Source organism: Sinocyclocheilus grahami, unplaced genomic scaffold (genome assembly GCF_001515645.1).
Source record: "Sinocyclocheilus grahami isolate Dianchi unplaced genomic scaffold, SAMN03320097.WGS_v1.1 scaffold412.1, whole genome shotgun sequence".
Classification (NCBI taxonomy): Eukaryota; Metazoa; Chordata; class Actinopteri; order Cypriniformes; family Cyprinidae; genus Sinocyclocheilus; species Sinocyclocheilus grahami.
Window position 1 is genome coordinate 335,114 of NW_015505591.1, and position 72,089 is coordinate 407,202.

The 72,089-nt window shown below is 36.2% G+C and overlaps 4 protein-coding genes across 4 annotated transcripts in view; 2 read left to right on the forward strand and 2 right to left on the reverse strand.

The window, feature by feature from the left end:
- The window catches only part of LOC107551011 (interleukin-23 receptor-like), an 11,777-nt gene extending 1,862 nt beyond the window's left edge, over positions 1–9,915 (reverse strand). The window contains exons 1-14 of the mRNA XM_016232489.1: positions 9,811–9,915; positions 9,488–9,726; positions 9,137–9,409; positions 7,812–7,929; positions 7,462–7,625; positions 7,132–7,268; positions 6,170–6,326; positions 6,001–6,083; positions 4,226–4,424; positions 4,109–4,110; positions 3,702–3,948; positions 1,816–1,989; positions 1,016–1,103; positions 727–817 (exon numbers count right to left, since the gene is read on the reverse strand). Coding sequence (XP_016087975.1) covers positions 727–817; positions 1,016–1,103; positions 1,816–1,989; positions 3,702–3,948; positions 4,109–4,110; positions 4,226–4,424; positions 6,001–6,083; positions 6,170–6,326; positions 7,132–7,268; positions 7,462–7,625; positions 7,812–7,929; positions 9,137–9,409; positions 9,488–9,551 — 1,797 coding nt within the window. The 5' untranslated portion in view covers positions 9,552–9,726; positions 9,811–9,915. The remainder of the gene's footprint in view (positions 1–726; positions 818–1,015; positions 1,104–1,815; positions 1,990–3,701; positions 3,949–4,108; positions 4,111–4,225; positions 4,425–6,000; positions 6,084–6,169; positions 6,327–7,131; positions 7,269–7,461; positions 7,626–7,811; positions 7,930–9,136; positions 9,410–9,487; positions 9,727–9,810) is intronic.
- A 3,474-nt stretch (positions 9,916–13,389) lies between these two features.
- LOC107551012 (UDP-N-acetylglucosamine/UDP-glucose/GDP-mannose transporter-like) lies at positions 13,390–22,242 on the forward strand. Its single transcript, XM_016232490.1, has 12 exons — positions 13,390–13,424; positions 14,256–14,289; positions 14,375–14,461; positions 14,671–14,738; positions 14,832–14,903; positions 15,004–15,072; positions 15,321–15,423; positions 16,283–16,375; positions 20,005–20,072; positions 20,823–20,901; positions 20,979–21,061; positions 21,157–22,242. Exons 1-12 carry the CDS (start codon positions 13,390–13,392, stop codon positions 21,263–21,265), a joined length of 900 nt encoding a protein of 299 aa, XP_016087976.1. The 3' UTR covers positions 21,266–22,242.
- A 4,934-nt stretch (positions 22,243–27,176) lies between these two features.
- On the forward strand, positions 27,177–31,727 carry LOC107551013 (mesoderm induction early response protein 1-like). Its single transcript, XM_016232491.1, has 8 exons — positions 27,177–27,263; positions 27,345–27,417; positions 27,552–27,703; positions 27,804–27,885; positions 29,244–29,338; positions 29,499–29,626; positions 29,757–29,878; positions 30,496–31,727. The coding sequence occupies exons 1-8, from the start codon at positions 27,177–27,179 to the stop codon at positions 30,765–30,767; spliced, it is 1,011 nt and encodes a 336-aa protein (XP_016087977.1). The 3' UTR covers positions 30,768–31,727.
- Positions 31,728–42,501: 10,774 nt separating this feature from the next.
- Positions 42,502–72,089, reverse strand: part of LOC107551014 (low-density lipoprotein receptor-related protein 8-like) — a 182,571-nt gene continuing 152,983 nt past the window's right edge. Inside the window, exons 10-17 of the mRNA XM_016232492.1 lie at positions 64,421–64,667; positions 63,424–63,542; positions 62,438–62,577; positions 56,256–56,397; positions 54,630–54,658; positions 53,488–53,737; positions 49,165–49,239; positions 42,502–44,134 (exon numbers count right to left, since the gene is read on the reverse strand). Coding sequence (XP_016087978.1) covers positions 43,836–44,134; positions 49,165–49,239; positions 53,488–53,737; positions 54,630–54,658; positions 56,256–56,397; positions 62,438–62,577; positions 63,424–63,542; positions 64,421–64,667 — 1,301 coding nt within the window. The 3' untranslated portion in view covers positions 42,502–43,835. The remainder of the gene's footprint in view (positions 44,135–49,164; positions 49,240–53,487; positions 53,738–54,629; positions 54,659–56,255; positions 56,398–62,437; positions 62,578–63,423; positions 63,543–64,420; positions 64,668–72,089) is intronic.

Genomic DNA, 72,089 nt, shown 5'->3' on the forward strand with positions numbered 1-72,089 from the left:
ACTGATGGTTTTAGCTTGTGTGGTCTGCTTTTTCACTCTTTTCTTAACTCTTTTTTACAACCCCATTTCCAATAGTTGTGCATAGCCACTAGTGAGTTATATATTGACAAAAAATAATAAAATAATAGCAACCAAACCTCCATATATAACAGGCATAAACTTTGGGTAAGGCCTCAGAAAGGTTAATAACCACTTCATAACTCTGTTATTGTGTTAAATACGAACATAGGCACTGTTTTACAGTTTCGTATAATCAAAGTTCAGAGGACATGTATAACCATGACATTTCTGCTACTGTGCTTCATAGTGGGGGAAATTCTGGTGGAAAATTTTCTCAAAAATATGAAATGTTTTCTATTTTTGAAAGGTTCCATTTTCAGGCCTTCTGTCCACATGCCAAACAGGACACTGCTTCAATATACTTGTCCAGTTGCTGCTTTTCTCAAATACAATTGATGCCAGCAGATATTCAGCTGTTGAGTTTCTGTGGCCTCCTGAAGTTCAGTATGCTTCAGAAGAGTGAAAATAGAGTAGTTCTATTTAAACGCAACATGCCTGACCTTTGAATTAGAAGGTAACCCCCTCCAACCTCGTGAGCTACTAACAAACCCACATCACAAGATCACTTGTATTGCATGGGTCTTAGAAAAGGCCTCCAAACTCATAATACTGCATGTTGATTATAACATTTAACTAAAATGACCCTGTATAAATAAACACCATTACCTTTAGTAGTTTTATAGCATTGCTGTTATCAAATTTTGGTAGATTTTCGAAAATCCAAGAGACTCCAATGGACATGCACATTTTCATCATTCTGTAAAGAGAGTTTTGAGAAATAAAAGTAAAAGTTAAACATAAACACACACCTAACTTACACAATATTATTACATCCACACTGTCTGTGACTGTAACATTATGAAAGACTACAGGCATGAGCCACATTGTGAAACTACTTGCACAAAAGAAAGTGCAGACACTTAGTAAAACCAAAACCCCCAGTTCAGCACGTCACCTTTGCCGCACACATTTTAGGTACATCAGGTTGGCCAGGATCACCATAGGAACAGCAGCAGCCAAACAAATTCCAGCTATCATTCCACCTGGAAATACATTAAGCACATTAAGATTAACACATGATATAATATTGTTTGAACAATTATGCATTAACTGTTCCTAATATCTTTGAAATGACTTTATAAGTGCATACTCTATGAATAATGCATGAATATTATTCAGTGTCTTGTATGTATGCAAAGATCAAATAACCCATACCCTACAAAATGAGTAATATTGTAGTCAGAATGTGCACTGAACCTTGTGCTGATTCTCTTAAAGGAACAGTATGACTTTCCTTCATCAGTAGAACACAAAAAATATTAAACATGTCTCAGCTTTTTTTATTCATACAATGAAAGTCAGTGTGGTCCAGTTCTGTTTTGGATCTCAATGACTTTCACTCTATGGACAAAAACAGTCTTCGAAATATCTTCTTTTGTGTTCCACAGACAAAGAAAGTTGTACAGTTTTGGAACTACATGAGGATGAGTAAATGAAGATGGAAGAATTAATTTTTTTTCATATAGCAACATCACATCTGCACATCTTTTTTGTCCAATATTGTACTTCCAAACACTCTTCCCCGCCCACTTGTTAATCATTTATGCAGAGACTTTCTGGAAATATCCATGTTTGTATTATTCATTTTGGTAAAACTGTGAATTTAAGGTCAACGTTTCTATACTTAGCTAACCCAACACTACTTTTTTTCCAATGATCTTTGATCCTTCTCATCTATTTCATAAGGAAAGGCACCTGTCTTGTCTGAACCAGTTTTGTATGACAGTTTGCTGTGACAACAGCAAGTGGCAGGTTTTCCTTTGGGCCCTTCACCCGCAGAATTCCATGCAGAGACAAGGATTTCGACACACTCCTGTTGGCCTTGCAGCTCCCAACTCAAACGTCTAGGAAATGCATTAGGCACAGTTTCTGCAAGAACACATAAAACATAAGGAGATGAAGAGTGTTTCCAGGATGTTTCTTTCTGCAGAAAATAATATCAAACATTCATCTGCATGCTGTTTTGGATCTCAATGACTTTCACTCTATGGACAAAAACAGTCTTCGAAATATCTTCTTTTGTGTTCCACAGACAAAGAAAGTTGTACAGTTTTGGAACTACATGAGGATGAGTAAATGAAGATGGAAGAATTAATTTTTTTTTATATAGCAACATCACATGTGCACATCTTTTTTGTCCAATATTGTACTTCCAAACACTCTTCCCCGCCCATTTGTTAATCATTTATGCAGAGACTTTCTGGAAATATCCATGTTTGTATTATTCATTTTGGTAAAACTGTGAATTTAAGGTCAACGTTTCTATACTTAGCTAACCCAACACTACTTTTTTTCCAATGATCTTTGATCCTTCTCATCTATTTCATAAGGAAAGGCACCTGTCTTGTCTGAACCAGTTTTGTATGACAGTTTGCTGTGACAACAGCAAGTGGCAGGTTTTCCTTTGGGCCCTTCACCCGCAGAATTCCATGCAGAGACAAGGATTTCGACACACTCCTGTTGGCCTTGCAGCTCCCAACTCAAACGTCTAGGAAATGCATTAGGCACCTCATATGACACCGAAGACTGGTTTAATGGCTGAAAATTCAGCATGACTATTACAGGAATAAATTACATTTTCAATCACAATAAAATTGAAAACAGTTATTTTAAATAGTTAATATTTTTACTGCATTTTTGATCAAATGCTTTAAATGCAGCCTTGGTGAGAGTAAAATATTTGTAAAAAAATCGTATAGACCTCAAACAGCTGGTTGCTGGCTGGTTATTTAAGATAGCATGTTTTTAGCAGTTTTAAGATGGTTTTTAAGATGGTTTTAGCAGGTTTATGCTTCTCTCTCAACCAAGCTTGCTTTATACTCAGTTTCATATGTTGTTGCATCAGGGTATGACAGACCAAAAAAAAAAAAACTAAGCTGGTTTGAGCTGGTCTGTTGGTTGGCTTTATATGGGGTATTGTGCATTTTTTTAGCTGGTGAAGCTAGTAGATTAGCTGGCCGCCCAGCTAAACTAGTTAAACATTGGCCAGGCTGGAAGTCCAGCTAAAACTAGCAGCTTATGCTTATGCTGGTATAGAATTTTTTTAAAGCATGGACATTGGTTATGGATTTTAAATAATCCACCAATGCAACAAGATATAAAACCTTTTTAAAAACTGGTTCCCATGCTAGTTGCTACTAAAATCCTTAACTTATTTACACTAAATGTTTTGTGGTCATAGTTCTGCAACACACAGAACATCAGTTTTAGACCAGTTATGTAGAAGTGTAGGGGAGTGGGGTTACTGGAAGAGGATGTGAACTCTTTCAGTAAATGGTGGAAAACCCTGCTGTCAAACTGTGGGTGTGACAGTGATGAGTCTCAAACCAAAGACAGGTAAAGTCTTTCCACTCTGCTAAATGCACAAAGGTGCACTGCATCAATTGTGGGGTGAGGTTAAAGACACCTGAGGGGTTGTGAAAAAACAACAAAACAAAAAAAATCATCAGTTTTTATATTGAGACAGTGTTAAGGAACAAACAAAAGTTCTGATTCTGTGTGACAAACCATGTGACTCCTCCCCTCAGGCACACTGACACAAACCACAGCTCAACACACTCACAGACAGCTGTTTTACTCACGGTTCTGAAGAAGTCTCTTGTCTCTTTGTCTCTGGAAGTAAATGGTGTAGTTTGTGATAAATCCCCTTTGTTTATCTTGATTAAGCTCATCCCATTGAATCAAAATCTTTTTTCCCCCTGTATTGGTAATTGATACATCTGGACCAGCTAGAGGCTCTGAAAAAGAAACAATAGAGTAGATTAAGAGATTAAGTGACCCTTCAGTCACTGAGCAGGATTTAAAAATAATAATAATTAAAAACACTTTAACTTTTTAAAATGCTACTGTATTTAATAAATTCATAAACTGACTTCTTTTGACAAATTATCTGTCACTGCCCTCTTGTGGCAATTTAGAGGGAGAGCAGAGATTATTGTAACACTTTTTGTTTACTGCTCTTTTGTTAAAAAAAAGTTTAGCCTAAAACGTCTATGTATCACATTTTCATTTAGACTAAGCTCATGTATAGATGTCTTGTAAATGAACACTTTCTGTGTATCCTACAAAACTAAAAACTAAAAAACATAAAATAATAAACTCCCACCTGTATATATCAAGCTGACAGGTGCAGGTGGGGAGGAACCTGCTGCTGTCACAGCACTGACGTTAACTTCTGCTGCGTTCAGCTGAAGAGTTTGACGAGTGACGTGAGCTGGGCAATTCAGTTCATGGATCTTGCCTTCTTCTTTATAAGATAACTTGTAATGTAACAAATCTCCACTGTAATATTCTGGTGTATAGCGCTGTAAGAAGAAGGAGAAATAAATAGTCATCAAGTGAGTTCATGTTGAGGGCAAAGGCCTGTGATAGTGCCTCCCCCCTATATGACATGATACTGACATTCTTTTTAGTCAGTTCTTTCAATGAACTGAAATGTGGTTCACAAACTGAATTGAGTGATTCATTCTCAGACTGGACTGATCTAGTTCACAAACTCGATTCTTGAGTGAGACGGAGAAATAAAGAGCTAGTTCACCCAAAAATTCTCTTATTATGGTTCATAGTTTAAAAAATGTAAAATATCATTTTTTTCTTACACTCAACTATCATTTAGCTTCAGCAGACACTGATTCAACAATTGTAGTCTTATGGATTACCGTCATGTTTGCTTTGCATGTTTTTTTGTTGTTGCACCAACTATGACCACTTGGCATATTATGGATGCTTTTATAAAAATCTCCACTTGTGTTCCACAGAAGAAAGAAAGTCACATACATCTGGGACAGCTTAAGGGTGAGTAAATGACGAGAGAATTTCCCCATTAATTTTCTGTCTGTTCCTCACATAAATTTATCATGAGTCTTCAAAATTCCTGGAGTACAGTGTACAGACTAATACCTAATGCTCCACAGAAAGGACGTGATATGCACTTTTAAAAATGATGGTTCCAAAGAGGGGTTTTCGAAGCAATACCAAAGAAGATCCCCAAACAATCCTTCAGTAATTGGTTCTTAAAAGAACCACTTTCTAGGACATTTTGATAATCTAAAGAACCTTTTTCCACTATAAAAAATCCCTTTGTCCAATGGAAATGTTCCATGGATGTTAAAGGTTCTTCATAGAACCATTGATTCAAATAAAGAACCTTTATTTTGGGACAACATGAAGGTGAATAAATAATGACATTTTTATGACAAATAGTACTTGGAGTGCATGAATTAATGTGGGCTGCTAAACATGTCAAGCAATGTCAAGAAATGCTAAGTAGTTTATTCACTCACAGAATTGACGCATTTAAGAGATTGATTAAAAGAAAGCTACTTCTGTGAATGACACTAATATTTCAGACCAGAATTTCAGAAAATTAAAATGAATAAGAAATATTTAAGATTTGTGAGTCACTAATCACTAAGAAAATATGTGACAATGACCATACAAACTCTTTTGCGTAAATGGAAATGTTTCGATTTGTAAAAAGAGGTTGACATTTAAGGTGCTATATAATGTAAAGTAACATTCAAAAGTTTGAGGTCAGAGAGATTTTTTTTAAAGAAATTAATACTTGCATTCATTTAATTGATCAAAAGTGACAGTAAAGACTTACTTAAGAAAGTAATGACTTTTAATTTATTTTTACTTTACTTAAAAAGTTAAAATAAATTTAAAATAAATGTTGTTCTTTTGAACATTTTATTCTTTAAAGAATCCTGAAAAAAAGTATCACAGTTTCCACAAAAAGTTGCTTGAGTGCCAAATTATTTCCCTAACATTTAAAAAAATCTTACCAACCCCTAACTGTTTGACAGTAATTTATGTTATACACAGTTTTTCCTATGTTTGAAATCTTTGATTTATCTGTCCAGTAGGTGGTGCTGTTACCTTCCACAACACTGTGACATTCAGAGCTCCATGAGTACTGGTCCTGTTGATGACTCTCCACACATCAAGTTTGTGTGAGGGTGCTAGAACAGATAAAACAATTTTTTTTGTCAAAACAATATGCTGATAAAACACATCGACTAAACTAATGTGAATAAAAAGGAATTACCAATTCCTGGGCTGGTTATATTGAAGGGATGACTCCACATGCTGCAGTTTGTTGAAGTAACACACACTCTCAGCTCAAACTGATAGGGCGTCAACGGTTCTAAGGCTTCCTGCATCAAAATACATCCAGCTTGGAGCTCCTTCACACTTCCCTGGCCCTGATCAAAAACGATAGCAAAAACATCTAATACAGCTAATGGATGGCTTGCTTTCAGAAGAACAGTTCACATAAAAATGAAAATACTCACCCTCAGGACATTCAAGATATAGATGAGTTTTTTCTTCATCAGAACAGATTTGGGGATTTGGAGCATTACATCACTCACCAATGGATCCATTGCAGTGAATGGGTGCCGTCAGAATGAGAGTCCAAACAGCTGATAAAAACATCACAATAATCCACAAGTAATCCACACAACTCCAGTCCATCAATTGACGTCATGGGAAGCAAAAAGCTGCATATTTGTAAGAAACAAATCCATCATTAAGAAACTTTTAACTTTAAACCATTGCTTCTAGCTAAAATATGAGTCCTCTATAGTATTACTTTCTCATCTCGTCTGAATCAGGAGAGAAATATATACAGATCAAGCCCAACACAGTCCAAAACAGTTCTAAACAAATATTTCGGTAGATTTTGATTTTAGAGAACAACATGGGATGAACTTTTTCACTGCAGGAAGTGTTATTATGGATTATGGAAATGACGGCTTAAAATGAAAATGCTTTAATGATGGATTTGTTTCTTACAAACACACAAGGCATTAATTAATTGATTGACTGTAGTCGAAGTAGTGTGGATTATTGTGATTTTATCAGCTGTATGAACTCTCATTCTGACGCCACCTATTCTATGCAGAAGAACAAGTAATGTTAGTCTTTTCCAAACCCAATGTTCCTTTAACCAGAACACATTTTTCACAAATCCTTTTTTTATATAAGAAATCAGTATTTGACTCTCACCCAGTCCTGGTCATCATGTGCTTCTCTGAACCTCAAAATTGGTTTCAAAATATCTTCTGAGCCATTCCAGCATATTGTAGGAGAAAGAGTGCCATTTTCAAACACAGCTCGTGTTATATCTGGAGTGCTTGGAATTACTGAACAAAATCAATGTCAAAAAATGTCAAAACACATGATTCAGCTAAACACATCTATGCACATTTGGTACGTCAAAATTAATACCACTTTCACTGAGTGAAAGAATAAGATTAAACAATCAAGAGCTCATGATATGATCAAAATGAGAAAGTGCTTCAGAAATTAGTAAGTGTTTGTAATTTAGTCTCTTACCAATGTCCCAGATCGAGAAGTTGAAAGTAGAGTGTGACTCTCCTAATGCATTGTGACCTCTTACATGGACTTTATATGTCATGTTCTCAACAAACAGCGATCGTGGAATAGAGACATGGCCGTCTTTGTTCATCGCATACTGGATGAACTGGGATGTGCTGTTGCTTTGCATGGAAGAAAGACATTAAAGAAAGATCAAACACAAGAAAGGCTATTTTGATCTTTAACTATATTTGAAGAAATAAATATATATTTTTTGCAAAGTTTCTATGATATGATAAATATTGGATATATGATAAAGCACCTTGATGTTATCAAACTGTTAAAATAAGAAAATTTGACATACTTACTGAAATGTCACTATGAAATTGGTAAATAAATATGTCTCAGTTGTAACCACTAGAGAGCAGTTAACATATTCCGAATTTTGGTATGTGACGCAGCTGAATTTCGGATTACCTGGAGGGTCTAACGCAGAAAAGGAATTAATAGCTGGATATTCGTAATCAAAATCTGGTTAATTGTACAGAATGTACACAACTAACTAACATTTTTAACCCAATAAGAAACATGTAGGGAATTAACAGGTGATGAATATCACAAATCTCAGAGTTTTGATTCATACATTTTTTATGTATATTTCATGTACATGAATGTCATGTTAATCATTAACATATGTGACCCTGGACCACAAAACTAGTCATAAGGGTCAATTTTTAGATTTATACACCACATGAAAGCTGAATAAATAAGCTTTCCATTGATGTATGGATTGTTAGGATAGGACAATATTTGGCCGAGATACAACTATTTGAAAATCTGGACTCTGAGGGTGCAAAAAATCTAAATACTGAGAAAATCGCCTTTAAAGTTGTCCAAATGAAGTTCTTAGCAATGCATATTACTAATCAAAAATTAAGTTTGAATATATTTACAGTAGGAAATTTACAAAATATCTTCATGGAACATCAATAAGAAACATGTAGGGAATTAACAGTTGATGAATATCACAAATCTCAGAGTTTTGATTCATACATTTTTTATGTATATTTCATGTACATGAATGTCATGTTAATCATTAACATATGTGACCCTGGACCACAAAACTAGTCATAAGGGTCCATTTTTAGATTTATACACCACATGAAAGCTGAATAAATAAGCTTTCCATTGATGTATGGATTGTTAGGATAGGACAATATTTGGCCGAGATACAACTATTTGAAAATCTGGACTCTGAGGGTGCAAAAAATCTAAATACTGAGAAAATCGCCTTTAAAGTTGTCCAAATGAAGTTCTTAGCAATGCATATTACTAATCAAAAATTAAGTTTGAATATATTTACAGTAGGAAATTTACAAAATATCTTCATGGAACATGATCTTTACTTAATATCCTAATGATTTTTGGCATAAAAGAAAAATCTATAATTTTGACCCATACAATGTCTTTTTGGCTATTGCTACAAATATACCCCAGTGACTCTTAAGACTGGTTTTGTGGTCCAGGGTCACATATGTGCAGATGTCTCTTTCTTAAGCTCCTTAAGCTATTTAACCCTTAAAATCAGATTGAATCAGATTGTGTTGAATAAAACCAGAGATTTAAACATAATAATATATTTGTTCTTGCATCTATGATGCAGAGCGTTCGAATACAGATAACATGAACTTACAGCCAGCCTTGAAATCTTGGCCGCAAACAGTGTGCCATGTGTCTCCCTCCTTCACCTTGCAGAGTAGCCAAAATCTGGGCTGATTGATGACTATCTGTGTTTTTATTACAGAGCAATTAATTGTTTCGAAAATGGTCTCTCCATTGAAGACTATGGCAAAGTGTCTCCCACAGTGCTCAGTGTTTGATTGGCAGCCTACAGTCAAGTTGGAGCCCAGGTGGATAACATCTGAATCTACTATCAGCTTTCCAACACAACTGACTCTGTAGCAGTCTGAGCAGAGAGAGAAAACTCTATTCATTTAAAAACATTCCAGTGTAAAACAAATATAATCACAATGACTTTACTCACCGCAGAATTTGCCGCTGAAAAGGAGGAGAAAGACCACCTGCCAGATTCTGATGAAAAAATCCATTTCATGCCTTTCTTGTTCTGGGTTTCTATGATGATCAGTGAATATTTTTCTCCACACTTCATGCCTAGTCCTTAAGCCTCTTCTCCCGTCTTCTCTGTTCTCTCAAATGCATTTGCATGAAGCAAACCAGCATACAGTCAGAACAAAAAGTGGGTTGTCTTCCATACCATCGTCCCTTTTTAAAGATGTCACATAAAACAGGTCACACATCTGTACGTATATCAAAGGCATTAAAAAAACCACCAAGATAGAATGTTACCAGAAAATGATAAGCTTGCAATCTGTGTAAATAGTCAGCATTCTCATGAGCGGTACTTAATGTTACAAGCCTAATCTTTTTATGTCAACCCTGTTTTCTCAGAGTTGCCTTGCTCTTTTAAGGGGCAATGACCTAGATTTGTGGTATTTATGTCTGTTGTGAAACTCTGAAGCGTGTTTCTACATGCGTACTTATTAAACCGCCTTTTTAGTCATCAACAATCGTTAACTGCTATCACACTTAGCTACTCCAGGGGCACAGCATACTGTACAAAAAAATGAAATATGATGATGTTACATTAACTTTAAAGTCATGACTTAAAGAATAATGCTAATTCAAATATAAAACTGAAAAATATGTAGTTCAGTATAATATACATCAAACGGCAGTGTAAGATATGGATATGTCAAAAGAGAAAACCAAACAAACCTTTCCTAATGCACTTTTAAAACGGTGATTTCTCCTCAATTTGGGCTCCTCTCCTGTTTCCATCATAGATTTTCACTAGCTTGATCCACAAGGCTGACAACATCACATAACAAAGGCACGTTTAACGTTAGAGGGATGTGAAAACCAGTGGAGAAAAATAGAACAATGCTCATTAATTGAGTAAATCTTCCTCATGAAGCCCTTTGATGCCTCTCATTAAACATACATTTTACACCTAAACAAGATCTGTTGATATTAAAACATATACTTATTCATAGCTAAAAATGTGAGGCTCTGGAACAACGAAATAAGACCGAATTACCCATGTTCTCCTCACACGTTCCCTCTCACATGTGCTTAGCGTGTGAAAATAACACCACAGAACAGCCTTCCTGTCTGCCCCAGATTTTTGATCTCGTTTAAACTTAGGCTACTTTCCATCTTCATCTTCAAAGTGTTTCTGGGGAAAACCCACTGACATATATAAGGTGAATCTGAGATACAGAGTAATACAAAGAATGCACTAATAACAGTAGATTAATAAGCAGAGGCGTTTATAATAATAATAATATTAATAATAAACAATGAAAACATAAACTCCTGATAAACTGTGAGATCGAGTTATTTACCGTTAAGGTGTGGAAACTGAAAAATGAACCATACACAAGAAAACAATAGGTTAGTGTCAGTCCCACAATTACAGTTTGTGTGAAACTGGCACACTAAACCACAAAGTCAGACCACAAGTATTTAATAAATAAAGAAAGGAGGAAAGAAAGAAAGACATTTAACAATGTCTCATTCATTTGTATGTTAAACTTTATAAATATACCTTAATACCTTTTTCTTTTGTGAATATAAAAAGAGACATTAAAATATACACACTTTTTTGTGTTATTAGCAAAAATTTCCTTCAATAGTTATTCATATCCTTTGTCACTTCAAAGCATTTGATTGCACAGTTGCTGACCTATGATATGACTTTATCTCAGGAGTCATCTGTCTTTAAAGTTAGACTTCTTTAGGATCATTTGAAGTGATGAGAAAGATTCATATACCTACAATATGAATATTATTAAATGGATGATTTATCGGATATCACATTAAAAATAACATCAAAGAGAAAGTTTAAAAGCAACTTAATCATATATATGTCCTCATTTTGTCCTCAAGTGTGCACAAAATGTGGTCTTCTGACCTCAAATCCTTTTTTTTTTTTGAAAAACAGTCAGCACCTTTGAACAACTTCTTTGAACTGTTAATCTGCTTAGAAAATGGAAGCCTATTTAAAATGATTAATTCGGGGGATCAAATGTGGGCTAATAATCATTGTTTTATATTGTCACAATTTTAATGAAACTATGCCTTTAATATTTTTAGCCTGTGTGGTGTGTGTGTGGGTGTGTGTGTGTGTATGTGTGTGTGTGTGTGTGTGTTGTTGTTGTTCTTGTTTTTATTTCATTTCCACACTACACAAAACAAAATCAAATTAATTTAATAACAGCATTATAAACATAGCCTAATAACCCAAAGATAATAAGAAGTAGGCTATATGTGACCGCCTGGACCACAAAATAAGGGTCAATTTTTTGAAATTGAGATTTATACATAATCTGAAAGCAGAGTAAATAAACTTTCCATTGATGTATGGTTTGTTAGGAAAAGACCATATTTAATCTGAGGGTGCAAAAAAATCTAAATATTGAGAAAATAGCCTTTAAAGTTGTTCAAATTAAGTTATTACTAATAAAAAATTAAGTTTTGTTAGCCTAGGCTAGCCTATTTAAGGTAGGAAATTTACAAAATGGAACATGAACATGTTCATGGAACATGATCTTTATTTAATATCCTATTTTTGGCATAAAAGAAAAATCGATTTTTGACCCATACAATGTAATGTTGGCTTTTGCTACAAATATACCCATGCTACTTATGACTGGTTTTGTGGTCCTTGGTCACATATAGCAATGCATAACTTTGATCTTTGAGCCTGAAAGGGGCGTGGTCCTCCTAAGGTGCTATCTTAGTTCATCTAATTCAGGGGTGCCCAAACTCGGTCCTGGAGGGCCGGTGTCCTGCAGAGTTTTGCTCCAACCCCAATTAAACTGAACTGTTAATCTGCTTAGAAAATGGAAGCCTATTTAAAATGATTAATTCGGGGGATCAAATGTGGGCTAATAATCATTGTTTTATATTGTCACAATTTTAATGAAACTATGCCTTTAATATTTTTAGCCTGTGTGGTGTGTGTGTGGGTGTGTGTGTGTGTATGTGTGTGTGTGTGTGTGTGTTGTTGTTGTTCTTGTTTTTATTTCATTTCCACACTACACAAAACAAAATCAAATTAATTTAATAACAGCATTATAAACATAGCCTAATAACCCAAAGATAATAAGAAGTAGGCTATATGTGACCGCCTGGACCACAAAATAAGGGTCAATTTTTTGAAATTGAGATTTATACATAATCTGAAAGCAGAGTAAATAAACTTTCCATTGATGTATGGTTTGTTAGGAAAAGACCATATTTAATCTGAGGGTGCAAAAAAATCTAAATATTGAGAAAATAGCCTTTAAAGTTGTTCAAATTAAGTTATTACTAATAAAAAATTAAGTTTTGTTAGCCTAGGCTAGCCTATTTAAGGTAGGAAATTTACAAAATGGAACATGAACATGTTCATGGAACATGATCTTTATTTAATATCCTATTTTTGGCATAAAAGAAAAATCGATTTTTGACCCATACAATGTAATGTTGGCTTTTGCTACAAATATACCCATGCTACTTATGACTGGTTTTGTGGTCCTTGGTCACATATAGCAATGCATAACTTTGGTCTTTGAGCCTGAAAGGGGCGTGGTCCTCCTAAGGTGCTATCTTAGTTCATCTAATTCAGGGGTGCCCAAACTCGGTCCTGGAGGGCCGGTGTCCTGCAGAGTTTTGCTCCAACCCCAATTAAACACACCTGAACCAACTAATCAAGCTCTTAGACATACTAGAAACTTCGTGGCAGGTGTGTTGAGGCAAGTTGGATCTAAACTCTGCAGGACACCGGCCCTCCAGGACTGAGTTTGGGCACCCCTGATCTAATTCAATTGGCGCTAATATTTCAGACAGCATTTTTGTGTGAAGGTAACTTGTAAGGAAGCTATGGCTCCCAATGCAGCTGCCATTGATGTTCTACAGTAGGCCTACTTGTTTTTCGTTAAGCTGAAAAAAATGGACATTTCTGAAATAATTTTATTCTTTCAATAACTTCATCATTACGCCATGTTAATTTTTTCATTATCCGAATCGCCTGCACAGAATCGTGGGAAATCATACGATGTATGAACAATCATTAACTTTTTTGTATTGCATTCAGCTGTGATCCAACGAAACGGTTAGGGTTTGTTCCCATCACTTACAAACTCTTTAGTTTATTGCACCCATGCCTTGAGGGAGCACCCATCTCATCTTCCATCCAGGGAGCACCCTTGTCCTCCAGGACAAAAAAAGCACCCGTGCACGCTGGGACAACCACAGGGATCACTGCAGGTTCTCCACAACAGAATGAATGAATGAATGAATGAATAAAGAAACTTTCAGGGAGATTCTATTGTATTTCATTTCACTGGATTTGCTATGTTATCCCTTAGGAAAATTAACCATGGTTTTATTGTAGTAACCATGTTTTTTTTTTTTTGGGCTTATTGGTTAATAAACATAGTGAGCTACTACCTGGTTTAAACTATTTAAAATGATGATTATCCAGAATTTGCCTTTGTTTTTTTTTCTTTTAAATGCAAGAAGCCTTAAAATGTGCATGTAAATAGTGTAATTGTAAAATAAATGCGTTTTGTATGGACTAAGGTGAGTCATTGATTTAGAATAATAATGAAAAATCTCACAATCAACACTACATTGCATATGATGGTTTATTTTAAGATAGCTTTCAAATGTAATTATAATGGAAGAAGCATGTAAACAAAAGGCTGTGCTTTCAGTCTTTGCTAAAAACATTATTTCCCAAACAGGTTCCCCTCTTCGATATGTGTTGGCATTGGTCAGGTCGGTTTTCTTTTGTCTGAGAAAAGTTTTACACATTATGTTACAGAGCAGAGCGGCATGTACATGTCATGACTTTACTTTGCAGATGCTGGCAACAGTTGTTGTGTTACGGGTGGGAAAGGCCCTCCGGGTGATCACCTTCCCAGAATTTGATGAAAGCATACCTAGAAAGGTGAGGAATGCTGGCCCTTTAAACTTGTGCGTGTTGTCACTTGTTCTCACGTGTTCTCACCTGTTCTTTCCCCAAAGAATACATGTGCAAGTCTTTTTTTGTTGACATGGGAAAAGATACCCACATGGGCCTGCAAAACAATGCAGCTTTGTAAGTGTTGCTTACAACTTTCTTGTTATGCTTTTTCAATACCTACCTTGTAATTACAGACATTTCCGCTACCTCTTCTATATGTTGGAAATCAAATAACAGGACTCTTTGGGACAAAAAGACTGAAGTATGATCCAGTACATAACAGCTTTAAATATTACATCTGCCTGTTTTGTATTTTATGAATTTGTATCTAATTATGTGGTTTTCCTTCCTTCAGCCTGCCAATGTTTACAGTATTGAGGAGGTTTTCTATTCTCTTCACAATGCTGGCAGAGGGTTTCTTGTTAAAGTAAGTGAAAGTTCTCCAATTACTACAGTGTCTCTGATAGCTTATATCTAATTAATTAATAGTATGATAAAAATGTCACTGGTTATGTCCCTCATTACAGGAAGAAATTCTCCCGGCCAGTTCAGCTGACAGTATTTACTATGATTCTAGGGGCCTTTTTAGCTGCAAGGTAAAAGTTTTCAGTGGCTCATTGTTTGATAGAATTCAAAATGCAATAAAATTCAGCCTTATCTTGCTTGAAGAACATGCCACTTATTTACTGCTTTATAGAGGAAATTTATTGTTTATAAGAGTGTGTTGCAACATAGAAGTTAATTATAGATCACTATCTTACTCATAAAGTATGAAGAAAAGCAAACATTTAATCACATATGTTTTTTACAGTGTTTGATGAGTTCCCTTATATTTCTTGTGCAGTGCTGACTTGGCTTTTGACCTGCAAGGGTACGTGTTCATTTTAATGAACGATGTCTTAACTGCTGCCAATGGAGCTTTTGTGAAACAGAAACTTGACTCTAAGGTAAGGAAAGAAACACATTCATGATAGAGATTACTCAAATGCCTTGAATGCTCCCTTAAGCAGCAGCTGTTCTCAGTAGTCATTAATTGAGATATACTGCTTTCCTATGCTTGCACAAAAATGAAGCAACTCCCCATGGATCACTAAGTTTTGTGAATTCCTAATTATGTTGTTTGTTTAATGAAAATGTCATGAAATAATTCACTACATAAATTTCACTTTGCATCGTTTTGTTCATGAGGGTGAGGGTTTTTCTTGCAAACCTGTCCATGCTGGCTTAATTTGTTGTTGATAATTTGACAAAGGAGACATTTGTATCTATTTAAGTCTATTTATCTTGCTATCCTACTCCTATATTTGCGTACTGATGGTTTACGTAATTGGTTTTGTTTTGAGTGCTTTCACATCTTCATTTTTACTGCAACCAGTCTGAGCAAAAGTTGTTCACATATGCATGTTCTAACATTTCAAGCACCGGTTCAGTTTCAATATATTTAGAAGATATGCCTGTGCTTGTATTTGACGAAACCGAGAGTGCTGGCAACATGAGCGGTGTTTATTGCATTACCCCACTGTTCTATTTGAGGCCTCCAGAGAGAGTAGTTTTGTAACTGCTACAGTTTTCATTGAAGAATGTAGACTGTGTACAGATTTATCTAAATCACTGACAATGTCAACATTTTACAGACTGTTAAAGCCTATGCTCACTTCCTGAAGAAAGCCCCTTGGCTTACTTCAGATGTTTGGATACCATCTGTTTCTCTGTTAGAAAAAGAGCAGCCAGTGTAGAGGGTGCGAGAGAAGAGGAAATCATGACATGGCTTTATTGTCTCCTTTTTTCTTTCTTTTTGTCTAATAGGAGCTGGGAAAGTATGGCCTGCTCTATTACAATGCTTTATTTATGATTCTTCCAACACTGCTATTAGCACATGTCACAGGAGATATGGATAAGGTAAGTTTTTTTATTATTAATTTTATTGTATTTTTTTTTTTGTACATTTGTTTTCTCAGAATGCATATAAATATTTATAATTTTTATAAGTATAACATTTTTTTATATTGTTTTCACTACTTTATTTTAAACATTATAATTGAAATATAGTGTTCTCTAATGATTGAGATTGGCTTTGGATTGATCTTTTATAGTGGTCGACCGATATTGGTTTTTTTGACACCCGATGCTGATATCTTGGAAAGCAGGGTGGCCGATATAAAGCAGATATCATTTTATTTAATATTTAAGAAATTTAAAATCATTTGAAAATGGATTTTTAAAAATAAATGTGTAAAATAAACATGTTTATACTTTAAATAACAAAGTATTTTTCACAAATAAACAAATATTTAATAAAAATATAATTAAAAAGTAAGTAAACCCTGTTACCAACAGATCACCCAGTGTTCAGGGAAGTTTGTGTGCATTGGGAATCACATTTTTACAAATAAACGAATTTTACATACAGCACACAGTGAAAATGACATGAATATGACATTGGGCAAAAGCATGAAGTGCAGCATAATTTGAAATCACGAGTTTAAAGTTTGTCGATCGCGCGTCTCAGTGAAGCTGAACTCTCCTCCTTGTCCGTATTCAATTCTCACGGACCGACCATCACGCAGAGAACACACGATCATGCAGGATACAAATGCACACTTCATAAGATCTCACAGCTGGATCCGACTAAGTTTGCAAGGTTTTTGAAATTAGATGTTCATTAGTCATTCAATGATTTGTTTAAATGATGTAAATGCGTATTTGCTGAATTCTGACGGCAAACAAGAATGTATTATAATGTTTGCCTTTCAATTACTAATAATATAAAAGCAATCGTTATAATACTTTTTTGTATACATTTTAATTCCTTTGTTTAACAGTTCTATCTGATTATTAGACAGACTTCTGTCCATAGACAGAACTGTTAACAACGACCGCAAACAAGAGTGTGCACTGTGTGCGCAGGCGCTGTCAAAATAAAAGTCCCGCCACGCACGCATCGGCCAATGCCGATATTTGAAAAATGCCAAATATCGGCCGATATATCGGTCGACCACTAATCGTTTGTATATAACATCTTATATATTTATTTTTAAACCTTATATAATTTTTTATATAGTTTTTTCTAGCGATGGATATTGGCTCATTAATAAAAATGTGTTTCTTGAATAATAGTAAAAGCAGTTGCACACATACAGCATATAGTTTGGTAATGCTCCGTTATATATAATATATTGTGTTTACATGCCAGACCTTAAATAACCCCAAGACTCTAGTCACTCCTAAGAGTCCGTCTCTCAACAAGACCTCATACCGACCGATGATCTGGCAACCACGAACACACCATCTGCTCAGCTGCAGTGACTTGTGAGCTCACATTGCCAGATAACACACACCATTAGCCGATTGGAACGACTGCACGCTTGTCATAAATTCTCTTGAAATCATAGCAAGCTGAATGACATAAATTTCAGCATGTCTGTTCCTGCCTGAACGCTTTTCCCATGAAAAAAATAACTGCATTTTCTTAGTCAAAAAGTGTGCTGCATCCTGGTCTTTTTGAGAAAGCAGCATTTGCACAAGGCTTAGTTGTTTGGGAGGTTAGGATGACAGGGTCCTGCTCCATGAATGCCTCATTATATTTAGCTCAGTGTGTTCACAGGGAGGCCCAGTTTATTTGGCAGGCGCTGCCTCAGGAAGGAGAGAGGACAGGAGGCAGTGTGTTTCTTGCACAAAGCCACCATTATACCGGTCAGCATAACTAGCAGAGTGAGTGTAGTAGCTTACTAAATAACAAAGTATTTTTCACAAATAAACAAATATTTAATAAAAATATAATTAAAAAGTAAGTAAACCCTGTTACCAACAGATCACCCAGTGTTCAGGGAAGTTTGTGTGCATTGGGAATCACATTTTTACAAATAAACGAATTTTACATACAGCACACAGTGAAAATGACATGAATATGACATTGGGCAAAAGCATGAAGTGCAGCATAATTTGAAATCACGAGTTTAAAGTTTGTCGATCGCGCGTCTCAGTGAAGCTGAACTCTCCTCCTTGTCCGTATTCAATTCTCACGGACCGACCATCACGCAGAGAACACACGATCATGCAGGATACAAATGCACACTTCATAAGATCTCACAGCTGGATCCGACTAAGTTTGCAAGGTTTTTGAAATTAGATGTTCATTAGTCATTCAATGATTTGTTTAAATGATGTAAATGCGTATTTGCTGAATTCTGACGGCAAACAAGAATGTATTATAATGTTTGCCTTTCAATTACTAATAATATAAAAGCAATCGTTATAATACTTTTTTGTATACATTTTAATTCCTTTGTTTAACAGTTCTATCTGATTATTAGACAGACTTCTGTCCATAGACAGAACTGTTAACAACGACCGCAAACAAGAGTGTGCACTGTGTGCGCAGGCGCTGTCAAAATAAAAGTCCCGCCACGCACGCATCGGCCAATGCCGATATTTGAAAAATGCCAAATATCGGCCGATATATCGGTCGACCACTAATCGTTTGTATATAACATCTTATATATTTATTTTTAAACCTTATATAATTTTTTATATAGTTTTTTCTAGCGATGGATATTGGCTCATTAATAAAAATGTGTTTCTTGAATAATAGTAAAAGCAGTTGCACACATACAGCATATAGTTTGGTAATGCTCCGTTATATATAATATATTGTGTTTACATGCCAGACCTTAAATAACCCCAAGACTCTAGTCACTCCTAAGAGTCCGTCTCTCAACAAGACCTCATACCGACCGATGATCTGGCAACCACGAACACACCATCTGCTCAGCTGCAGTGACTTGTGAGCTCACATTGCCAGATAACACACACCATTAGCCGATTGGAACGACTGCACGCTTGTCATAAATTCTCTTGAAATCATAGCAAGCTGAATGACATAAATTTCAGCATGTCTGTTCCTGCCTGAACGCTTTTCCCATGAAAAAAATAACTGCATTTTCTTAGTCAAAAAGTGTGCTGCATCCTGGTCTTTTTGAGAAAGCAGCATTTGCACAAGGCTTAGTTGTTTGGGAGGTTAGGATGACAGGGTCCTGCTCCATGAATGCCTCATTATATTTAGCTCAGTGTGTTCACAGGGAGGCCCAGTTTATTTGGCAGGCGCTGCCTCAGGAAGGAGAGAGGACAGGAGGCAGTGTGTTTCTTGCACAAAGCCACCATTATACCGGTCAGCATAACTAGCAGAGTGAGTGTAGTAGCTTACAGAGTTAGGTATATTCCTTTTAGGTGAGCTCTTCACCTCTTTTTAGACTGGTTGAGTGGATTTGTTGTTGTTTTTTTTACTCGCCATGCGAGTAATTCTCTGCAGTTTCAACCTATGAAAAAAATTTGGAAAGTCCTCTTTGTGTTATGTGACTTTTTAGCATTTATAAGAGCTTGACCTACAAATTCCCTTACAAACAGCTTCATAACTGTGAAATTTAATGGTTAAGTAATTACTCTGATTGTGTTATTGAAGGATCTCTAGGTAATTATTTCCATTAAGTGTGTCCTTCCATGCATCACTAAATATCTTTTTTTGCCCCTAGGCTTTTGAATATGAAGGCTGGTCAGATTTGCTTTTTCTAGGTCAATTCATTCTCTCTTGTATTATGGGGTAAGTTAAAATAGAAACTTTGTATTTGGTCCATACTAGGGCTGTCTAAGTTAATGCTATTTAAATACGTTTAGTGGCATTCATGTGTTTATTTAGTTTTGTTTGTAATTCACTTGTCATAAAAGCTCAACCACTATAAAAACTCCATCAATCATAGAAATGCAAACACTAGCAGACGACTGCAGCCAGTGCCTGTGGTCTGTACAGATGCAAGATCATATTTAAGTGCTGAGGGAATTGTTTATTTTATTTCAGAAGTACTTTGAGCTCCTGATCATATATTTTAATTGATTGGCTAGTGAATACACAACAAGCTAATGTTAATATTTAATGAATAGTTTCCTGTGTGGCCGCACCTTTACACACACACACACACACACAAAAAAGAACATAATTTTAATGGTAAAAAAACACAAAAATGCTACAGTAGAAGATTGTTAATTTGTTAATGCTAAATTCCACACACTTTCTATATAATAGTATTTACCTCAGCTTGGAATAGAAAAGCTAAGTGTGATAAACTTAACGTTTTAAATGTAGAACCCAAGTACTTCAGTAGGTTGCTATATTAACATTATATAAGTGAATAAAATGTTTTTTTTATGTATGTTTAAGCTTAATCCATAAATGCTAAAATGTTGCTACTGTATTTGTTTGTTTAAAGTTCTGCCAACTTCAGTTTTTTAATAGTGTAGATTAATGATTTCAGAGATTTCCTTAACAGTACATCTTCTGTTGGTACATTTACAGGTTCGTTTTAATGTACTCCACTGTACTTTGCACTCAGTATAACTCTGCGCTAACTACTACCATCGTCGGCTGCCTAAAAGTAAGAATGTTTTTTTCTTAAATATACAAAGATACAGTTTGTCCTGCTTTTTGTTGACGACTTTTGTATTTCTGCAGAATATATTAGTGACGTATATTGGAATGGTGTTTGGAGGCGATTACATTTTCTCATGGACTAACTTCATTGGTCTGAACATCAGGTAAGAAGTGAGCTTTTCCCAGAAGAAAAAAACAGATGGCATGCATGGGTTGCGAGTGACGCTAATGATCTGATTGCCTGTACTTGTCTTCTCAGCATTGCTGGCAGTCTGGTGTATTCCTACATTACCTTCACAGAGGAGCAGACCACCAAACAGAGCGAGCATGCCAACAAACTAGAGGTCAAAGGGAAAGTGTCTGTATGACCAGTGGTTTGATGTTCGTTTATAATGCACAAGGCTGTATCTATGAGTTCTTGTATTTGTTGCAAGAGTAAGAAGTCACTCCTAAGACGTGTTTTTTTAATTATTATTATTATTTAATTTTGTATTATTATATGAAGAAGATATTGACTGTAAAAGGTACAGCAGATGCTGGCAGGACATCATTTCAAATGAAAGATTCAGTTTCAAACATACTGGAATGTCATTCCAGAGTAAATATTTGCCTGTTAATTTTCACTTCTGTTAAGAAGTGGTGTCTGTGTTACAAACTGATGGTTTGTGTCCTGTAATGTTGGACACTTGCCACAAATTGGGAATGAGGACTGTCATTGGTGTTGAAACACCTGTTGTATTGTCTTTTGAAGAGTACTTTTAAAGATGGGTTTTAGTCAGTAAGGCTATTTATTTTTATGAGAGTTGTTTTTTATTGCTAGGATTGTGAATTGGGTTTTATTGTTGGGAAAGGTTTATTCTAGCTATAAAAAGGGAGTTTACTTAGGCCTACATTGTTTAAATAGACTTGTGACAGTTCTGGTACCCTGTTAAACAACTTGAGTTTTACAGGAATCTTCCTTCAAACCCTGAATGATAAATGGAAAGTTAGTGTTCGAGTGTGTAAAATAAGGTCCATGTTAAGTAGATGTTTTATTTGAGTCTTTTGGTAACAAGCTTTAAAGAACAATATTTTGTGTTAAGCATTCTCAGTGTTACACAGTGTTCAACTGGACAAATTCTTACAACTGCTTTTGTATTTGGGATTGGGATGCACAAACTGTTTTGTACTGATGGAATCGTGGTGAAGGAAAAATGGTGTAGCAATTGCACTTTAACTGTTTAACAGTTTTCAATTGGCAGTGATTTAAAATGGATATTAGTTTGTAATACAATATGCACAAACATTTCAGTATTTTGATTTGAAATGAGAATGTCTCCTACAGTCGTGGCCAAAAGTTTTGGCAGTGACATAAATTTTGTGTTTTGCTAAGTTTGCTGCTTAAGCTGTTGTGGTGTTCATTCACATTGTTTCTAGATTATTGTGTACGGGGGCGTGTCTACATGGTGGCCAGGGGTGGCACCGGCCCCCCCTGAAATTTGGACAACGGCCTGGTGTCAAGAAAGGCAGCAAAGAAGCCACTTCTCTCCAAGGAAAACGTCAAGGACAGACTGAAATTCTGCAGGAAGTACAAGGATTGGACAGCAGAAAACTGCTGCAAAGTTATTTTCCCTGATGAAGCTCCTGTTTGGGACATCTGGAAAATCGATTGTTCGGAGAAGAAAAGGTGAACGCTACCATGAGTCCTGTGTTGTGCCAACAGTGAAGCATCCTGAGACCATCCATGTGTGGGGTTGCTTTTCAACCAAGGGAGTGGGCTCTCTCATAATTCTGCCCCAAAACACTGCCATGAATAAAGAATGGCATCAAAACGTCCTGCAAGAGCGACTTCTTCCAACGATCCATGAGCAATTTGGTGATGATCCATGCATTTTCTCATGGATCTCAATCCCATAGAGAACCTGTGGTCAGTCCTCAAAAGGCTCGTGAACAAGCAGAAGCCCACAAATTGTGATCAACTCCGAGAACTGATAAGGCAAGAATGGATCACCATCAGTCAGGATTTGGCTCAGAAGCTAATATCCAGCATGCCAGAGCGAACTGCAGAGGTTATGAAGAACAAGAATTATTTTATTTTGCCAATAAAAGCCTTTAAAACTTATGATATGCTTATTATTGTTTTTCAGTATACCATAGAAATATGTGGAAAAATTATCTACAAATACTGAAGCAGCAGACTTTGCAAAACACTAAATTTATGTCACCGCCAAAACGTTTGGCCATGATGACTGTACATTTATGTCAGATGTATTTTTTACAAATGCAAAATGCTAATCTGAAAATAACACATTTCTCAGTTATTTCTTGTGCTATACTTGTACATCTGGAAAATCTGATGCAATCTGTGGTTACTGAATGAATGTCTGTTTTCATTCATGTATGCCACTTTTTGGAACACTTTGTCCATTGCTTAGAGATTCAAATTTCGCGGATGATGTCCATTTGTGTGCTTTATTTTTCAGCACTGATGATGACGTGTTGCTGCAGAAGTATCTTATGTGTTCAACTTGTATTTGTTTTACTTTATTTTTTTTCATGTTTTAACTGATAAGGCAAGAATGGATCACCATCAGTCAGGATTTGGCTCAGAAGCTAATATCCAGCATGCCAGAGCGAACTGCAGAGGTTATGAAGAACAAGAATTATTTTATTTTGCCAATAAAAGCCTTTAAAACTTATGATATGCTTATTATTGTTTTTCAGTATACCATAGAAATATGTGGGAAAATTATCTACAAATACTGAAGCAGCAGACTTTGCAAAACACTAAATTTATGTCACCGCCAAAACGTTTGGCCATGATGACTGTACATTTATGTCAGATGTATTTTTTACAAATGCAGAATGCTAATCTGAAAATAACACATTTCTCAGTTATTTCTTGTGCTATACTTGTACATCTGGAAAATCTGATGCAATCTGTGGTTACTGAATGAATGTCTGTTTTCATTCATGTATGCCACTTTTTGGAACACTTTGTCCATTGCTTAGAGATTCAAATTTCGCGGATGATGTCCATTTGTGTGCTTTATTTTTCAGCACTGATGATGACGTGTTGCTGCAGAAGTATCTTATGTGTTCAACTTGTATTTGTTTTACTTTATTTTTTTTCATGTTTTTATTGATTTCACTTAAAGAAGCTTTTCTTTATCAAATTCATATCTGCAAATTCTCAGTGATTGTATCGGTGAGAAATGGAAAGTGTATAACATTTAAAATACCTCAGCTCAAAGAATATGTATTTTATTTCATTTTCTGATGCTAACCAAAATAAAATCTCCTTTTGAATTTTTCCCTTTGCCCATCGCTTCTATGGCAATAAATTCTGTACTACTTTCTCTAGGGTTGGTTGTTAATATGTGGTTTGTAACTTAAAGCCATCTCATCCAGGGTTTAGGTTAACAAAACATACCATTGTAATTGGCTGCTAATGGGATGTCCAAGCAAGCACCCATGTTGTGACTGCTCAATGTAAAATAAAACATAAGCCATTGTTTCTTATTTGAGTTTACATGATTTTAAACCGATATTTTATTTAATTTTTCTAACGTAGAATCATTTCTATGTGGGTAAAACCTTTTAATGATGGAAACATTTCTGACTGCATTGTTTAATATGAAACTGTCATAGTGAGTCTCAAGTGGAACACAGCTCTAACAGGTAGATTTTCAAAGATTTGCAATTGTTGCATTTTGGTAATGTTTCAATAACAATCATAAAATGTCTTCCTTTAGTAAATGGACACTTCTGATTTCCAATGTATTGTTTTTAAACCTTATAGTAAAGTGAGGGAAGGCTAATTTTGAAATACTCTTACGTTTTCCAAATGAAAAGTTAATTTGCAAAAACAGATAACTCCGTTTTTTAAATCATTTTCAAAAATCATGTTTTTTCATTGTGCATTCCAATAAACTCAATCAAACTGCAGTTATTTTGATTAAGTGAAAAATAATAAAAAATACAGCTAACTAACACAACAAATCACAATAAACGGAATTATCTGTTTTTGCAAATAAACTCTTCAAATATTCCAGTTATGCTTGTCACCTTTGCGCAGTGTTTGGGTTGTGGCATGACTTTTATTTTGTAGTATTCACCACAGACTAGTGTAGCTCTACTCGTAATCGCTGGCTTCACAGAACCTAGAACAACTATGGCGGAGGTAAGAGAAACATTACAAATTGCAGCAAATAACGCACTTAAGCGGTCAGTGCAATCTTTTAATAAAATTAACTTCATTTTTTATTTTAAATATTACAACGATGATGTACTTCTTAACATTCAGCCCTGAATAATTAGCAATCAGGTTAGGGCGCCCAATTTGAATGTGTTATATAGAGTAAAACGGTCAGAATTGCGAGATGTACACTGAAAAAAACGTTTATATCTCACAATTCTTAGAATTTTGAGAAAAAAGTATGAACTGTGAAATATAAACTCAGAATTGGGAGGAAAAAGAAAGAAAAAAAAAAATATATATATATTTTTTTTAACCAAAAAATAGTTTTATCCCATGCACACCAAGCCTGCAGTTATTTGATCCAAAATTAGGGATGTAACGATTCACTCAACTCACGATTCTATTCACATTTTTTTTCTTTTTTTTTTAACAAAATGAGATTTAAGACAAATTATAAATGAAATGTGTCCTTTTATTATTGCTTGGACAAAATGCTGCATGCTTCTTTGTGAAATTGAAATATAACACTATAATAATATACTACTATAGCACTTGTATATTATTGCTCTTTTGTTGGTTTTGATTGCTTCTGTTATCCTCATTTGTAAGTGGCTTTGGATAAAAGCGTCTGCTAAATAACTACATTTTAATGTAAATGTAAATAACAAAACTAAATTGACATTTTAAAACAAACCCCAAATCAAATAAATAATTAACACAAATAAAGTAAATCTCTTTATATAAACAAAATAAGGCTTTGTCTGTGCTTTTTCTGTTTAAAATGAGAGGCAACCACTGCATTTTAATCATGATCCAAACAACGATGCTGCATACATGCAACATGAGCAGTTTTTAATCTAAATTACATTGTATAATTTCGAAATTTGAAACAAAAACAGAATGGTTTGACTTCAGTTTTGTGAAACTATACATAAAAATATCTGCATGAAACAGAAACAGCAGACGAGCTGAATGAGATGCAGTTTCCGCTGTAAACAAAGCAGCGCTGCACTTATGAACTTTAATATGCATTATACAGAAGCAAGATGAAAATACAAAATACAGCAAAAGCAGTAATATTGTTAAATATTTTTACTATTTAAAATAACTTTCTATTTGAATATATTTTAAAGTGTATTATTCCTGTGATCAAAGCTGTATTTTCAGCATCATTACTCCAGTCTTCAGATCCTTCAGAAATCATTCTAATATGCTGATTTGCTGTTCAAGAAACATTTATTTGTATTATTATTATTAATATTTAAAACGGTTCCAGATCCAAAGATCAGCATTTATCAGAAATAAAAAGCTTTTGTAACATTATGCACTATACCATTCAAAAGCTTGGAGTCAGTATCATTTTTGGGAAAGAAATGATAGCAATTAATACTCGTATTTATAAAGACATTTTATAAATACGATGATAAAGACATTTATAATGTTACAAAGATTTCTATTTCAGATAAATGCTGTGCTTCTGAACTTTCTATTCATCAAAAAAAAACTGAAAATATTCTACTCGGCTGTTTTCAACAATAATAATAATACAAAAAAAAATTTGAGCATCAAATCAGAATATTAGAATGATTTCTGAAAGATCATGTGACTGGAGTAATGATGCTAAAAAGTCAGCTTTGAAATCACAGGAATAAATTACATTTGGAAATATATTCACATAGAAGACAGTTAAAGAAGGCAAAATATATTTAAAAATGTTACCGTTTTTTGCTGTACTTTGGATCAAATAAATGCAGGCTTGGTGAGCAGAAGAGACTACTTTAAAAAACATCAATACTGTTCAAAAACTTTTGACTAGTGTATACACACGCATACTACCATTCAAAGGTTTATGAACAGTAAAAGTGACAGTAAAGACACTTCATATAACAAAAAATCCTGAAAAAATGTATCACCGTTTCCACAAAAATAGTAAGCAACATAATGTTTCTTTATATCTACCAAATCAGCAGAACACACTATATTATTTATGATATATTATTTCAAATGTACACTTGCACAGATGTTTTTCATTCATTGTACCATCTAGTAGATGCCTGGTAGGACCAGCAGATGGTGATATAGATTCAGAGTCTAACTAGATGGAGCTCCATGTGACTTTTTGTTTTAAAGGGGATGAGGAAGAATCTGAAGATGATGATTATATTCCATCTGAAGATTGGAAGAAGGTAGATGTTAGATGATTTTCGCTCAAATGCTTATTTTTTTTAATGATTTCAGACATGAATTTTTTCTTCTGTCATTCCTAGGAAATCATGGTTGGTTCAATGTATCAAGCAGAGACTCCTGTTGGCCTTTGCATGTATAAGGATAATGAAAAAGGTGACAGAACTGAATGAAATGGTTATTTAGATGTGATGTGTGTTTGTGTATATATATATATATATATATATATATAATACATATTTTTACATACACATTTTTGTTCTTCATCGGTTTGTCTCCTTTAAATGTAGTGTATGAGAATGAAGATCAGCTATTGTGGAATCCAGAGTTAATTCCAGAAGAAAAGGTTGTAGAGTTTTTAGCCGAGGCCTCTAAATGCAGCGGGGAAGAGACTGGTGTCTATGCAATTCCTGAAGGATCTCATATCAAAGACAATGAACAGGCAGGTCACCATCCAATGGCATATTTACTTAAATCATATTGATGATTCCCTTTTGACATCATGTTGTAATGTAAATCTAATTCCTTTGCTTCCATTTCAGGCTCTTTATGAATTGTTTAAATGCAACTTTAATTCAGAAGAAGCTTTAAGAAGACTGAAATTTAATGTGAAGCCTGCCAAAGGTGAGTGTTTGTGTGTGTGTAAAAAATTACGTTAGTTTAATATTACATTACAGGGTTTCTGCAGGTCTTACAAAGTCTAAATTCTGCCATCAACAAATTGAAAAAGACTTAAATAAGAGCAGAAAGTCTTAAATCATGAAGTCTTGGTATTAAATGCCAATGCCATTGCATGCATTGCGAAAAATGAATATCTACCTCAGTATTTTTGTTTTCCAATACAAATATCCTTAAATCAAGATATATTTACTTGAGATGCACATTTAAGGTCTTGACAAATTAAACAAAAATAAGTGAGTTTATGCTTAAAACAAGAACAAATAGGCCCTGCTGTCGGTTCGATATGAAAACTTGTTTTCTCTTAGAACTAAGTTCCGAGCTTATTGGCAAATATTTGTTCTTATTTTAATAATGAACTGTCATTTTGCTGCTTGAGTAAATGTATCTTGATTTAAGAATCTTTACACATTTGCACTGGAAAACAAGACAATAATGAAGAAGAACATGCAGTGTAATAAGAATGCACAGTAAAAGTTATTTCCATATTCTAGTGGCTGGGAGCAGAGGTATTCAAGCCTTAAGCTTTTTTTGTAAAATGAGTAAAAAAGTAATGGAGATTAGTTGAAAGTTGCATTTTCAAACCTTGAAGTGTTGCTAATACAACTCATTGTGTGTTCTCTAGAACATATTGATGGTATTGTTATCTTCAATTTATGCCTTAATTTTTTGGTCACACTTTAGTTTGGGGACCAGTTCTCACTATTAACTTTAACTATGACGTCTTATGCCTCAATTAGATACTAATTTGCTGCTTACTAATAGTTAGTTAGGTAGTTAAGTTTAGATGTGTGGTAGGATTAAGGGATCTAAAATATGGTCATGGAGAATAAGGCATTAATATGTGCTTTATGAGTACTAATAAACAGCCAGTATGCTAGTGTTAGATCCTTTCTGTATTAATCCCCTGACTTTTATGGAAATTAAATGTACCTTAGATTGCAAAATGAAATGTTGATGTGGAAATAAAACAAACAATATATTGACTTCTGAAGTACTGTACTGGATATTCATTGCAATACCCATGTGCCACAATAATGTTCCTGAATTATCTTTACTTGGGGGCTAAATCTTTAAAAATATTTTAATGTTTACAGCTTTAGTAAAACATAGTGTGGCTTCTGCATGAAGTTTATGATAGCAGCATGTGCTTCTCAAAACTCTTGGCTTCTATGAAGTAATGTTTTTCACTATGTTATTTTGGGAACTATGAAAAGCTCTAAGCCTGTGATAACATAGCTCTCAGCACGTCAGTCAACATTCTCTCAATGTGTCACCTAAACTAAAATCTCTCTTTCCCTCAGAGGAAATGTCAGTTTGGACGGAAGAGGAGTGTCGAGGTTTTGAGCAAGGACTCAACACTTACGGAAAAGATTTCAGCTCAATACAAATGAATAAGGTTAGTGTTTAGTCTCATTCCTCATTCCAAAACCTTGCTGTTGTTATACAATTTGAACTGTTCAAATACTGAATAATTTAGAGTAATCAGTTGGTGAACTTGGCTGTTTCTTTTTTTTGGCTTTCACAAAGGTAATTGTTACTTAATTAAACTTTTCCAGGTGAGAACTAGATCTGTAGGGGAATGTGTGGCCTTTTATTACATGTGGAAGAAATCTGAGCGTTATGATTTCTTTGCACAGCAAACCAAGCTTGGAAAAAGAAAATACAGTCTTCGCCCTGGAGTTTTGTAAGTCAGTCGTCAATACCATGTGGCACATTAAAAGTCACAAGTCTAAGTCCTCTAATTAAACTCTGTGTATATAGAATCCGATGCAGTGTAAGGTCATATTCTGCCTGGTGTTTGTTTGGCATTACAGAGATTATATGGAGTGTATTTTGGAGAGCTCTGAGTCCAGTGGATCTTCGTCTTCACTTCCCACCTTTTCAAACAGCAGCAAACACCCATCTGAGCCAGAGAGTGACACAAATACCCAGAATGGTCAGGCTCATCAGACTCGCACACTTTTTTTTTTTTACTAATATATATATATATATAACAATGGCGTTTTAGTGCCATGTTAAAAAAGAAAAAAAAAATCTAAGATTAAAGTTGAAATATTACAATAAAGTCTAAATGTTTCATCAATTCGTAGCAATTACGAGATTAAAGTTATAATATTTTGAGAGTATATTCTAGCCTATTGCGGCCGAATTGGGAGCACTGGGAGAAATTGAAAGTCTTTCAAATTCTGTCAGTTTTATAGCAAAACACAAACAATATGTCTTACAATAATGTGTTTTTCACGCTCTTTAATAAACTAATTTCCCTACGTGAAAAATATAGCACTACAAGGTTACTAAAAATAAAAGAAATAAAAAATCCATTTATAGTACAATATATACAACCTGTGTTCATATATCGTTATAAACCATTACAACTATACATACTGTGAATAATTTAGTAACAATTCATCTGATGATGTGAAGACTAATAAAATATTAGTTTTTTTTTCTTCATTAAGTGACACTTTGTGGAGTTAATCCACAAAAAAGTATTTATTATTAAATGTATTATGTGTCTTTAAGAATATTAAATGTATTCTTCTGATTTCACAGGTTTAGGAAGCCATTCCTCCATGCCCCTTCTCTGCGTCACAGATGAGATATCTCAGACAAACGGCTCCGCCACGTGTCCAGATATTTCCACAGCAAACACACCACCCTGCTCTAACCCTGACACCAGCAGCCCGAGCACACAAGTCATGGAGATCACAGTCAAACAGAAGGAGGAAGAAGAACTCTGTGAAAGACCTCTCAAAAGGCTTCGGACTGACACAGAGCCCAGCAGTGAGGGGTCTGTCCCCCACAACAAAACAGAGACCGTCTGACTCACCAGCAGAAACCCAGAACTCCTGACCTCAGATGAGGGGTTGATACAGGCCCTGTTTTTAGCATGAAGGTAGCTGAGATGTGTGTGTGAATTTCAGGGATGCAAATGAAGCACATTTCTGTCCTTTCACATTACTGCCGCTGAGCTCAGTTCATATCTCAAACACTCATGATAGACTGTCATATCAGACAACTCCGTAGCACTATTTATTAATATAGGTTAAGATGATCAATGTAATTCTGTTTGCTCAAGGTTGTTTGAAAGAAAGATCTGACAGATTGTATTTTGTGAAACTTTTGTCGTTTGGTGTGCATAACATTGCTGTAAATGCACACTGTGGAAACGCCCTCTTGATTTTATATGAAGTGTAATACTGTAAATATTCAAAATCTTTCTAACGTTGCAACATTCCATCCTTTTCATTTCTGAATTTCCTATTTGACCAAAGTGAATGGTTGATATTGGTCTTTTAACACCAAGCATTTTTAGAAGATATTTCCTCTTTATATGAAATATTGTCTTATTTTTGTATTTGATAGCTATTTATTTTTTTTAATCAGCTATTGGTGATGCATGAGGCCAGTATACAGAGTATATTTGTATAGGCTGGAACGAGTAGTCTTGAATTAAAAAGGCAGAGCAGAAATGAATGGTGCTATTTATTCATTTTCTCACTGTGAGAATGTCAACCCATCCTTTTTTTACGTTTTCTAGGACCTCTGTTATTCCTGTCAGAAACGGTAGAGGAAAATGGAATCTACGGTTTTTGTAAACTGGTTGTCATTCATGTCTGCATAGCTCAGGAAAATAAGTACAGCAACATAGGGTGTGTCAAATAGTTGTCAGTTTCAATTAGTGAACTACTCATTCATTAAACTCATTAAAAGACTATTTACCCAAATTCATATTTTCTCTTTTCTGTCATTACTGAAGTGAATCAGAGCTCGTCACCTCATTACCACATTTTAGTGGAGTGGATTGTATGCTGAATAAAGATATTTTGCTGAAAGATAGTTCTTAATTCAGAGAATCTTTTCTAGTGTTTATTTCTGTCCTTGTCTTTCACAAGCTCTGACTAGATTTACACCAATCGAGTTGGTCATATGGTCGAAGAGCTTTTGTTTGTTTGTCTATACATATGCCTGTACAGCAGGTGTCAGTGCTGCTCTTAATATAGCTGGAAACAAAATACAAACATTGCTTTTAATTCGAAGCACGTTATTTAACAAGGTAGCATGGGGTTAAACAACCTAAGGGCTAAATGGTCATACTATTCTATGGGACCACATACAATGCAATCTTGGCATTACCAGCCCAAGACAGTGAATATGGAGAGAAAAAAAAGAAAATTGTCTTCAACTCGTGCAGTTTACGACTGAAGATTCAGTCTCTGTATATCAAAAGCGGAATAGAGGCAGAACATAAGTGCGCATAAGCGTACGACCACTGCTGAAATGTTCCTGGAATACTAAACGCAGAGTTTAATGTTTAGCTTCACAAAAGCATTGCAGCTTTGTTCTACAGACGTGTCTGGTTGCCGCTCTCTGGGGAACACTTGTTGTTGGAGATCCCTCAGCTGCCGGCTCGATTCACAGTGGACGAGTGTAGCACAGTATAACCGAGAATAAAACAGGAGAGCCAACACACAACACAGATGTGAAGCGCAAATGAACAATCATGGAAGAAATGACAAAGGAGCATTTCGAGACGATATGAGGCGATGAGCGAGCTTAGGTGAGAGAGGAAAAATACACAACATATTGGAGCAGTATGGAGAAAATTGTCTTCAACTCTAGCAGTTTACGACTGAAGATTCAGTCTCTGTATATCAAAAGCGGAATAGAGGCAGAACATAAGTGCGCATAAGCGTACGACCACTGCTGAAATGTTCCTGGAATACTAAACGCAGAGTTTAACGTTTAGCTTCACACAAGCATTGCAGCTTTGTTCTACAGACGTGTCTGGTTGCCGCTCTCTGGGGAACACTTGTTGTTGGAGATCCCTCAGCTGCCGGCTCGATTCACAGTGGACGAGTGTAGCACAATATAACCGAGAATAAAACAGGAGAGCCAACACACAACACAGATGTGAAGCGCAAATGAACAATCATGGAAGAAATGACAAAGGAGCATTTCGAGACGATATGAGGCGATGAGCGAGCTTAGGTGAGAGAGGAAAAATACACAACATATTGGAGCAGTATGGCTAAGGATACTGACTTTTATATATTTATTACAATTACATAAATTAGAATTGTGATTTAAAATGCAAATTCACATATAAAAGAGATAGATTCAAATTCTATAATGTATTCTTCTGTCGAAGGACAAACCAATGAGAGTTAATAATGTATTGGTACAGCCATGACAGGACAGGTGCTTTTTAAGTAAAAAAAATAAAAAAATAATTATATATACACACACACACACACATATACAGGTGCATCTAAAAAAAATTGAATATCGTGAGAAAGTCCTTTTCGTAACATTTCAAAAAGTGAAACTTTCATATATTCTAGATCCATTGCATGTAAAGTAAAACATTTCAAAAGTTTTTTTTGTTTTAATTTTGATGATTAGAGCTTACAGCTCATGAAAGTCGAAAATCCAGTATCTCAAAACAGAATAGTTCCTAAGATCAATAAAAAAGGATTTGCAAAACATAAAAGTTCAAGTTATTTAAAGTATGTTCATTTATGCACTCAATAATAATTCTTTAGCACAAACGACAGCATCAGTGAGGTGTGGCATGGAAGCGATCAGCCTGTGGCACTGCTGAGGCACTATTGAGCCTTCAGCTCGGATCGACTGTTTCTCATCTTTCTCTTGAAAATATCCCATAGATTCCATATATGGGGTTCAGGTCAGACATTTTGGCTGGCCAATCAAGCACAGTAATATCATGGTCAGCAAACCACTTGTGGTTTTGGCACTGTGTGGGCAGGTGTTAAATTCTGCTGGAAAAGGAAATCAGCATCTCCATAAAGCTTGTCATCACATGGAAACATAAAGTGCTCCAAAATCTCCTGGTAGACGGCTGCATTGACTTTGGACTTGATAAAACACAATGGACCAACACCAGCAGACGTCACGGCACCCCAAATCATCACTGACTTCACACTGGACTTCAAGCAGCTTGGATTCTGTGCCTCTCCAATCTTCCTCCAGACCTTAATTTCCAAATGAAATGCAAAATTTACTTGTATTTGAAAAGAGGACTTTGGACCACTGAGCAACAGTCCAGTTCTTTTTCTACTTAGCCCAGGTAAGATGCTTCTGACGTTGTTTCTGTTTCAGAAGTGGCTTGGTACCCCTTTTCCTGAAGACGTCTGAGCCTGGTGACTCTTGATGCACTGATTACAGCTTAAGTCCACCCCTTGTGAAGCTCTCCCAAGTGTTTGAATCTGCTTTGCTTGACAGTATTCTCAAGCTTGCGTTCATCCCTGTTGCTTGTGCACCTTTTCCTAGCCAATTTCTTCCAGTCAACTTTGCATTTAATATGCTTTGATACAGCACTCTGTGAACAGCCACCCCTTTCAGTAATGACCTTCTGTGACTTACCCTCTTTGTGGAGGGTGTCAATGATTGTCTTCTGGACCATTGCCAAGTCAGCAGTCTTCCCCATTATTGTGGTTTCAAAGAACAAGAAATATCCGGAATTTATACTGATGGTCATCTAATGAAACTCACATGTAAATATTCTAATATTTTGAGATACTGGATTTCTGACTTTCATGAGCTGTAAGCTCTAATCAAAATTAAAACAAAAAAAACTTTTGAAATGTTTTAATTTACAGGTAATGAATCTAGAATATATTAAAGTTTCACTATTTGAAATGATACAAAAAAAAAGAACTTTTTCATGATATTCTATTTTTTTGAGATGCACCTATATACATACATTATATATATATATATATATATATATACTTGATTTATTTATTACATGTCTTGTTTTGTGAAGCTATTTTTCATTATACCTGTGTGCGAGACTTAGTAATATTAATTCTATTAATTTAAATCAAATCAAAAGTCAGAACAGTGGACAAATTCAGACCAATTTTGCAATATATAGTGATTTTCCAAATATACAGTGAAAAGATTATAAAGAAAAGAACTCAAAAGAACAATTTATTCACAAATTTGACCACTATTTGTCATGAATGCACCAAACAAAGCTAGGATGGATGATGCTCATCAATAAACTTTAGGTGCGTTAGTCTAAGGCCCTGTCTGAAATGGCACACTTCACGTGCACTTGCGTACTTACATTGGCTGCCACATGTGCATGTCCATTAAGTCCTTGAGATCATAAGGTGTCGCATTCATCAATTTAGCTTTCAGAAGGGTGTCTTACGTCACTAAAGTGTGTGTGTGCGCACTTTATGTATCCAGATGATGCACTTAAACAAAAAAGCAAAGTGCGGAGAATTGGACATTTCATGCATTCTGCAGTCGCAGTTTTAATTGCGTAGCGGAGGGGAAGGGGCTATAAGACTCTCATGTACACTAGTTGAGTACATAGTACATAGTGTATAGTACGCCATGTGGGACGAAATTTGAAGTTGCTATGAAATGGAAAGAAGCAACAGATTTTTACTTGCATATTGTGATGGAGATCCAAGTGTAACTTGTTATAAAAACAAAAGAAAGAAAGAGGGCAGGACTTGACTTGTTTTTATTGGTTGGATTTTGAGTTGTGGGCGTGGCACTCAAAAATGGAGGTAGAATGTGAGCTTGCAGGGGTGGGGTTTAAACTGGCTAAATGATTGGAGAAATCTTGCATACGTCAAGCATACATTTTGTAAATATATGTACATAACACATTTAGAAAATTTTAATTTTGGGTTTTGGAACAAATTTAGTCAGATTTGAAACTTGAACGCTCCTGTTCAAGTTCACAGTAACTGCATAGTAGCATTTCTTCTTACAGGTTTGGAATGACATTGGGGCTAAATAAAATTTTGGGTGCACTATCCCTTTAACAAAAAAGCAGGATATTGGGTTTTAATCCCAAATGCTACTTTTCATTTCCCCATCCTAATCAGTATTACCTTCATGCTTTCCATGGCCTTTTTCCAGCTCCTTGTTTATTTGTGAACAACACGCTCCCTGGTACAAGAACGAATTTTTTAGCAGTAATTAAGTCTTAATAGCTTTTAGCGAATGCTCTGTCTCTCCCTTTCACCTAGACAGATGACACAGACACACCCAGCTGCCTTTGCCACAGTGGGACCAGCTGCATAATAATTGGATGTTCGCACAGTAGGAGGGAGCGCTAAATGTCATCTGCTGTGCTAAAATAAAGCTGAAAAAAAGAGGAAGAGGAAATAACTGTACTTGTGAAAATATCCTTTTCTTTTCTAGAGGGACAGCAGCGATTGGGGAAAAAAACCTTTCATAGATTCTCTTTGAGGACTGTTTTCAGAGACTTCTACAATGGGCAAAGTAATTGAACCAACAAAGAGAATCATAAATAGGGTGGTCTATGTAGAAACGAACCAGGGTGCCCTAACAACTGTTGGTCCCCTACTGCAGGCCAAATCCGCTTGGGGAGGAGAGCTTAATTTCATTACACAATCCATTGGCAGCTACCATTAAAGACTGCTTAAAAAAAGCAGCATTCCTCAATATCATCAGGTCTTACATAAAGAGCTACAATAGAGTGAATTAGTGTCCACTCTTTCAGCAGCTTTGGTTCCAGAAATATATTTCCCATTCATTTATAAACCAAATCAACCAGCTGTGAGGTCAATCACAACATTATAATCTTTGATTTGAATCAAAAAAGGATTTGAGAATTGGACAAGACGAAAAAGGTTCAAGATGGAGTATATAACAACTTTAGTGACGAAAAAAAAAAACTACAATCAAATGAAGCATTGCAAATGACGATATATACTCACTCAACATGTTTGTTTCTGTGAATTGTGGGGACTTTCCATAGATTTCTATTACTTTTATACTGACCAAACAATATTTTCTATCCCCTAAACCTACCCCTTACAGAAAAACTGTTTGCATTGTTACACTTTCAGATAAACATCATTTACTATTTTTAATAATTTATTTTCCCTCATGGGGACCACAGGCCGGTCCCCACAATGTCAAAAATTTCAGGTTTTACCATCCTTGTGTGGACATTTGGTCCCCACAATGTAGCATAAAAAAGTACACACACATGTCATTTGTGGTGCTTCATGGGAGTCTCAAAACTTTTTTGGTGTGATTGCTCACCGTCATTCTCTGATTGGTGGAAATTTCTTTCTAGAATCAAGGGTAATGTAGTTTTTCACTAGCAATTCTGCTGTTAAGAGTGATTTAAAAAAATGTTTTTTCCAAATAATATGATTCATCAAAAGAATCAATTAACATCTTTAAAGGTCAACAAGTTAGATTACATTTTTATTTCCAGAACCCAGACTATTGTGCACTATAGCGGGGTGTTCTGCTCTTGAAAGGATTTTTTTTTTTTTTTTTAAGATTTAGTTTTGCCATTTTTTGCCTTTGTTATGATAGGATCATGTAGAACAGACGGGAAGCGAAGTGGGAGTGGGATTAGGAAAGGTCCTCGAGTCGTGATTCGAACTTAGCAATAGCAATAGCACTATATGTCGGTTCACTTGCCCACAATGCTATTGACTTGAATGGATATTTGACCAACAAAAATAAATGAATTTATTACCCCCGTGTCATTCCAAACCTAAATTTCTTTTGTATGAAATTCTAAAAAATATCTACTTTTGTGCTTTGCAGAGAAAAGAAAGCCATACGGGTTTGGAACCACATAAGGGTGAGTAAATGGTTACAGAATCTAGATTTTCGGGTGAGCACCATGGCAACTTTGTAAAAATCACATTCATTAAATCTGCCCGCTGTCAGGGGCTGCCGCTGGGAGTTCAAGCAGTTTTCCCATTTTATTTAGGTCTCCCTGGAGGCTAATACTCACCGCAGACATTAGCAAAATCACAGTGTGACACCTGGTGGGGGAGTTCCTCTTTCCATTACCAGGCACAGAGCCAGGCATAACCGCAATGTGGGCATACTGACAAGAATCATGAGCTGGAATGCAGGGAAGGGCGAATTTATGCAAAGGAACAACAGAACCACAAACGACTGACAACTGTTTTCATTTAACCAATAAAAATGTTTAAGAAGGAGACAAAGAGCGACAAAAGAGCTATTTTTAACAATTTAATATATCAATATAGAGATATTTATCAACAACTTGAATTTCATAGAAACGTGAGTGAGACCATTTTGGCATACAGTACAGATATTCCATGTAAGTACAGTTTTGCTAACGTTAAAACCCCCTCCCTATTCCCACCACCTCTGACCCACTGACACAGACACCTGAAAAGCAAAAAACTAAAAAAACAAAAAGGGAAATATACATGAACACATACAAGGCAGCAATAAATTAAACTGTAACCCTCTCTTTCAACACTGAGTGTAACCTATTAAATAGAATTACAATTTAATTTATCTATTAAATAAATGTACAGATACAAATTAAACACTATTTCTGCTATGTTTACGGTTAAAAAGCAAAAATAAAATTAAGAACCGGAGGAAGAAAAAAAATGTAAAACACTTTGGCAGATTATTAATTTTAGTTACAATCAAGTAGTAAAGAAATCCAGTGCTCTTGAGTACAAACAAATCCATGTATGGTCTACACTCTTTCGTCCAGGAGACTAATATACACATCTTCTTTTTACAATAAATGTTTAAAACCTTATCAAAAGTTTTGCTGTATGAAAACATATTTACAAATCATGATTCAGACTCATTGGACTGCAACGGTCACCCTTCCCCCCATCCTATGTAATCATTTACACAGTGCAGAAGGCTTCTTGAAAAAGTTTGTGCAACAAACAGCGTACAAAATGTCTCCAAACAGCTATGGCATAACCGGGACGCATGTTTCCTCAAATGACAGGAATGACAAGCCCTCCTTCCTCCCCCTCTCCTTAAATTAACACCTACAAACCATACAAAAAATGAACAGTTCTTCAAGTAATATACATCATGTCAACATGATCTCATAGGGGGAAACCAAAATAGAGTTGTTGTTTTTTTTCTCCACAGGTCACAAAGAGAACAGACAGGAATGTTATCATGGGCGTGGAGGACCTGACTCATCCATTTAGAGTCAGCGGTTCAGCTCTACAAGTCCACCAAACTAAGGAGCACTGATCCAGCTTATCGTCCAGTGTATCGTCCATTTTAAAAGAATGGTAGCCCTTTCGAAAGCAATGTCCTACTTGTTGGGCTGATGGGGATGACAGGTAGACAGTGATGAGGAGGAGTTACGGACATCACGAATGTTAGTCACAGTGGAGTGGGGTGAAGGAGCAGCGTGGCGAGTCCCTGCAGTGCTATAGGAAGGCAGGACTCGCCGGTACATATGCATAGAGTAAGAATGATGGACAACGGTCACAAAGTACTGTGTGTTATCTACTGTACAGAGAGGCAGAAAATCCAAGGTCTATAAGCCTGGTCTAGTACCTTCTCTGAGCAGACTGTACATGTGTTTATCGAATATGTGTCCCCCACATACTAAATTATAATACGCTAAGAGATCTCTTTGTAGAAACCTTGACAGCTAGAGAGCTCAATGTAACAAAGTTTACCATAAAACATTTTTTGAGCCTACTCTAGAGCAACACCTGATAACAACGATGAGTTTGGGGTCAGGAAAATTTTTTTGCATGATGCCCCTTCTGATTAAAAAAAAACTGATTAAACCAACCTAAGCTTATTTGCTGGTCTTAATTGGTCTTCCAGTTTGGCCATGCTGGTTTTTAGTTGGTTTAGCTTTAGCTGATCTCCGAGCCTAACCAATTGTCCAATTGCCTAAAACATTTAAAACTAGTTTAGGCTTTTTACCGGTCTTAGTTTGGTGTCCAGTTGGTTCAGCTGGTCAACAAGCTTGTCTTCCAGTCTAAACCCAGCCGATAAGTGCCCACAATACATCTAAAACCAGTTTAGGCTGTTTTTTTCTGGTCTTGGTTGGTCTCCCAGCCTAATCAACTAACAAGTGCCCAAAACCAATCTAAAACCAGTTTAGACTTTTTTTTTTTCTGGTCTTGGTTGGTATCCTAGTCTGGCGTCCAGGTAGTTCAGTTGCTCGAAAAGCTTGTCTTCCAGTCTAAACCAGATGATAAGTGCCCAAAACCCATCTAAAACCAGCAAACCAGATTAAATAAGACCAGCAAACTAGATAAGGCTGGTTTAAGCTTTTTTTTTTCCAGCAAGGCGCATCTGAAGAAACCATTGATAATGATCAAACAATAATTAATGTCATTTTGAAAAAACACATGAAGCAGTTTGGTTACCCTGTATTGCTAGTCTGAGATTTTCAAATCAAAAACTAAAGTTTCACATTTTCAGAACTGATATATTTTGAAAGTATTCGAAGCATTTAAAATGTTACAGCTTCCGTTTAAAAAAAAAATCTAGAAAATCGATTTATCTATTATACTTTCAATACTGTATACACAGTTTGATGTGAGAAATGGTTAGGGATGAAGATTCAAACTAACTATAATATCGATGACAAAAGGCCTGTTATCTCCAAACCATTTCTTCATGTCAAACCCATCTGATCAGAAAACCAACTACAAACTGCAGCTTCTTTAATCCTCACAGACAAAAGCCTGAGCATCGAAACTCACACACTCTCTCTCTTTCTAATGGAAAACAAACAGTGACTTAATGGAGGATTCTTTGAAATGTGGAGGGATGTTTTACAAGAGCCACACACAAGATGCCTGATCACAGCGGAGAAGAGCAAAGGTGGCAGGAACAAAGAACCACTCCAGATGCGAGACCACCCACATGCAGGCCAGAACCAAACATACGCGTCTCAGGGACTTTCGGTAGTCTCCAACAAAGGGCAACTCACATGATTAGCTCATCAAAACCATCTGATCTAACAGCACACCCCAGTACACAGACATACTGCCAGATGCAAAGTTTTAATCAATGCTGGAAAATCTTAATCCAGCCCAAGGTTTTTTGCTGGTTTAAGCTGGTTTAGATGGGCTCTAAGATCTGTAAATCAGTGGTTCTCAACCAGGGCAAATGGAAAACTATCAGGGGTCCCCCAATAAGTCTTAAATTACATATTTTTTAGGTTATGTATTTCAGTCTAGATTAGAAGGCCTAAAGGGGGTTAAAAAGTTGATAACCACTGTTCAAAATATATCAAACCCCTTTAAACAATCAATTCAGACTATTCTAACTAAAAGCAGCAAAAAAACCTTTGGCTGGTTTGAGTTTTTTTTTTTATCAGCAGGCATATCCAGGTAGATCAAAACCTGCTTTTTTCTTTTTCTACATCCGTTCAATCAGTCAGTGTCCCTCTGACAGCGATACAGAAATAACCAAGTGCTCATTCATCACATGGAGAGAGTTGGAGAGCTGATATGTACAGGAAGCCTATATTCAGGCACTCCACATTTCCTGTGCCACGCGTTGAACAGATGACTGTTCAGAGGAGCAAAGCTTTGATCTACGACTCTAATCTATCATGCCATTAAACCACCCAATATGGCAGGCGGTGTCTTCTTGTCAGCATGCTAAATGCTAAAGAGTTTTACCCGAGGCATGACGAATGTAGGGGCGGAAAAGACACATTTGTGTTTGTGCGATAGTGTGTGTTTTTGCCTGTCTGAGAGGGAGCGATCTAGACTGTAGATATGAACAAACAGCATTTTAGCCATTATCAAACCCTGGCAACCGTATCTATTAGCGTGTTTGTGATAACAAACCACACAGATTGTAGCGATAACTGATAATATTTTAGAAAAACTGATGTCCTGAGCTAAAGTTTTGGGGTTATAAATGTGCCTGGGCAGGAAGAATTTAGTTGGTCCTAGAAACTTGAGAAAAATGGAAGCCCCAGTGCTGGAGAAACAAATAAAAATGGGAAAAAAATATTGCCTCTCAAAGTTGAGAGGTGAAACCCTTCATCTCCAGATAGTGGCTGCAGATCTTTTAGAAGGGTCAAATCTGACTGGAGTGACTATGGAAGACATGAAAGTATACTAGTCTTGGCATTGGAAGTATGGACAGAAAAGTACAGATTCTGATTTATTTACAAGGTAAATTTTATTGTTTGTGGTATATTATTTGTTTGTGAGATTATATGACTGCATAACAGTCACAAGGTGGGATTTGTGTTTAGTATGTCTGCAAATATGAATTTTCCACATCCTATCTCCATCCTATTTCATATTTTCCTTCCATGTATCTTGCATGCTTACAGGATGGATTGTTCTCAATTCTCTGTCAAGTTTTGCCAAACGAAATGGCCATAGATCAATTCAAACCAGCTTGAAATGCTATTTCTAATTAAAAAACTAAAGCACGAGTGCAGCAGGAGAGCCACTGAGTGTTAGCAACTACTAACGTGATGAGCTATGAAGTTAGTCATCATTAACAACACTACCTACTACTACTGACACAGAGCAGGAATGATGCTAGTAGTTAATTTAAGAACTAATGATTATTGCCTGACTGAGGGTTTATGGGCTGAAAAAGACACTACGAGAAGACAAACCCAGTTTGTAGCTCTCGGCTGTGGAGAGCAAGTGCTCTTGTGTCCTTTTGGCTCTGTGCACCTTGCTGCGTTGTCTCGTGCGACCTCCTTGATGGAAGGAGAGATGGAGGACTAAAGGACGCATGGATTCAGGGATGGAGAAGGAGAGAGCGAGTGCAAGAATCGCCCTCAGGGGAACCCGTCATCGTCCGGACTGAGCGCCACGCGCTGCGGAGAGCAGATAAAAAACAGTTACACGTGTTGAGAGAAAAGAAGGTGAGAAATATACACATTGGAAAGAATAAGAAGGCCCTTGGAGAAGGAGACGGATACGGAAACATCCGATATGTAGATCCTCCACACACACACAAAGTGAAGAGCACGACGTGTGGGGAGCTTGAGAGAATCCTGTTATGCCACTGGGGCAGCCCGCCCTGTTTCTGCCGCGCGACTGATGTCTTTATCTCTGCTTGTGCTTGACATGCCGACTGTAGCACAGGAAGTTCAAATCACACTGTTATAATCCCTCCATCTGACTAACAGCTCTCAACAGCGCCATGTTAACTATTTTAGCCCAGGCCAACGGTTATGCAAATATATGAATAAATCATTACATCACCCAAATAAATTACCAGCAAAACAACTACATAAATAAATTAACTAGAATATATTAAAAGATTGTCCAGTCATTTAAGGTGCTCGTTGCTCATCCCTAAAGCAGTTATACTGAATTCATAAAAAACAACTATGGGATCATGGGAGAGCACAATTTCAAAGCTTTCAAACGTGGAAAGCATTTAAAGCTTTACACACACACAAACACACACACACACAAAAACACGAGAAACCAAAGACTGTGGCTGCATCCAAAATCGCATAATATCCTAGTATATAGTAGGAGAAAACTGAATGTGACAGGAGTAGCATGTGTGAATTCATAGTAGTCATAAAACAATACGCGAAAAGTTCCTGGGTGACCTACTATTTCTGCATCGAATGGGCGCTTTACTATCCCATTATGCCAAGGTAAAGAGGTGATAGGTCACATCATGACAATAGCACCTTTCACACATACAGACTTTACTGCTAAATTACCATTGCCTGTGTGAACAGCACATTTTTGTATTGACCAGTAAAGTCGTTGCGGTAATTTTACAGCAATTTACTGGTATTACTGTGTGATAGGGGCTAATGACAACACGTAGTACATCTGGATTAAATTCATATTACACACATTCATACTATATACTACAATATTCGCAATTACTTATTCAAAAGAAGTACCTACTCAGAGAGTATGCGATTTCGGACTCAGCCTAAGGGAAACACATACAGACTAATGAAACCTCACATGGTAATCCATGCACTAATTAAACATACATTTGAATGAAAATGTGTGGTGAATTATGAATATAAATATGTGTTTGGGAAGAGGCAGCATAATGCCTTCTATTAGGGAACACTGTCTTAGCCTCGCCAATATTTTATCACTATCCGACTGCCTTCCTCCCTTTGTTCACTTTGCGCTGGACAGCATAGGTGCCCCTGAGTACCAGTGAGCTGCCGGGTCTGGGATACTGCCCCCCAGTGGCAGTGCTAGGTATGGCTGTCTGGCACTGCCACTCACTGCAGGGTAGACGTGGCCAATCTGCTCGCTGCGGCCGATGTGGATTTCGTCGTCGTCGTCCTCTGTGGTCTTGCGGTAAACAGGGTTGTCGAAGTTCATGCTCTTGGTGTTCCGTCTCCTCCAGTTGCGCCACACCAGGTAGCCTCCGGTACACATCAGGCCAATGACCACTGTGGCAAGGATAGGAACTGCATGCGTTTAACACACAGTCAACACATACGGCGGGGGCGTTAACACAGCCAGGGGACACAGAGCGGCGAATGACACGTACACACACACACACACACACACACACATATATATATATATATATACTGTATATATATATATAAATACAAGCTCACACACTCAAACCTTAAGGTGTATCATGGCAGACCTGGGCTAAATGGTGTAATTAAAATGTGTTTCATTATTAAAATTATGTATCAAAGCAAATCTCATTTCATTCCATGCAGTTGTTGCAACCCACTTAACAAAATTAAGGACATATTTAAAGAATTTAAAACCCTTATTTGAGTGATTTTATAGCCATATTAACAAACATCTAAACAGACAAAATTAATATAAATATAATTTATAAAATGAATAACGAAAAATAGCCTGTCTATGCCAACATGGGTACATTTAGTATAAATATAAATTTAAAAAAAAGAAGGAAAAATTCTTGTTTGTAGTTACTGATAAACAAAGTAAATTAACAATAACTAAATAAAAACACAGTATTTGTTTGATCAGTTTAATTTGAAGTTATGGGAATGTGGTTTTTATTTTTGATGGTAACTTGCTGAATTCATTGTAATGCTGCATTGCTGCAATGATGCATACTGTTTCACATAAAATTAAAAAATCACAAGCAATAAACAGTGTATAATAAATAGTGTGCAGCACTCTATAAATCCATTCTAAACAGCTTTTATGTTTGGGGTTAGGAATTTTTAAATTAATACTTTTTAGTCAAAATGCAGTAAAATGTTTAAAAGTTATGATAAAAACATTTATAATATTACAAAAGCCTTCTATTTCAAATAAATGATGTTCTTATGTATCAAAGTATACTGAAAATAAAAATAAAAATATTAAAAAATCAGCATATTAAAATGATTTCTGAAGGATCATGAAGACTGGAATAATGGCTTCTGAAAATAGCTTTGCCAACATAGGAATAAATTACAGTTTTTTAAATAGCAATAATATTTCACAATATTGCTGTTTTTACTGTATATTTGATCAAACAAATGCAAGCTTGGTGAACATAAGAGACTTCTTTCAAAAACATTCAAAAATCTTACCAGCCCCAATCTTTTGAATGGTAGTGTACATAATTTAAGGAGAGTCTGATCACATCACTACAAAAAGGGCTACTTAAAAAGCAGGTTTAAAAATAGCAGATATGAATATTTAAAAACTAGGGCTGCCAAAGACACACCTTTCCCATTCACTCCCTCACACACAGAGATACACACACACACAGTGGCTTAGTGGAATATGTGAAGGGGGTGCTCACATGCTGCTCAGTGAGAAAGCAGGGGTCTAAGGGGACCAGGAGAAATCGAATTGGACTGTGTGTATGCTCACACACGCCTACATGTGAATGGTTGGGGGGAGCACATTGCTATTCAGGGTGAATTGATAACCATGTGTGGCTTTCCTGCAGCGACTGGCTAACCCATTCCCTAATTTACAAGATCAGCCGTGGCTGCTCTGGTCCCCTGAAAGTTCTCCCTAATTGCTCTTTTGTCTGGGGGGGCCGCAGAGACCTCCTCATGATGTATTTTCCTCCATCACTCAGGTTCTATTGTCTCGCTATAAACACTTGGAATGCATTCTGTCTGAGAATTACATTCGATTTTTAACCAACTACAATAAAAGAAAGCATTTAGAAAAACGTTGCAATTTTAAGATAAGAGGAGTGATCGTAGAGGGACTGCAATTACAAAGAGCTATTAACACAGTTTTTAGAGGAAAGGTATTTCACTTGATATCTTTCAGTTGAATATGAGCACAGACAAGTCATTTCAATCCCACTAAGCCACTCTCCAGACAATCAATGAAGCCCATCAGTTCCTTTTGACAGAGACTTTCTGTAGAAACTATGAGATGTATACATTTGCATATACTGTACTTTATATATACACACATGCACTGTTATTTAGTTCGATCAAACAGTCAAAAGGATGATGTATAGAAACTAACTGAGAGAATGATCACACAATCAAAATGCATGAGCGACACTTCTTTTTGTAGGATCAAAAATAACCATTTATAAAGCACTAATTTTATGAGCACAACATATTTAAAAACATATGTTGTAGGCTGCTGTCATATGAACTTTTGAAACAGACTATTCATTTAGAAAGAATATTCCGGATTTAATACAATTCAAGCTCAAACGACAGCATCTGTGGATAATCTAATGTGTACAGTAAAAGCTCTTACAAAAAATTTAACATTTAAAATATGGAAATATCACACTGATATTGTGATACTGTGACCAAAGTATAAGCATATTCAGACTAGACTGAAGCATTTATTAAACTTGTCTGTGAAAAATTATATAAATATAATAAAAATGTATAAATATAATTAAATATAAATGTATATAAACACAGCACGTTTTAATAGAGCAAAACCCAGTCACAGAAAAAGAATTGTCGCTAACACGTAACCAGAAATTCATCAGCCTGGAAAATAAAAATTTGACTTAATAGTTTAAATAATATAAATTATATTTTAACATTATTATGAAAGCAATGTTTAAAAAAAGTTAAATTCACTTATATATATTTCTCACACTATATATATATATATATATATATATATATATATATATATATATAAAATGTATATACACACACAGCATAAAATGGGCTTCATTACTAAAAATGTTTTTAGAAAGACAAAAAATAAATAAATAAATGATAATAATCCAGCGGCGGAGTTTACAAAAACTGATACATCAATATCCATTTCACTGCACAATGCTGTTTCTAGGCAACAAGCAAATTCATTTTAAATTCATATTCATACAAATAATTCCTATTTAAATGTAAGCTGTTTACTTACTAAGTAATATGAATCACATTTTACTGGTTGATGAAAGAAATCGAATTGGACTGTGTGTATGCTCACACACGCCTACATGTGAATGGTTGGGGGGAGCACATTGCTATTCAGGGTGAATTGATAACCATGTGTGGCTTTCCTGCAGCGACTGGCTAACCCATTCCCTAATTTACAAGATCAGCCGTGGCTGCTCTGGTCCCCTGAAAGTTCTCCCTAATTGCTCTTTTGTCTGGGGGGGCCGCAGAGACCTCCTCATGATGTATTTTCCTCCATCACTCAGGTTCTATTGTCTCGCTATAAACACTTGGAATGCATTCTGTCTGAGAATTACATTCGATTTTTAACCAACTACAATAAAAGAAAGCATTTAGAAAAACGTTGCAATTTTAAGATAAGAGGAGTGATCGTAGAGGGACTGCAATTACAAAGAGCTATTAACAATAGGCTGTTTAGCTGTTTTTAGAGGAAAGGTATTTCACTTGATATCTTTCAGTTGAATATGAGCACAGACAAGTCATTTCAATCCCACTAAGCCACTCTCCAGACAATCAATGAAGCCCATCAGTTCCTTTTGACAGAGACTTTCTGTAGAAACTATGAGATGTATACATTTGCATATACTGTACTTTATATATACACACATGCACTGTTATTTAGTTCGATCAAACAGTCAAAAGGATGATGTATAGAAACTAACTGAGAGAATGATCACACAATCAAAATGCATGAGCGACACTTCTTTTTGTAGGATCAAAAATAACCATTTATAAAGCACTAATTTTATGAGCACAACATATTTAAAAACATATGTTGTAGGCTGCTGTCATATGAACTTTTGAAACAGACTATTCATTTAGAAAGAATATTCCGGATTTAATACAATTCAAGCTCAAACGACAGCATCTGTGGATAATCTAATGTGTACAGTAAAAGCTCTTACAAAAAATTTAACATTTAAAATATGGAAATATCACACTGATATTGTGATACTGTGACCAAAGTATAAGCATATTCAGACTAGACTGAAGCATTTATTAAACTTGTCTGTGAAAAATTATATAAATATAATAAAAATGTATAAATATAATTAAATATAAATGTATATAAACACAGCACGTTTTAATAGAGCAAAACCCAGTCACAGAAAAAGAATTGTCGCTAACACGTAACCAGAAATTCATCAGCCTGGAAAATAAAAATTTGACTTAATAGTTTAAATAATATAAATTATATTTTAACATTATTATGAAAGCAATGTTTAAAAAAAGTTAAATTCACTTATATATATTTCTCACACTATATATATATATATATATATATATATATATATATATATATATAAAATGTATATACACACACAGCATAAAATGGGCTTCATTACTAAAAATGTTTTTAGAAAGACAAAAAATAAATAAATAAATGATAATAATCCAGCGGCGGAGTTTACAAAAACTGATACATCAATATCCATTTCACTGCACAATGCTGTTTCTAGGCAACAAGCAAATTCATTTTAAATTCATATTCATACAAATAATTCCTATTTAAATGTAAGCTGTTTACTTACTAAGTAATATGAATCACATTTTACTGGTTGATGAAAAATCAATAATGTGTCCCTGCACATTGTCTACCATGCCAGAATAACAATTGACAGATTATTCTGAAAAAGCTTTTACTGGTTTATACGAGTTATCTCTAAGAATACATATTTATTATTAAATAATTTTATGCATCATGTGTTTGCAAAGTGTAGAAAATGGATTTGTCGCACAGAGGGACAGTAACATCAGATAGCAAAAATATGAGATTCACATTTCTGCTTTTCAACCCTTTGATATGACAGCCATAAAGACTTTCATTCTAAGAGCTATACTGTACGTTTTTCTTTGTAGTTTTAACAAACTCAAAATTGAGTTCAAATTATTTCTGGAATAAATAGCATGCCGTCGACAGCACTTAAGTTGTATTTAACCTGGAATATTAAGCTAAATGGAGCAGCAGCAAGTTTATAAATGGCTAGTTAGGGCCACCATAAGTGTCTCCAAAGCAGGTAGTGCACATAAAGCTCAAGGGCAAAAGCTGTTCATCTACTGAGTGAACAAGCCTGAATTCAAAATGCAGGATAAAATGCTTAGTTAACTTTAATACTCACCTATTGGAATGACTATACCCAGAACCGCAACGGTTATATTGCTACCAAGGAGGAAGTGGTCATTTCCACTGCCAGCTGAAACAGAAAGATGAAGAAAGAAAGACGGGCAACAATGAGGGAAAAACAAAGAAAGACTGTATTAACTTTATATTTAAATCACAAGATCATAATAGATCCGGTCATCTGCAGTTTAGTAAACAGCACTGTATTGTCCACAATTATTGAGAGTGAGCAAATGAAAACAGGATTTTCTATTCCAGCATTAAAAACACTGACTGAGGTTACAGCATGTAACAGGCATGTTTTCACTGCCATTTTCATTTAAATGAATCTTCTCCGGTTTGTATAGTGAAGTGTCCATTTACACTGCTATCTTGCTCAAGGCAATATATTGCTATTCATATACAGCACTTTGCTTTGTGCTGTTGCTTTCCCTTTTAAGGCTTCTGCTGAGCAGTTGTTTCCACCATATAAATCCCACCTCAATCTCACAATTAGCACGTGGCCCTCCATTAGCTACAGCATAATTAGTGTCTGATAATGGAGTCTGAGCCGGGAGATTAAGAGGACTAGTTGGTACAGCATTGGCATCCAGATACAGACAAGACAGCCTGAGGGCTTGTCGGTAGGAAACAAAAGAAATGCAGTGTATGTAGTAACAACTGCACATAAAGGGAAAGGTAATCAAGAAAACATATTATCGGTAAGGGGATCCTCTTAAAGCTACAGTGAGCGTGTTATTTATGTGATAACAGTGACATGTGGGTTTACATGGCAAAACTTAATTTGCATCATCTGCTACTGTTTGTATATAGTGTGTAGTTCCTGTTTTAAATGGGTTTTTGAAAGTTTCTATTCAAAGAGCATTGAATTTTTCTTCAAGCTTAATGATTTACTACATCCATAAAATCATTATTCACAGACAAAGGACAAGGGAGTGTATCCAAACTCAATGTGGAAATGCTTTTAGTACAAACAATTGGCCTGTAACAGCTGATGCTGACAGCACTGAATACTGCTAACACATGCTTCAGAAATTCACAACCCAAGGTTTTATGATCATTTTGCACAATATGTGATATATTTTACAAATCTACTACAGGTACATTCACAGCTGGTGTGCCTGGCACTTAAATAGCTACATACACCAACGTTCAGAAGATTGTGGTCGGTACAATTTCTGCAATGTTTTATGTGTTAATGAAAGAAGTCTTATGCCGACCAAGGCAGCATTTATTTGATTAAAAATACAGTTAAAATGATAATATTATGAAATTTAAAGAACTGTTTTCGATTTTAATTCAATAGCCATCACTCCAGCCTTCAGTGTCACATGATCCTTCAGAAATTATTCTAATATGTGACCCTGAACTACAAAACCAGTCATAAGTAGCACAGGTATATTTGTAGCAATAGCCAACAATACATTGTATGGGTCAGAATTATCGATTTTTCTTTTATGCCAAAAATCATTAGGATATTTAAGATCATGTTCCATGAAGATATTTATTAAATTTCCTACCGTAAATATATCAAAACTTAATTTTTTATTAGTAATATGCGTTGCTAAGGACTTAATTTGAAAACTTTAAAGGCGATTTTCTCAATATTTGGATTTTTTTGCACCCTCAGATTCCAGATTTTCATATAGTTGTATCTTGGCCAAATATTGTCCTATAATAACAAACCATACATCAATGGAAAGCTTATTTATTCAGCTTTCAGATGTCAAATTGACCCTTATGACTGGTTTTTGGTCCAGGGTCACATATAATATGCGTTGCTAAGGACTTAATTTGAAAACTTTAAAGGCGATTTTCTCAATATTTGGATTTTTTTGCACCCTCAGATTCCAGATTTTCATATAGTTGTATCTTGGCCAAATATTGTCCTATAATAACAAACCATACATCAATGGAAAGCTTATTTATTCAGCTTTCAGATGTCAAATTGACCCTTATGACTGGTTTTTGGTCCAGGGTCACATATTTTGATTTGGTGCTCAAGAAACACTTCATATTATCAATGTTAAAAACCGTTACGCTGCTTAATATTTTTGTGGAAACTGCGATTTCTTTCAAGTTTAAAAGAATATTAACAATGTAAAGTCCTTATTGTCCCTTTTAATCAATTTAATGCATTCTTGTTGGAAAAAAATCTTACTAAAATAAATAAATAAAATAAATCTTACTGATCCAACAGCAGTGTTTAAAAAAAGAGCCACATTTGTAGAATTCAGACAAGTTTTTGTCTTCATTTGCAAGCAGCCATAAAAGGCAGAAAGGGTGCTGGTGTAATTCATCACTATCCTCAGTGCAGCAATTTACAGGTTTTATCTAATGGAGAGTTTCACCATGTCTACCGTGTAATATGCTGGCAGTCATAAAATATTCAAGAACCCACATTTATGGTTAGCATCAAGAATGAGCACTTCTGTGCTTTGATTATGGGCTGAGAGGTGTAAAGGCTACTAAAATGTTGGTTGTTTTTCCATATTTTTAGTCTCGACAAACAACCTTTCGAAGACTTTTGGAGGGATATCATGGATATAGATCTTATTACTGAAGTCACTAATGCCTTTTTTCCTGCTGTGTCCAGGTGGCCGTGTACCTGAGTGTCCCCAGTCAAAGCCCAGAGGGAGGGGGGGGGGGGGCACAAATGTTGAATTAAAAACTCGAGAATAGCATACGCTCCAACCCTACTCCTCCGTGAGTCGAGCACTGGCCCTCCGCGACTTTCGGCCAGCGTCTTACTGCTCTGACGTCATAGCGGAGTTCGGAATGCTTTGCGCTCTTAAAGGAGCCGCCACCTAATGACAATGCCTCGCTCGCCACCGAAAGTGCAATTGCAAAAATGAATGTTTTAAATATAAAATTATGTATATATGCTAAAGTGTTGACTTCAATTATAAAAGCTTGCTGACCAGATAAAGACTTTCCTGCCGGGGGGGGGGGGGGGGGGGGTTGTGGTTAAGAGGAACCAGGCTGAGGGCAATGTTCATCAGTCAGGCCTGGCTGCTCCTCTCTCTTCACTGACTGCTCTTTCTAATTTAGCACAGATACACTTTGGACCCTGGGCGACCACTGCTGCCTCATCTGTCACTCTCAAGTGGCCCAGTGATGCTCGGCAAGCAAATTCCACCACACATTAACTTTCACAGACTCTGAGAGGACTACTGTATGAGTACTGAAGGAGAGCAATTATATAAGCTTCAGCTGAATATCAGTGGTGATGGAATTCAGTAAAACAACAAGTTCAATACAAGAAAAACAACGCAATATCACACTATATTGCTCTTATACAACAGTCCTATGAATATTTACATAAAGGTCAATGACATCAAAAGTTTGTAGTCTAAGATTTTTAAAACATTTTGAAAATAGTCTTTAACGCTCACCAGTAAAAACAGTAATAGTGTGAGATATTAGCATTTTAAATAAGTGTTTTCTATTTTAATATATTTAAAATTTTTATTTATTTTTTAGCAGCCATTATTTCAGTCAAGATTTACCTTTTTTTTAAATTAAGACTTTTATGCTCGCCAAGGCTGCATTTATTTGATCAAAATACAGTAAAAACTGTAATATTGTGAGACTTTATTGCAATTTCAAATAAATGTTTTCTATTTTAACATTTTAAAAAGTAATTAATTTTTCTGATGGCAGAGCAGAATTTTCATTAGTGTCATCATTAATCATTCTGATTTGGTGCTCAAGAAACATTTCTTCTTATTATGAATGTTGAAAACAGTTCTGCGTAATATTTCTCTGGAAACAGTGATGCATTTTTTGGGGGGATTTTGTGCTGAATTGAAAGTTCAAAAGTACATAATTTTTTTGAAATAGAATTTTAATTGGCTTTGTTGTCACTGTCAACTTTTGAATGTCCATGATAAAGAAAACTCTTCGTATTCATGTTGGTTTCATATGGTTTAGAAAAATATTTATACCATATTCAAGAAAGGTTTCATTTTTTTTGAATGATGCTAAAAATGTCACAAGGTGTAACCATCAAGTAAAAGTACATTTTTTCCTAACACCTTGAATACACCTTCTTAACCATTATTTTCAAAAAAGTTAATGAATGAAGGTTAAAAAGTATTTTTACAAAAACATTTTTGAGGAGCTGAATCACATAAAATTTTACAACCTGTTTTAAAAAATATTTTTTAAAGAGCTGTTTTTAAAGCATACTCTTCATAGAAAAGATGTACCCAAGTTATTGCATTACACTGTATATTTGCATTGTAATACAATTTTGAATAAAAAAGAAGCAGAGAAAAAAGATCATGATATCAAGACAAAAACAGAAACGGAAACTCACCGCGATGAGAGAGATTGCCATTGGCCCCTTGTATACTGTTGCCGTGGATGGTTGTAGACGTCGGTCTGTGATCTGCTGTCGTCTGGGTGGAGGCTGGCTGTTTCCCTGCTGCTGAAGTGCTGGACTGAGTGGTCACTGTGGTTGAAGTGGCTGGGGAGTGTGTGCTGGTGGAACTATGCGAGCTGGAATGAGTGGTTGTGGTGGGGCTGGTGGTGGTTGTACTTGATACTGTCGCTGTAGGTGTAGTTGACTTAAACATGATAGATTTCATACATATGTGACCCTGGACCACAAAAGCAGTCTTAAGTTGCTGGGGTATATTTGTAGCAATAGCCAAAAAAACATGGTATGGGTCAAAATTATCGATTTTTCTTTTATGCCTAAAATCTTCAGGATATTAAGTAAAGATCATGTTCCATGAAGATATTATGTAAATTTCCTACCGTAAATATATCAAAACTTAATTTTTGATTAGTAATATGCTTCATTTGGACAACTTTAAAGGCGATTTTCTCAGTATTTAGATTTTTTTGCACCCTCAGATTCCAGATATTCAAATAGTTGTATCTCGGCCAAATATTGTCCTATCCTAACAAACCATACATCAATGGAAAGCTTATTTAGTCAGCTTTCAGATGATGTATAAATCCCAATTTCGAGAACTTCAAACTGACTGAGCTTGAACAACTAGAATCATTTTCTTATGTTATTGTCAGTTGAACAATATAGCAATGTAGCGCAATGGAAATCTGTAGGAAAGGTTGTTAAGCTCTACAAACACTACTCAGAAGATTGTTTTTTACTAAATAATATTTTATGTGTAGCACTTTCTTACACATTCTCATAAAATCGTGTTTGGCAGGGATGCATAACTGATTAATATTTCACTCAGAGGCACTTGAGATATAAAAAGCGGTTGGATTCCATTCTCAACATTTCTCGTTCAGCGTAAGTGTGTTTTCCTGCTTTCGTTTGCATTTTCAGAGCAACATGTTTAATTCTTTGATTTAGATTCAAATAGCACTTCTCATTCATTAATGTGAGGAGGCTGTAAATTGGTTCTTCTGCTGGCATGCTGCACATGGTCTGTTTGTGATAAAAGGATGAAAACAAAGAATCAAAATCTGCACACACATACGCACACTGCTTCTTTCATTTTCTCTGCCCGTCTCTAGAATAAAAATTCACCATAAATATGCTATTCACTAATAGGACTGCTATTACTGGGGAAAAAACAGAGTCAGCAAAGATGTGCCTCTCATTATTATAACAATGCAAAAAAGGTGACACTGTGAAAATAATACTGTTCAAGCATTGTTTCTATTAGCTCCAAAAAGGCAGAAATAATTAAAAGCCTTTTATTTTTTTGCTGCTGTACCTTTAAGAAACTGACTCTTTACGTGTGAAATGAACAACAACGTTTTTTTTTCTGCTTAGTTTCAATAAATTATCTTTGTGGACAGGGGAGGAAGTTGAATTCTCAGTGTTTTCACAGCACATTAAAGTCTTTTATGTAAAAGATCAGGAACAAATTGATTCCTCATGATATGAGTCCTCTAATGCATTATAACATCCATCACTGGCTATTCAGCTCAATAGATAAAACAGACTGAAAGTTTCATTATTTTTCAAAAAGTTTGAGGTCAGTAAAATTTTTAAGAAATTAATTATTTTATTCAGCAAGGACTCATTACATTGATCAAAAGGCACAGTAAAAGACTACATTTTTACGAAAGATTTATATGTCAAATACTGTTCGTTTGATCTTTCTGTTCATAAAAATTTATTATGTTTTTCACAAAAATATTAAGAATATATTTTTTTGAAAACATATTAGATTTTTTTTTTTCAACAAATACAGCTTTGCTATCACAGGAATACATTTATAAACACTTTAAAATTGTAGTTATTTTATTAGTAGTAGTTAGTGATTTTAAATTGCAATAATATTTCACTATAATTTCCTGTATTTTATTATTATTATTATTATTTTATTAAATAAATACAGCTATGGTGAGCATAAGAGGCTTCCTTCAAAACATATTCCAGACTTTTGAATGGTGGCGTACATGTGCCCATTACTTCGTATAACTTATGTTGAATTATAAATAATGTAAAAATAAAATGTATGCCAGCTTTTGAAATAGTAATCTAATACTCAACAAATTACCAGCAAAATGTAAGCTTTTAAGAGATTTTATAACACATATTAAAAAATCTGAGCAGAAACAAAAACAATGAGGTAAATCAGTAAAACGTTTCTTTAGTTCACTGAAATAATTCAGTTGAATGAATCAAATGTATTGGACCAACACTACCTGAATGAGAGAACATCACAATAAATAGTTGTTAGGGGAGAAAAAAAGCTCTTTATTGGAAAAACTACCCTATTTTTGAATTCATTCTACTAAAAAATGTGGTTAAGAAAACCGCTACATTTACCTAGTTACTCTCTGACACGGGCCAGGATATATAGATATACCCCCGGTTTCACAGTCAAGGCATAAGGCTAGTCCCCGACTAAAATGTAAGTCTGAGCTGTTTCAACTGAAAGAAACTTGCACTGATTGATCTTGAAATGTGTCAGTGCCCTTGTTTTGTCTCAAGATGCACAGCAGTAATGTTTTTTCTAAGGCATGTTTATAAAAATTACTTTAAAATCCTAATTGAACTATGGCCTAGTCCTGGCTTAAGCTAAGCCCCGTCTGTGAAACCGGGCCTTACAATGATGTAAAGTGGTCTCTATCTGTACTACACTTATTTCTCACCTTGAGGCTGCCGGAGCTCGTGGAACACCACCACATCCAGTGGGTTGTTGAGATGTTGAGCCAGCATTGCCACATCATGCCCTGTCAGCCGGTTTACGCTGTAGATGGCCTCATCCTCCAAGTCTGTCCAGTAAACTCGGTCCTGTAGAAACATAAAATGTGAATTCTACACAAGCAGGAGCTATTGCACTCCTGAGGTTCAAACATAACAATATAGCACTTGCAATGAAAACACGAACTGATAATATGTAAATGCATGTCTTGAATACAAGTAGCTTTGTATAAAAGTGTGGAAACAAGAATAACTGCACATTTTTACAAGTGTCTTGTTAGTTATGTACAAATGTAATGTATTCTTGTGATGGCTGAATTTTCAGCAGCCATTACTCCTGTCTTCAGATCCTACAGAAAGTATTCTGATTTGGTGCTCAAGCAACATTTCTTATTATTATCAATGTTGAAAACAGTTGTGCTGCTTAACATTTTCTATGGAAACTGCTACAATTTTTAGGAATTTGATTGAATAGACTGAATAGAAAGCTGAAAAGAACAGCATTTATTTGAAACAGAATTTTAATTTACTGCCACTTTTGATCAATTTATTGCAATCTTGCTGAAACTATATATTATTTATTTTGAAAAAAATCTTACTGACCCCAAACGGTAGTATATATGAAGAATGAATAAGAAGTTAAATACATCTTTATATATTTTTTATACTTAAATCACATCTTGTCTCACCTAGGGCAACAAGTGACTACCATTCACATTATTCTTGGGTCTTTTATTGTGATTCAGTGAAAAATGGATAACAATAAATAGGACAAAATAGACACTTGAATAGAGAAAAAAATCACAACCAAGCAGTTATTATTCTGTAGAGCATGTATTTTTTTTCTATGCATGATGCAAGACACCAAAAAAGGAAAGAAACGGGAGCAAGATGACAATGAAGATAAAGGCTTCTGTGTCTTTTGGACCACAAAGGTTTTTCATCAGACTAATTAAAGCTCGCAGCTCTATCTCTCCTTTGTATCTTCACCTACATGAGCCTGAAAGCACGCGCTCCACTGTCTGACAATACCACTTTCAACATTCTCCGTCTGCCTCCCTCCTCTGATCAGTCCTTATCAGCCGCTACAGAAATATTGCAAATGTGCATGGTGAGATGGTCTGTTACTATGACAACCTGAGATTCATCTTCTTTTCAAACGGATGCGGAAATGGATGAGGAAGTTCGGGAGGGGGTGTTTTTGGGGTAACAAAAGAAAAGGACTGGGGGGAGGGCACACAAAAAAAAAAGATTGAGAGGACTGAGCATGCCCAAGTGGGCAGCTGGCTCCGAGTATCAGAGGATGTTTACAGAGCCATGCTTCTTTGGAAAGGTCAGGCTGCTGGATCCCAGTGGAGCTCCGTCATGTGCTCCTGCTGGTGGCTGTTGATCAGTAGGACTCCTTAACCTGCACTAGACAGCATTCAAATTCTGCCGCATTGCAGCTCTCATCTAACGCACAGGTCACGAAGGCACCATATCTGATATAGATAACTGCTTTAATCCATGACACAAAAGGCTGGCTTCTAACATCCAAGTCTGAAATTTGTACTCCTTGAGGGAGGGGAGCAACTTTATTAAAACCTTTCATCAAAGTCTTCGCTTCATTTGGTTAGGAGCAACTATCCCGGTGGAACTGGATTGGTCTTGACATTTTCAGTGCTTCCTACTAACCAATAAAATAATGTGAAAGCTGGTGTGGAGATATTGGTCTGTTTTATGAGACAGGGTAATGTAAAGGTCACATATCATCTGAAAAGGTGACAGGAAAATGGAGGATTTCTAATATGTAATTTGAGGTCTGCTGCGTTGGAAGTCAATATGTGGTGTACAGCGCTGTCTTCTTTAAGACACTAAAATAATTTCCTTAGTTCACTAAAGCTCTCTGCCATACCATGCTTATTTACAGTAAACCAGTGAAATATTATTTCAACTTAAAATAACCGTTTTCTATTTTAATATACTTTAAAATGTAATTTATTTCTGTGATGGTAAAGCTGAACTTTACTCCAGTCTTCAGTGGCACATGATCCTTCAGAAATCATTCTAATATGCTGATTTGATGTTTAAGAACAATTTATTCTTATTAGCAATTTTGAAAACAATTGTGCCGCTTAATATTTTTGTGGAATCCATGATACATGTTTTAAATAATTCTTTATTGAATAGAATGTTCAAAAGAACAGCATTCTTTTTTTTTGGTAACAATTTAAAACACTGGGGTACCACAGGGCTGTGTGCTGAGCCCAATCCTCTACTCCCTTTTCACCCACGACTGGATACCTGTGCATGGCTCTAACTACATAATCAAGTTTGCAGATGACACCACGGTGGTAGGCCTGATCAGTGGCAATGATGAGACGGCCTACAGGGACGAGGTTCAGCATCTAACAACGTGGTGTGCCAACAATAACCTTGCACTCAACACCCAGAAGACCAAAGAGTTGATTGTAGACCACCGGCGGACAAAGGACGACCACACACACTCCCATTTACATTGATGGGGCTAAAGTGGAGCGCGTGGCGAGCTTCAAGTTCCTTGGTGTCCATCTCTCTGAGGATCTTTCCTGGACCCTCAATACCTCCATACTGATCAAAAAGGCACAACAGTGCCTTTACTTCCTTAGGAAACTAAGGGAAGTTCACTTGTCCCCCCACATCCTGCTGAACTTTTACTATTGCACTATTGAAATTGTTGCACTGATGATGTGCGTCAGGTCTTCAGAAAGAACAAGAGAAGAAAGACACCAGGCCCAGACGGTGTGACACCAGCCTGTCTGAAAACCTGCGCTGACCAGCTGGCCCCCATCTTCACACAGATCTTCAACAGATCACTGGAGCTGTGCGTAGTCCCCTCATGCTTCAAACGCTCCACCATCATCCCCGTCCCAAATAAATCCAAAATTACTGGACTTAATGACTACAGACCTGTGGCTCTAACGTCTGTGGCCATGAATCATTGACTGGTTTTGGCTTATCTGAAGGACATCACTGGACCCTTACTGGACCCACTGCAGCTTGCCTACAGAAAAAACTGGTCTGTGGATGATACAGTCAACATTGAACTTCACTACATCCTGCAACATCTAGACAGACCAGGGACTTATGTGAGTATCCCGTTTGTGGACTTCAGCGTGGCTTTTAACACTATCATCCCAAACCTCCTCCTGCCCAAATTAACTCAGCTCTCCGTGCACACCTTCGTCTGTCAGTGGATCACCAGCTTCCTGACAGACAGGCAGCAACTAGTAAAGATAGGAAACTTCTCATCCAGCACCCGTACGATCAGCAGCCCCAAGGTTGCGTCCTCTGCCCACTGCTCTTCTCCCTCTACACCAATAACTGCACATCTAAAGACCCCTCTGTCAAGCTCCTGAAGTTTGCAGATGACACCACACTCATCGGCCTCATTCAGGACCGTGACGAGTCTGCTTACAGACAGGAGGTTAAAGAGCTGGCTGTCTGGTGCAGTCTCAACAATCTGGAGCTCAACACGCTCAAAACAGTGGAGGACCTGAAGTGGGACAATCACATTGAGTCCATTGTTAAAAAAGCCCAGCAGAGGCTGTACTTCCTTCGCCAGCTGAGGAAGTTCAACCTGCCACAGGAGCTGCTGAAACAGTTCTACTCCGCCATCATTGAATTCATCCTCTACACTTCTATAACTGTCTGGATCAGCTCAGCTACCAAATCTGACCTAAGAAGACTACAGAGGATAGTCCGGACTGCTGAGCGAATCATTGGTAAAACCCTCCCCACTCTCCAAGATCAGTACTCTTCTAGAGTGAGTAAAAGGGCTAGCAAAATCACTCTGGACCCCTCACATCCAGCACACTCCCTCTTTGAACTGTTGCTGTCTGGGCGACGCTACAGAGCACCAGAACGACCAGGCACAGGAACAGTTTCTTCCCTCAGGCAATCCATCTCATGAATATTTAACAATAAATGTGGAACACACAACACTATTATACATTATTTATTTACCACACATACTTATTTACATTTCAAATTTGCACATATCATACCTGTTGGAGCCATTTATTGTAAAGTTTTACTTGGCCATTGGGTGGCACTGTGACACAGTATAATTGTAACACCGGTGTACGAGCCAGGGGTGCGTTGGTAATTGGGAAGCACACAGTTTTTGACCGCACGGCAGAGTAGCGTGCAAGATGAACTATGATCTTATGCTGTGTCTTCAAGGTATGGACTTGGATTGTACATGTTAATGAACAAGGAACACTCATAGCAAGTTGTTTTGGAACCATTTTTATTGGAGCACAAATAAAGAAAGACATTTGTTTAGCATCTATTTCCGTTTGCACGGACTCTGTTTGTACGCGTTCTAGAACTTGCTCACTCATATTATCAACGGCAGCGGCTTATTGGAAAGCCGTTACAATACCTGTACATACATAATTGTCTATATTATATATTGTGTTTTTGCTATTTTGTACATTGTCTATTTTGTATATTTGTATATTATTATTTTTTATTATCTGTGTCCTGTCTTGTCACTGTCATTCTGTTGCACTGTGGAGCTTCTGTCACTAAAACGAATTACTTGTATGTGTAAACATACCTGGCAATAAAGCTCATTCTGATTCTGATTCTAATTGAAAGCATTCTCACAAACTGCATCACAGTGTGGTATGGCAATTGCACTGCTTCGGACCAGAAAGCCCTCCAGCGGGTGGTGAAAACTGCTCAATACACCACTGGTGTCGGGCTACCCTCCTTCAAATACGTTTACCACAAACGCTGCCAAAGGAGAGTGAGAAGTATCAAAGACTCCTCTCATCCCAATCACAGACTGTTCACTTCTCTCCCATCGGGGAGACGTTATAGGAGTCTTCGCTGTCGCACCAGCAGACACAGGAACAGTTTCTTTCCCTCAGCTGTCAAGCCTACTGAAGTCCAATCTCAGGCGCTGAACACTACATCCTAGGTGGACCACCTAATGATTAACAAAAAAAAAAAAACTCTGCACTGTACTGCAATAACTTGTCTGCACTCCTCACTCACACTGTTCTTACCTGCTGCATTTCATTGGCTCTGTACTTGTACTCTGCACAGTGACAATAAAAGTTTAATCTAATCTAAAAAGTCTTTAGTCACTTTTAAACAATTTTTTGCATCCTTGCTGAAAAAAAATTCTATTAACTGTGAAAAAAAATCTTACTGATCCCAAATAAATAAAACTATTCAATTAAATGATTATACTTTTATTATCTCATTAATGTTCAGTTCTTCACATAAGTGTAAGACAGACGACTTTCATGGTGTTTCACTGAAAAATGAATGCCATATGGGTTTGGAATGACATAAAGGTAAGTAAATGATGAAAAGAAAAAAACTATAAAAAAGGGAAATGGGAAAAAGGCATTTAGTAGCTTCAATTTTCGTTACTTAATGCTTTTTTGTTCCCTTTTAAGCTGTCAACTGCCAAAACGAAATGTGTACTTGGTGAAAACAAAATTATGAAATTATGCAATTAAAAATAATGAACCAAAATAATGAGCTTACTGGAATTGACTCCTGCACCAAAGACTGCACAAATGTTTCATACAGAAAGATTTGCATACTCCTTTAAGCACATCTACAAAACATCCCTAAAGTTAGAGGGCTGCATTTGTCTCCTACTGTTTTGCAACTTCTTCAGCCAAGTGGAGAACTTGGCTGAAGTACTTTAGAACCAGCCTCAAGGATACTACAGCAAAGTAGAGGTTCATTTCACATGTGCCCTGGACAAAAGTAAAAGTTTCCTTTTTCTAGGGTTTGGCCCCAGGGTGCCCTCTTACTGAGCTGGCTCATCGACTGGCCTAATGAAGGAAATTAAGTGATCTATTGTTTGGGCTGGGTCCTGCCTTCAGGTGCCTTAGAAGCTGCCAAAGTAAAAAGGCTTTTTAATTTGGTTTGTGTTGTTGGCTGGTGCCACAGCCATACATCTCTTGGCAAGTGTTACTTTCTCACAGTGAGACCCCTGTTCTCCAACTACACGCTGTGAGCAGAAACATGTTTATGTGTGCATTATGAAGCCAAACTGAGCGTAGGAAGTTCTTGCCAATGCAGCTCCATCTGTGCCTGCATGAATGAGTACCTCAGAAAATTATTTGATAAATTTGCTTGCCTCAAAAAGAGTCAGGGCAAAGGGATGTCCAAGATGATCCATGGAGGACAGCAAAACTCTACGGTTGTCTCCATTTAGGTCCACACTGGAGATCAAATGAAGCTTGGAATCCACCCAGTAGAGTCGTCTACTAGACAGATCTGGAAGAGGAAAGATATTTTAATGGAACATATAAGTAGCACTTTACTAATACAACAAATGCTTTTAATTTAACATGAGTGGTCAAAGGAAACGTAGAATAGTGGAAAGTACCTGAAGGGATAATTTATATTTCATAGTGTATGATTTTTCATATTTCAAGTAAAAAAGTCAGTTGGAAATAAAATGGAAGGCACAATTGAAAAAAAAAAAAAAACAATGACAAAAAAGCCACTACACAACGCACTTCAAAATCTCACTGCTTTGCAAGGTTACTTTTCCCATTATAAAAGTATTTTGTTTCTAAACAGACTTAGCAATTCTCAATTCCACCTTTTTTTGTCAATATCTTTTTTTCTATCTGTCTACCATAACTGCTTTTTCAAATGGCTTTCATGTTAAGCAAGCCAGAGAAATGATGGCGATATTGACAGCATTGCTTGAGCAATTCCATTTAGTTTTTCCCAAACTGACAGGTGATTGATGAGAAACAATGAAGGTGAATGATTCAAAGCCCTGTTGGCCACAGGAGGCTGCTCTTCATTATTAACACTCTTTTCTTCTCCTTCTGCCTCACTCTTTCTGGGTTTATTTGGTCTTTCTCAATCCTAATGTTTTTTTCCCCTTTCTCCTCTAGTATTTTGGTTGATGTCTCTTGTAATGATGGCAAACGCAGCTCTCTTGTGTCTTGCTTTTTGGTATGATATGCTTTGATTTGCTCTCTGCTGTTTCTCTTTTATCTTTTGTTGTCTTTTCTGCTATTCTCCAGTGTGTTTTTCTCTATTTTGTCTATATTTGATGATTTGAATGGAAAAACTGAACTGCAAAACTTTCAAATGGTGTTTTACCGAGCGCAATCCCATTGGGCCACTCGATCCTCTCTGAAACCAGAACTTGTCGATCCACTCCGTTCATTCCGGCTTTCTCGATCTTGGCCAGCGTTCCCCAATCTGACCAGTACATGAACCTGAGGGGATCAAAACAAACAAAATGTTCATAATCAGAATCATGGACAGATCTAGTGGTTCTCAACCTTTTTGACTCCACTTTTGACACCATCATTTTTCCAATTTGTTATTTACTGGATGAGGATTAATAATAAGGATTCTAAAATATGTTTTACTCAATTTCCACTTTGTCATCTTTGAAGCAGGTGGGAAAATCTGTGGAATACTACATTTAATGTACTGCATTTAAGGACTTTAATTATCCAAAATTCCTATTAAATGTAGGGGCAGGTGATATATAAAATTTTGTGAATGACTATTACAATTCTGCACAAATTTGTGGAGCTCTTGGAGGAGTTCCCTTTGTTTGGGCCACAAAAGCTTCATGTTACCAAATAAACCAGATGCAGTTAAGTGGAAAATTAGAAAGCTCCAATGGCCTTGAAACTTCAATGCTCATCACCTGCCAAAAATCAAGATGAATATGTGAGAGTATGCTCATTAAAAAAAGTCAGTACATAGGTCCGGTTCTATAAGAGTGAAGTGGGCACTTTACCCACAGGCAACAATTAGTTGGTATGCTGACCAGCTTGAGACTCATTTGCATGTTTTTCATGCTCTTCTACTTCTGTAATATGGTGAGAAGAGCCCTGAGGGGAAAGAGTCATCATGATGAACGCCAGTAAAAGAAAATGATGCATACGAAGTGAAGGAACCTTTGACAAGGCTTTCAAATATCTTGGGGTGTTGACACATATCATGTAATGTTCATCATATTTACGTTATTCATTATTATTTAATTTAATAGAGGGTTTGAAAAGACTGGTGGAGGAGGCTTAATATTTTCCTTAGGGTGTTGAGAACCATTTTTGGCTGATTATAAATATTGTATCATTACCCTTGTCTTGGGTCAACGGCGATGGCACGCGGTTCCCCAAGCTCTGTGTCGATCAACACCTTCCGTTTCTTGCCATCACCAGTCGCGACTGAGATAGTTTTGTGTCCAGAGTCGGTCCAGTAGATGTTCTTATGGACCCAGTCCATTGCTAAGCCCTCTGGGGAATGTAGCGCAGTGTCTATGAGCGTGATCTGCTGAGAAGCATCGCTGGCTTTGTTGATGTATGCACTGAAGAGGAACAAACACACTGTTAATCTACATCCACAGCATTTAAGCAGATGTATCTATCTATTCATAAACAATCACAAGATATTTGATGCATCCACCAGATTCATGGAGAATAAGCACAATATAAATAGCTGACACTCCCAGCTGTTGTTTACGTACACATAGGCAGCAAAGTGAGGCAACATCTGCATATTTCTCAGAGAACAATTGTAGGACAAAATGGCTGTGACTTTTCCTCTCTCTGAAAGTTACAATGACATATAGTGAAGTAGATTTGATTGCTCTTTGAAGCCTGGTGAAATCTGATGTGACTGATCTCATGATCTAGCTCTCATGAGAGAGTCATTATCACTTTGGTGTCACCTGGGTTATTTGACAAAAGGTATTCCATTTAAATACCCATATACATGTGCAAACAGTAACTTTCACAAGTAGCTGATGACAAAAATGTTGCTACAGACATTGTTGCAAATACAAACAAAAATCCAGTAACAATATTTTGTGCTGTTGGCTTGTCTCTACCCCAGTGTTTCTTACTTCTTGAAAAGTAAGAACAAATTAGCATACTTTCATGAACATAAAATATGGAAATAAAAGATAACATTTTGTATTATATAGACTACTATTCAATTAAAAGTTTGGGTCAGAATTTTTTCTTAAAGACATAAATACATGAAATGATAATGATACATGAAATTGATCAAAAAAGTAAAGCATTTATAATGTTACAAAATATGTCTATTTAAAAAACCTGTTCTTTAGAACGTTCTATCCATCAAAGAATGTTGTTCAACATTGATACTAATGTTTTTTGCATACCAAAAGCAGCATACTAGAATGATTTCTGAAGGATCAAGTGACACTGAAGACTGAAGTAATGGCTGATTAAATTATTTATTTAAAATGGTAAATGTTCGCAGTTTTGCTGTTTTTACTGTTACAGTATCCTCTTTTTACTGTACTGTATTATTGTATTGTACAGAAGTATATTTTTTATTTAATTGACAAGGCGTTATTAAGATCTATTAACGCTAATCAGTTGCCCATTATCCATATTCAAATCATACTTTGAACAAACCAACCAACAAATAAACAAACAAAACTCTGTTGCTGTGAAATGGAAAAAAAACCCTGTTTGTTTGTTTATTGTATGCCATTTAATCTTTGAGTTTCATTAAGGGATCATGTTAAAAATCCTATCATGTTGGTAGAAAATTTAAAACTGGTTATTGGTAGAAATACCAGCATTGAAACCTTGTAGTTTCAAGTTTCAAATTTTAAAACACTTACTTCAAATCTACAAAATATTTGCTTTCAATTTCAAACCGGAAAAGGCACCCATTTCACCTGTCACTGACAGTGAGGAGGTGCTTTCTGTTATAACCTGGTAATTTTCCATTTGCAGTCACCTAGTGCCTTTAACAGATGCAGCTTCAACAGCCATCACAATGGGTCCATCTCCCCTTATAAGACACTCTTTTCAGAGAGGATCTTAAGTGAATCACAAGGACAGAGGCAATAGCAGTCAGGGAACATTTCTCTTATGCTTTCATCTGCTTGACTAGGAGCTCTATTAATAGGAACAGGTCTCCTGGATCCTTTCAAACACTGATGATTCACAAATGATACAAAACAAGGATAAAAAAAAAAAAGTGAAAGTGACGTGACATGAAGCCAAGTATGGTAACCCATACTCGGAATTAGAACTCTGCATTTATCCTATCCAAAGTGCACACACACAGCAGTGAACACACACACACCGTGAACACACACCCGGAGCAGTGGGCAGCCATTTTTTGCTGCGGCGCCCGGGGAGCAGTTGGGGGTTTGGCGCCTTAATCAAGGGCACCTCAGTCGTGGTATTGAAGGTGGGAGAGAGCGCTGTACATTCACTCCCCCCACCCACAATCCCTGCCGGTACGAGACTCGAACCCACAACCTTTGGGTTATGAGTCCAACTCTCTAACCATTAGGTCACGACTTCCAATAAAGAGCTATGCACTTAAACAGAAGTGACTAAACATGATGAGATGGTCAATATAATGTGATGTCAACCGTACAGTAGCATTCTTTTTTATATTCATTATACTGTAGGATATCAGACCGAATCAGACAATCTAAGATTTGGTCAAAACCGAGTTGAGGCACGAGGAGTCACAAAAATTCCACAGAGGCCCAAGACAACAATAGTGATACAAGATACATATATAAATACAAGACTACAGTCAGTTATAGACCAAACCCATCAGCTACATGACATGCATAAATTGTAACATCATGACATCCTTGCATTTCAGCAAAGATTTCAGTAAAATGCTGAACAATGAGACACAATCACTGCCAATCACATATTTCACTGATTTAATTTCACTGTAGAAAGAGCTACTCAGAGCAATGCAACAAAAATATAATAATAATAATAATAATAATATAGTATTGATAAAATGTTGCTTATCACTTGCTGCATCATGCCGGGTTACGACGCTGTGTGACAAGTTAAAGTGAGTCAAACATTTATCAAAGCCAAAACCGCATGGCGTTTTGTGTTCACACCAGGATCAAACAATGATGTATTTGATCAACAAGAGTAACAAATTGTCTGTTTAATTGGCTGGGTTTGGGTTCCCTCTGACATCTTAATTACAGCAGAAGCCTTGCATCGCATTAACCCAAAATGATGTTAATTGGAATTAATCAAAGCAATAAACACAACATTAATCTATCAACCTTTACGCAGAAAGAGAGTTTTTGAGCTCTCATGCTAGAGAACCACTATGCAAACAAAACAGCTTTTTACTGACAGATCAATAACCACACAACACTTAAAATACGCACATGCCAGTTTCAAGTAAACCTAAGTGAGGATTGGTTAATGGCCCCAACAATGGCCCTTAAAACTGATATGCCTCATTTGAGGTTTCAGCTGTCAACTGACATCTACACTGTTGCGTCTTCACCGTAACCATCAATTCATGCCACTCTCTGTCAGGGAGCACACACATAAATTAAATTCCCTGCAGACAAACAGAAGTATTTCCATTCTTCTGAGTGCTCTTCTGAGGGGGTTATAAAGTGATAATGAACTGTCGTACGTCGTTCTAACACAAGCCCTCCTGAGGGGAGTGTGGATGAGTAATGGGACGCATTATTGTTGGAGCTAAATTATGGGAAGCATATGGTGCGGTTGAAATGATTTAGAGATGGTCCTAGAGGCTGATGTGACTCAGAGTGATTCAGGAAGTGAGGTGGAGACCCGAGCATGACGGGCCAGCACGCACACTGGAACATTAAAGGACAAACGTTGGTCAAGTTTTCCAGCTGCTGTTGTAGCACAGGCAGGCTGTGTGACAAGCTGCTGTCCGACTGATAAGATGACTGTTAAATGGCCGGTAGCACTTATTCAATTTTGTAGTAGTGTACACTGTAATTGTTTATGTGTTATGAAAAATAATTTCATTGAACGCGATTTACTAACATTTGCGCTCGTCAAATTACTGGTATTTTAGCCATTTGCTAATTTGCCCTGTTTAGTGAATCTGGCCCTTCCTGACCTTTATTGTTGTTCATCATTACAATTACACAAATGAAAATATTCCCCAAAAAAAAAAAAAACTAAAATGCTTCTCACACTTGTAAAACTAAATTATCTGAACTATGCCATTCATGTTCATTTTATAGCTCTATACTCTTACTGTATGCTAACAATTGTTTAATTTGTTTTTTTTTTCTTCTGAATTAATTTTTTTATAAACCTTGAGGACAAAGTTGAAATGAAAATAAATTATTGCTGAGAACTCGGAGCAAAATATTTTCACTCCAACACGCAATCTACCAACATGCCAGCTGACTACACGACTGTGCTTGTGTTGGATTCCACTGTTATAAGTGTGTATATGTGCTACCGGGCAAAGGTAAAAACACCAAAACTTGATTAAAATGCTCCCAGAGGAGAAGAATATTTTATCATTTAAATTATTACACTTGCCGGAATGCAAATGTTGAGAGAAAGAAGCTAAAGAGAGCTGGCACTTCAAGTACTGCAGTACAACAGCAGTCTTCTCAGATGAGTAAACACATTAGGGCATATTATATTTAAACAAGCATAGTGGCTGATTTGCACTCATACCATTTATTAATTAGAAAGGCACGCACCCCTGGTTATTTATGTCATAAGTGGTTAATTTGGTAGACTATCTTGGTCAACTTGGTTGGAGCTGGAAGACTATTATGACTAAGCTGTATAATATATAATTATATAATGTATAATATAATTATAATATAATAAATTGAGCGGCAGTGTGTATTATTTTTTACATACATATATTTTAACACTACCACTCAAAAGTTTGGGGTCAGTAAGATTTTTTAAATGTTTTAAAAGTCTGCAAAAAAGGGTTGCATCTATTTGATCAAAATACAGTAAAAACTAATATTGTGAAAAATTATTACGATTTCAAATAACTGTTCTCTATTTAAATATATTTTAAAATACAATTCATTTCTCTGATGGCAAAGCTGAATTTTCTACATCCATTACTCTTGACACACGATTCTCTACAAAACATTTCAATTTGGTAATTTGGTAATCAAGAAAAAAATATTATTATCAATGTTGATATCAGAAATGTCAAAATAACAGCTTTTATATGAGATAGAACTTTTTCATATACATTTAACATTATAAATGTATTTACCTTCACTTTCAATCAATTTAATGTCCTTACGGAATTAAAGTGTTAACTTAAAAAAAATTCAATAATAATAATACAATTACTGACCTCAAACTTTTCAACAGTAATTGTAGTAGAAGCAATACAGGAGTTTCAGGTTTGGGACAAGTTCACAGATAACTTTTTTACTGTCCTATCAGTAAAAGCTTCCTCCACAAGACTGTATGATCCACAAATGCCAAGTGTTATAGACAAATTAAAGACAAAAAGAGTGCAAAAATAGATAATAGTGCAGGGGGTGAAGGAGAGAGAGATGGTGAGCAAGCATAATAGTGCAGGGGGTGAAGGAGAGAGAGATGGTGAGCGAGCATAATGAGCAGCAGGTGCTGTGTGGTCAGATGTCACTGTGAGGTTTGGCAGTGATGTAGAGAAGATGAGTGGAGCTAATGGATGAGATCTCATTTCTCTGTTATTCTCTTCCTCCCTGCCTCCCTCATTCCCTCACCACCCATCCCTCACTATTTCATACTTGATCTGGTCTAAGCCAAATACTGTTTTTTCTGAGGCGCTGAGCAGTGCTTGTGAGTTGGACAGATTGTGTCGGAGAGAGAGCATTTCCTGCTGCACTTCAGAAAGCCCTCATGGACCACTGTATCGTCAGCAAATATTTTCATTTTCAAAAAGAGTAAGGATTCAATCATTCTTACCCATCTGCTGGAATGATCAATCTTAGAAAGAGAGAAAAAGATACTGAAAGAGATACAGAGAGAGCAATGTCACTTCCAGCTTCAGCTGAACTGCATTACATTTACATAAAGTAAATGCTGACCATCTTTGGTGTTATGACAACTACTTTTGAGAAACGCATAAATCAGCATTTTCTCAGATGGCCATATGTGCTCTAAGCATCTTTATTCTGAAGGTGAAGCATTGCTGACTAAAGGGTTTTTTAAGCAAAAGGGCATGATCTCTTAAACTGCCTTGATCCTTTATTACAAAGGACTTATAAAAACATGTTAACATTGTAATCCTTAAAACAAGCTGAAGTGTCAAGAATAAAGTATATCCTGTGTCCTAACTATATAAATTAATTTTAAATTTTTTATTCAATTTATTGTATTTCTGTGCCACTAGCTGTATCAAACAGAACTACAAAAAAATAATGTTACTTAAAAGTAACAATAACTATTAACATTATGTACATTTACTGTACGTACCTCTTTTTTAATCTCCTCTAAAAAATAATAAAATAATAATAATATACAGTGCTGCTTGAAAGTTTGTGAACCCTTTACAATTTTCTACATTTCTGCATAAATATGACCCAATACATCATCAGATTTTTACACAAGTCCTGAAAGTAGACCTAGAGCAGTGAATCTCAAACTTTTGGCGTACCGGACCCCAGTCCAATTCAGAACCATCCTCAAGGACCCTCAGAACAAAATTGACTCGTATCAGTTATGTCTTTGTGAGGACCAAATGCAGTCAAGTATAATTCAAGTTAGCTGACTTGTCCAGTATTTGGCCATATCATCAGCTATATTGGATTTTTCTTTCATGGAAATGTGTCATGTCAAAATATACAAAATTTATACTTTATACGGACCCCCTGGCCTTATGTCAAGGACCACTAGGGGTCCACGCACCTCTGGTTGAGAATCACTGACCTACAGAACCCAATCAAACAAATATATTTTCTGTGTCATTTATTTATTGAGAAAAATGATCCATTGTTACATTTCTGTGCTGTGCAAAAGTATACTTGCTTTCGGTATCTGGTGTGACCCAATTTTGCAGCAGTAACTGCAGGTAAAGTTTCTTGTAACTGCTGATCAGTCCTGCACAACATCTTGTATTAGTTTTAGCTCATTTCTCAGTACAGAATGACTTAAACTCTATGATGTTATGGGTTTCCTCCTATGAGCTGCTTGCTTCAGCTCCTTCCACAACATTTCAATTGAATCAAGATCCAGATTCTGACTTGGCCATTCCAAAACATTAATTTTGTCCTTCTTTAACCATCCTTTGGTAAAATGACTTGTGTGCTTGGGGTCGTTGTCTTGCTGCATGGCCCAGTTTCTCTTGAGACTCAGTTCTTGGACAGATGTCCTGACATTTTCCTTTAGAATTTGCTGGTATAATTCAGAATTCATTGTTCCATCAATGATGGTAAGTCGTCTTGGCCCAGATGCAGCAAAACAGGCCCAAACCATGATACTACCACAACCATGTTTCACAGATGGGATAAGGTTCTTATGCTGGAATGCAGCGTGTTCTTTTCTCCAAACAGAACACTTCTCATATCAACCAAAATGTTCTATTTTGGTCTCATCTGTCCACAAAACATTTCTCCAATAGTCCTCTGGCTTGTCCACATGATCTTTAGCAAGCTGCAGAAAGGCAGTGATTTTCTTTTTGGAGATCAGTGGCTTTCTCCTTGCAACTCTGCCATGCACACAGTGGTTGTTCAGTGTTCTCCTGATGGTGGAGTCATGAACATTAACATTAGCCAATGTGAGGAAAGGCCTTTAGTTGCTTAGAAGTTACCCAGGGTTCCTTTGCAACTTCGCAGACTATTTACAAGTCTTGCTTTTGGAGTGATCTTTGTTGGTTGACCGCTTCTGGGGAGGTTAACAGTGGTCTTGAATCTCCTCCATTTCTACACAATCTCTCTGACTGTGGATTTGTGGAGTCCAAACTCTTTAGAGACGGTTTCGTAACCTTTTTCCAGCCTGATGAGCAACAACAACTCTTTTTCTGAGGTCCTC

Coding starts and splice junctions, on each gene's coding strand:
- LOC107551012 (XM_016232490.1), top strand. CDS start 13,390: ATGGCTCCCAATGCAGCTGCCATTGATGTTCTACA. Junction 14,739..14,831: donor TTTGGGACAAAAAGACTGAA/GTATGATCCAGT, acceptor TCCTTCCTTCAG/CCTGCCAATGTTTACAGTAT. Junction 20,902..20,978: donor CCATCGTCGGCTGCCTAAAA/GTAAGAATGTTT, acceptor GTATTTCTGCAG/AATATATTAGTGACGTATAT.
- LOC107551013 (XM_016232491.1), top strand. CDS start 27,177: ATGGAGCTCCATGTGACTTTTTGTTTTAAAGGGGATGAGGAAGAATCT. Junction 27,704..27,803: donor ATATCAAAGACAATGAACAG/GCAGGTCACCAT, acceptor CTTCCATTTCAG/GCTCTTTATGAATTGTTTAA. Junction 29,627..29,756: donor AGTCTTCGCCCTGGAGTTTT/GTAAGTCAGTCG, acceptor TTGGCATTACAG/AGATTATATGGAGTGTATTT.